Source organism: Schistosoma haematobium, chromosome 3 (genome assembly GCF_000699445.3).
Source record: "Schistosoma haematobium chromosome 3, whole genome shotgun sequence".
Lineage (NCBI taxonomy): Eukaryota > Metazoa > Platyhelminthes > Trematoda > Strigeidida > Schistosomatidae > Schistosoma > Schistosoma haematobium.
In genome coordinates, this window is record NC_067198.1 from 4,839,767 (window position 1) to 4,911,855 (window position 72,089).

Below are 72,089 nucleotides of genomic sequence, written 5' to 3' on the forward strand. Positions count from 1 at the left end.
CTTCTATTGTTATTATTATCGTTATATTCTGCTCTGATCACTAACCAAGTAATGCATTTGAATCAAAGATTATTTAAAATAGGTAATAGAGCTTATAAGTGTACACTGCTGAGAAGCTTCATACTGACAGAAATTAAATATCAATTACTTCCTGGCTTTTGGTGATACAACAACTAAGATCAGTCGGTGTCGAAAGCAACGTAGGAACCAAAGTAACATCCTGTAAACTCCTTTCAAATAAACTATAATAGTCAGCTTATCGATGACGTTATTTTTTTACTTATTTATTTAAACACATAAACATCGGTACAAGGAGGCACCAAATACATATGCGCCACAAAAAACATTCGATTTGTGTGTGGGCTAAGATACTACCCGGGTGCTCAGACCGAAGCAGATGGTTTTCGAAGGCGGCCACACCTGGAGCCTTCGACTTAAATGTCTGACCCACAAGATAGCGGAGCAACGTAAGGAGATGCAGTCCCATGGTAGCCGGTGACCAACGATTGGTTCATGAGCCATTTAGTCCCTCAGAATACTGGAGCCCATGTGAATCATTGGTTTGAAATCAGGGTTTTCCAACTCCCCTGAGTGAACTGTCCGTGTCCACCAACCCAGTTAAAGCTTATTTCAAGATTTTCCTGAATTTTCAGTGAGAAGTCGTGACTAGTGGAGTTTAGATATTTCGAGAATGAAATAATTGTCATTAACTATATTGGATGATCATCTTCCCATTTCACTGATTGGATGTATTTAGAATGTTATCACTGAATACTAAACATACTGTTTCTAATCATAAAATGTGTTTGTCACGATACCCGATTTTAAGTACTAACTTTGTGTGGGTTGTGGATGAGTAATACTGACGAGTTCCATAATACAATGAGATAATTATTTATCATTACTTAATTTTCAAAGGTTATCGTAACCAAGATCACTGGCAAATACAACCTACATAATAGTCACATTGATAGATAAGGATTATTGTTTTTCAGTTGATAATAAATTAGTATCAAGGATACTTTTTTAAATGTTAGATGTTGTGAACAATAACCAGATTAAATAATTTGAAAAGAAAGGTTAATAGCACATATAAACACATTTCATAAACCATTCATTGTTTCAAGATGTCTTTAGCAGCTGATATCGTTTCAGTTTATTCAACTATCCGACATGTATCAGAAGGGGTCTGTTGTGAGTTAGTAACTCATTAAAGACAATAGTGAATATGTCGCTCAATTTCGTGGATTAGTTAAAGTTAAAGATTAACACCGTTGGATGCCAGTTGGCTCAGTGATCTAGAGGTTAAGCAAACGCACGCAAGACCGATAGGTCCTGTGTTCGAATCTCGCAAAGCGGGATCGTGGATGTACATTGCTGAGGAGTACCATACTAGGACGAAACAGCCGTCCAGTACTTCCAGGTTTTCCACGGTGGCCTAGCTTCAACTGACTCATGATCTCAACTATTGAAATTACTATAATATCCACAAAACCCTTCTGAGAGAAATTCTTCACCATTCTTCTTCTTCTTCTTCTTCCACTTTTTACATTCTCAAGTGTTTGAGTTTAAGTAGTTACTTTGAGCTTGCTGATGTTCAACTAGAGTTTTATATGGGTTAACTGTTTAGGTCACTATATGATTCTAGATTCATGGACATATTAGTGGAACTTGATTTTATCTGTACAAGCACAAGAGCACGTAAAATTACGTTAGGACTAATTTATGGACGGTAAATTAGATTGACCAACTCCATAATTTACATTCCCCTTAAAAAATATACCATAAATCTTTTCTTAATTCCGAAATAATGGCTAATCATATTGTATCTATTCCATTGGTAGCCTAGGTTTCAAAATCGATTCCATGTATGATTTGACGGTGATATTCAGAATTTAATTGGCATAGAAATTTTCTAAACAATCATTCTACGAGTTTAAAATATGATTTGATAAAATGGTTTTCTCATGAGTTTGTAGCGTGGTGTCGAGTTGTGATTAACTATGAACACCGCTACCAAAAACACGTGCCAAGTAAATCAGAAGGCGAAGGTTGAATGTAACCAAATAAATCCATAAAATCCCCGAGAAGCCAAATATCAGAAGACAGTTAATGGACCAAATCGAGATATATTCGCTGGCGATCTCGTGGCATCGAAAGGATACCGAGATCGTGCCAGGATACAGGCTTGGTTACAGAACGTAACCGAATTCGCGCGAAGTTACAATCAAAGTGTGTGAAATAGAATGGAAGCACAAAATAGCTGTCATTAGCACAGTCAAACAAAAGCACATTAAAACAAGCACTGGTACAGTTGGTTATAATAATAATTGTTTTTATTAAACCAGTCGTGTTTTCGTGATAAATGTGAGTCACTACAAGTTAAAGAACTAACAACAACCAATTCATTGAAATTGGCATTATGCGGTCAACCATTGACGTAATGTTAATAGTACGTTACGGATGAGGATAAGTTGTACGATTTTAATAAATAGGTAATATCATTAGTCCTTAAACAACGGTCATGACTCGAAGTTCGAATCTAAGAAGCTGTATTTGAAATGGTCATTGTACTGATGTGGTGTGTGCTACTGACGTTGACAGATATAAGTAATATGTATCATCAATCGAAAGTGAAATGTCTAGTGGCAGAAGGTTAAGATCACTGGATGGTTATCGATCAATTGGAAATATATCTCAGTTCTATAGGAGGTCAGTCGCGAACCGGATAGCTCAGTGATAACATCGATGACTGTGAAACTGGGAGACACGCGATCGAATCCGCTAGGAACCGTCAGTTTCCTCAAGATTACAGGTATACCTTGCTGACGAGTGCCAAGTGGCACAAAGCTGAGTCGCAGGGTTTAGTGTTGACTACCTCCAATCACCATCTTAACGACTGGAGTGGCAACGAAAGAACAACAAAGTCTGAGACGATGGACTGACATTAGGCAAATGAATTAATTACTTTATGGTTCTCAGAATTCACTAAGATGATCTGTAGTTTCATGTTCAAATACATTCGGTTGACCTGCATTTGGGTATCAGGTCGGCAACTTCATTCCGTAGAAACACAACCTTGCTAAAATAACGCTAACCAGAATATTGCTTCCTATTGTCAACGTATCAATAATCCCAATGGAGACATTCAGAAATCATTTTCCTTCTTCATACTAAGTTCTAAAATCAATATATGACACCAACTAACATACTACTATGAAGTAGAAATAACCAAACAGATGTTTTATTTTAATTCGACTGTCTACATTCGTTTGGATCCATGAATTCACTACAGGTGAAACTGAATACGTTTGTGCATGATTGTGAGCTATTGACCATGAGACTACTGAGTTGGTATGCAATAATACACGTTTGAAGCTTGAATAAGTGAATCTTTCATTAAAATTGTAATAGTGTAATCAATGATGACCTTGTTCGAGAATAGTTCATGCAATTCTAGTGGAAATCTATGAACTTCATGAAACAGTCATCATCAATGGGAACTGATGATCATTATTCCATTTTCCTGAGTGGTTGAAGTTGGAAATATATAACATTGGATACTAATCACATAGTCGAATTGTGGTGTATGTTACTTATGTCTATAGAAATAAGTAGTATGTAACATCAATCGGAAGTGAAAAGCCTGACAGCAGAAGGTCAAAAAGATCGAGTTGAAGAGAATGGAAGAGGAAACAGAAAGTAATTGTGAATTAGAGGAATTATACAGAATGTGAACAACAATTGATGAATATTTTCAAATGAAGTATTCAGTGTATGATTTTCATATTTTTACCAAGAAATCCTGTGTTCTCGTTCACTACACAATGCTTAGCCATACTATCTGAAACGGGAAGGCATTTGGTTCGATCATCACTGAGGTTAAGGTTCTATACTCAGATGAAACAGATACCCAGTTTTATCTAGTAATTTTAAATAGTCAGGATTTTCAATACAAATGTCAAGACAGTTCTACTGTGTGGGGCGGAAACCTGGAGAACTACGAAAGCCATCACCTAGAAGATACATATGTTTATTAACAGTTGTCTACGCAAAATAATTCGGATCAGTTGGACAGACACTATCAGCAACAACCTACTATGGGAGGGAACAAGCCATACTCTGACAAAGGAAGAAGTCAAGAAGAAGCTATGGAAGTGAATAGGACACGTATTGATGAAAGCACCCAACCACATCACAAGGCAATCCTTCACCTAGAATCCACAAGGCCAAAGGAAAAGTGGAAGATTAAAGAATACATTACTCCGACAAATGAATACAGATATATGAAGAATGAACAACAATTGAACAGAACAAGAAAGGGAGGCCCAAGACAGAGTGTGCTGGAGAATGCTGGTTGGCGGCCTATGCTCCATTGGGAGAAACAGGCGTAAGTAAGTAAGTAAGTAAGTAAAGTAAGTAAGTAAGTAAGTAAGTAAGTAGTAAGTAAGTAAGTAAGTAAGTAAGTAGTGAGTGAAGTAAGTGGAGTGAGAGTGAGTGAGTGAGTGAGTGAGTGAGTGAGTGAGTGAGTGAGTGAGTGAGTGGTGAGTGAGTGAGTGGTGAGTGAGTGAGTGAGTGAGTGAGTGAGTGAGTGAGTGAGTGAGTGAGTGAGTGAGTGAGTGAGTGAGTGAGTGAGTGAGTGAGTGAGTGAGTGAGTGAGTGAGTGAGTGGTGAGTGAGTGAGTGAGTGAGTGAGTGAGTGAGTGAGTGAGTGAGTGAGTGAGTGAGTGAGTGGTGAGTGAGTGAGTGAGTGAGAGGTGAGTGAGTGAGTGAGTGAGTGAGTGAGTGAGTGAGTGAGTGAGTGAGTGAGTGAGTGAGTGAGTGAGTGAGTGAAGTGAGTGAGTGAGTAGTAGTGTAAGTAAGTAGTAAGTAAGTAAGTAAGTAAGTAAGTAAGTAAGTAAGTAAGTAAGTAAGTAAGTAAGTAAGTAAGTAAGTAAGTAAGACAATATATTCCATGATATAAGTTAATCAATATTATGCAAAATATAATTTCATTATACTTTTGTTTATCTCTTTCTTCAGAATCTTTTATATTTAAGTTACATTACAAATGATCACATACATACAATAGTTTACATGTTAATAGATACACTTGGGTAATTGATGTGCTCTAAATGTTTTCATGCATGTACCAAATTCTTATAAACTGTATTGTACAAATGTAGTTTGTGAAGATGTTTGAATTGCATTGAAATCATAAACTGTTTTATTGTGATTTTATTTGAATGAAGTATTGAAAGTACTGATTGAATTGATTGGAATTTATAGTTGGTATTTGAGATGAATCAACTTCAATTGGAGTTTGTTGAAGAGAAAATCCAGAAAACTTCTCAGAAAAAAAGCAGTCGAGAAAGGCTCTGAAAACACTGAGAAGTATCTTGTCTAATCAACGTTCACTAGAAATTTTGCCAGAAACATTTAGAAATTGAAAAATCACATGTCGAGTTCCTGATTAGATGAATACTATACTGTTACAGTGTTTAGTAGCATTTCAGAAGTTTCGGGAAATCCAAAACTATAAAAACCCTAAGTTTTCTGTACATAAACGAACCCGCCTTTTCTCTCGTGTTCAAGTCGCTGTGTAGATCTAGCCCAGAGGTTACTAGAAGAGCTTAGGAACTAAATCTATCGCTCAATTAGAAAATTGACCAGTTACTATTTAAAATTACTAGATAAAACTGGGTATCTGTTTCATCTGAGTATAGAACCTTAACCTCAGTGATGATCGAACCAAATGCCTTCCCGTTTCAGATAGTATGGCTAAGCATTGTGTAGTGAACGAGAACACAGGATTTCTTGGTAAAAATATGAAAATCATACACTGAATACTTCATTTGAAAATATTCATCAATTGTTGTTCACATTCTGTATAATTCCTCTAATTCACAATTACTTTCTGTTTCCTCTTCCATTCTCTTCAACTCGATCTTTTTGACCTTCTGCTGTCAGGCTTTTCACTTCCGATTGATGTTACATACTACTTATTTCTATAGACATAAGTAACATACACCACAATTCGACTATGTGATTAGTATCCAATGTTATATATTTCCAACTTCAACCACTCAGGAAAATGGAATAATGATCATCAGTTCCCATTGATGATGACTGTTTCATGAAGTTCATAGATTTCCACTAGAATTGCATGAACTATTCTCGAACAAGGTCATCATTGATTACACTATTACAATTTTAATGAAAGATTCACTTATTCAAGCTTCAAACGTGTATTATTGCATACCAACTCAGTAGTCTCATGGTCAATAGCTCACAATCATGCACAAACGTATTCAGTTTCACCTGTAGTGAATTCATGGATCCAAACGAATGTAGACAGTCGAATTAAAATAAAACATCTGTTTGGTTATTTCTACTTCATAGTAGTATGTTAGTTGGTGTCATATATTGATTTTAGAACTTAGTATGAAGAAGGAAAATGATTTCTGAATGTCTCCATTGGGATTATTGATACGTTGACAATAGGAAGCAATATTCTGGTTAGCGTTATTTTAGCAAGGTTGTGTTTCTACGGGATTGGGTTGCCGACCTCGAGCTCAACCGTCCTTCTTCATCCTAGCTTTGGACTAGCAGTAGCCTTTGAAGTGCTGCAGACTATGGGAAAGCGATATTACAACATATTAAATTATCTCTTAGAAAGAGTATAAGTTATATCATGTTCTATATGGTAAAACAGTTCAAAATCGTTCAGTAAACATGTACTCAACACCGAATCAAGTCTTACTGTTTAGCATTTTGTAATACTGTAGTGAACGAGAATACAAGTGAGGACAATCAAAATTACAGAATGTTTTAGTAAAATCTGAGTACCAAACAGTAAATTCTTAATTTGCAATATGTCAATCGACTGTCTTAAATTTGGCTGTTCCTTTTGCAAAATTTCAATCAATCGTCTCAGACTTTATTGTTCTTCCGTTTCCACACCAATCATTCTTTGTTCTCGTTCTCTTTTCTTCGATCTTGCTCACCTTCTGCCTCCAGGCATTTCACTTTCGATTGGTAATGATACATACTACTTATATCTATCGACATCAGTAGCATATACCACATTTGTACAATGGTCATTTTCATTATCATTGTTCTTTCCTTTCTCCACCAAACATTCTCTGTTCTCGTTCTGTTTTGTTTGATCTTCTTAACCTTCTGCCTCCAGGCATTTCACTATCGATTGATAATGATACATACTACTTATATCTGTTGACATCAATAGGATACACCACAATACTATGCTTGTTACCTAGATCAAAGCTAAACAATTAAAGTTGAAATCTTTTATCTAATAATTAAAAGCTATTTTGTTTAAGCTATTATACTATTGCTTCGTTAGTGATCATTTATGGCAACATAAGAGATTGGCGAATTCAACAATGTATGTTCTACATTTGTTTTAGATTCATAGAAATAAAATGCAACTCATTCACCTTGTCAGGTCATTAAATTTAATAAACATAATAAATGAATATGAAAAACTAAGGGGTAATGGAATACACTATTCAAATCATTAATTCATATTTACTTACTATATTACACTATATTTTAATACCTTTTCTATCTCTTAGTCATGATGAACTCATCGTAAAATGAATTGAAGTTAGACGTTAATACCATCGGATGCTGACCACCTCAGTGGTCTAGAGGTGCAAGATCGTTAGGTTCTGAGTTCAAATCTCTAGAGGCGGGATCGTGGATGCGTACTACTGAGGAGTCCCACAGCAGGACGAAATGTCCGTCCAGTACTTCCAGGTTTTCCATGGTGGTCTAGCTTTAATTGACTTATGATCTCAACTATTAAAAATTACTGTATTATCCACAAAACCCCTTCTGATATTAATTAATTTATTTGTTGCTATACACAGCAATTATTTTCAAACCCGACTTAATTTATTTCCATCTATTTATTCTAACAATATAGGGAAGTAAGAAGTTTATCTCCTCGAAATTCAATATATATAAGCTACCCGTCAGCATTCTCCATCCAACTCTGTCCCGGATAATCCTTCCCAGTTGTTTCAAGTTGCTATTTATCATTCTTATGTCTGCTTCCAATTCTCGACGCAGTGTGTTCCTTGGTCTTCCTCTTATCCGTTTACCATAAGGATTCCAAGTTAGCACTGGCCTCGTGATGCAGTTTGGTGATTTCCGTAATGCGTTTTTTATCCATCTTTGGCGCCTTTTCCTAATCTTCTCTTCAGTTGTAAGATAGTTTGTTCTCTCCCATAGTAAGTTGTTGGTATCCGACCAACGGACATTCAGTATCTTATGTAGACAATTGTTGATAAATACTTGTAGGTTTTTGATGATGGTTGTGGTAGTTCTTGAAATTTCAGCTCCGCACAGTAGAATTATCTTGTCATTCATGTTGAAGAATTTCACTTTGGTATTGATTGACAGTTGTTTTGAGTTCCATATATTCTTCAATTTTAGGAATGCAGCACTTTCTTTGACAATCCTCACCTTTACATCTGCATATACATATATATAATGGTTAAGTAGTCACGACAGGATTTGACTACATTTCTGCTCACATAGTCCAATAAATAACTAAGTTTTTGGTCAGTCCATAACATGAATTAATATTATTATGAATAGTAATATTGGTTCTTAAGAGTAATCAGGTGGTTCATTGAAATTCACTAGACTAAAACATCTGCCATTACATAGAGTCACTTATAGTCTACATTTTAAAGTTTAAAACAAGGCAAAGTATTCACTTTCTTTTGTCTCTTCTGTAAATGATTTTCATAGATTCTATTCATTTTATGATCATATCTACATTGTAAGTCACTAGATATGTAAAAATTAACCGTTTGATTATTATTTTAAATGTCAGTAAACGGTTGTAGAGATTCACTTGGTATTGTTTGGCTTGTATCTTCCCATTGAGGTTTAAGACTGCAATTGATCAGTCTGTTATTGGCATATATGCATACTCTGCGTATGCCTTGATATTGCCTTAATTCACAAGCTATTTGTAAGCAATGATGGATAGTGGCTAGCAGTGGAATCCAGGACGCGCGTTTTGTCCTATTTGGCACTCGTCAGCTGGATCTAACTACATCTCAAAGAGTTGATGTTCGCTCTGGGACTCGAACACAGTACCGTTCGCTTGAAACGCCATCGCCTTATCCACTCAGCTACTGAGTCCTGATAGCCACTTGGTTGTGCAATGGGGTGAATTTCAATTCACTTGGTATTGTTTGGCTTGTATCTTCCCATTGACGTTTAAGACTGCAATTGATCAGTCTGTTATTGGCATATATGCATACTCTGCGTATGCCTTGATATTGCCTTAATTCACAAGATTTTTGTAAGCATATGACGAGACCCAAATAGAACGAAACGCGCGTCCTAGATTCCTCTGGTAGCCACTATCCATCATTGCTTACAAAAAGGTCGTAGAGATTGTTGAATTCCACCGAAATCATGAATTAAATCCATAGTAGGAAGAAACGCCTGTTGACTGTTTCCAGGTTTTCACTGATTATCTCATTTAAATCATAACCTCTTAATGAGGGGATTTTCAAAGTTCTAGTGAGAAGCTGTGGGCACCTATTCATGTCGGGTGTGAGACAGTTAACATACCAAAACAATGGAAGATGGTCGCACAGTGTTGTGAATTGATTGAAGTTATACATTAACACATTTGGACGCCAACTCAGGGGTCTAGAGGCCAAGGGTGCTAGTTTGGGCGGTCTAGTGCAAGAAAGTGACATCGAGTGGAGTGTTCTGGCTGGGGGGGGCGTTGGTTGTTGTAGTTGCTTTCGACGGTGAGAAGCAGTGGGACATACCACTAGTGGTCAGATGTAGATGATTCAGTGGTTCATTGGATGCTAGTTAGACATCGGATTTATATGGCCCAAAAGGTCAGTGCGTCGATGAACTCGATACTTTGACGATCAAAGTGACCCAGACCGCTGTAAAGAAGGAAGTAGCACAGCGCACAGAACAACCTCAAAAGCCGTGTACATGCTACTTATGTTGAAAGATATAATAATATGTAATAACAATCAGGACTGGAATGCTTATTAAAAGAAGATTAAGAAGACTAAACTGAAGAAAACAGAATAGTATTGGAATAAAAACAGAATTGGAAGAATCATGAAGGATATAAAGGACAGCTGATGAAAGGTGTGCAAATGAAGTATTTAATGTATAGCTTTCATAATTTACGACGACACTCTGTAATTTTGCACTAAGCAAATTAATTTCGCCCACCTGAGTTTCCGTTCACCACATTATTATGCAATACTGACCGGTAGGATATTAATGCCTCAGGAAAATTACTGAAGCGGACAAAAGCGTTTAAAATTGGTAAACCTTCAATGGGATGAAACATGTTTTCTAGACCTTACTATGGGATATTATTAAAATCTATTCTACACAGAAAGTAAACATACATGTATTACTTACTAAATAGTTATTAGTCAGTTTATTCCATCATTTATTCTAAGCTAATTTATTAAAGTTTCCAGTTACCCATGCACATAGACGGATTAACTTCCATTTTACGATATAACAAATGATTCGTGAATTGATTAAAGATAGGCATTAACACGGTTGAATGCTGGTGTGGTGGTCTTGAGGCTAAGCATTCCCTTGCAAGAATGATAGGTCATAGGTTCGAATCTCATGAGACTGGATTGTGGATGCGCACTGTTAAGGAGTCCTATACTAGACTCATGAATTCAACTATTAAGTAATTCTTTGACTAAGCAATTCGACAAGGTTATGGGAAGACATGTTAACAAGTTAAGACATTTATTGATAAATAATACATGTCAAATCATACATATCACCCAAGACTGATTACAATTTTACTCTTCAATATCAATAATGAGATCAATCAAATCGTTGCTTATTATAGTCGTGAAACGACTAACAGGACTCAGTAGTTCAGTGAATTAAACCTAATTAGTAAAATAATTTGTTATTTGTTGAATTTACAGGCTCCTTAAACAGACCCTACAATATAACTTCCAGTTACATGTTTTTTTTTTAATTTTTAAGCTAGTCGCTAATGGAAAAATAAGATGAAGGTTAGAGGTAGTCGATGGGAAACCCTAGACCTGTGGTTTCGTGTGACTTGGCCCTCGTCAGCAAGTTGCACTCGTAATCTTGAGAGAACTAATGTTCCCCGACGGATTCAATCCCATGTCAACCAGCTTCACACTCAGAGATGATACCACTGAGCTATCCGGTCCACGAGTGACCTCCTTTAGGACTGAGATGTAATCACAATTGATTTATTCCTGGGTGGTGATCAATGTCATGTGAGTCAAGTCCTTATTAGTGCAGATCGAATGCTGTTGATCAAATTGCAATGTAGCCTCTAGTCTAGGTGACTGGTGGTTGGAGGTAGTCGATACACATGACATTGATCACCACCCAGTGATCAATATCATGTATATCATATCCTTTTTAGTACAAATCAAATCCTATCGACTAAGTCATCACACTGGTTTATAACCCTTATTTAGTCCTAGTTATTAGGTGGACACTCTCAAGATCATCATAGCATCTCTTAAAGATCGTCCATAATTTATAGTCTCATTGAAATTTTCATGAATACAAGTTTACTCATCATGAAATTATTGATTTTCTTTTATTCTCTTTTAACCTTCTCCTACCAAATGTTTACTGCCAAATACAATTTACATTCATCCATTTCTAACTATATACATATATATATTCTTTTTCTAAGTTCTGGGTGTTTACCAATTTAATAAAATGTGAAGTGTTTCCTCCCAACCCACCCCACCCCACCCCCATCCCACTCCACCCCCATCCTCACCCTCACCCCGAAAAATCAATTTCTTTCCTAATGACCATAGTAACACTTCATAATAAATAACATTAGTCATAGTAAAAATAAGACCCAATTCTACTTGTTCCTTCTTTTATTTATTTATTATGTTACTCATATATTGACTGTATGAAGTAAAGTTATAACTGAATTATATATATATACAGATATGGTATTATTTACTCAATTGAATGCATTATGACTCATGACTACGCCCTATTGTATTTTTAATTTTAACACATTTACAATGATTATGACATTGGTGTCCCTGTATATTTGCAGAAAGTTTTTCTTAACTACTGATTGGTTCATAGAAATTTCAACCAATAATATGATTATTCTCAACATACAAGTCATATATTGGTATACAAAAGAAAGGAGTAAAACATTTAAAGTATTGTGCTATTATTGACTTGGCAACCAGAAACAAGTGATTTTTCGTTGTTGTTGTTGTTGTTATGTTATGTCTTTCTGTCTCTCTCTCTCTCTCTCTCTCGTTCTCTCCTTGAATGAGTTAGTGAATAAATCAGGTGATATTTTTTTTCTCTCTTTTTAGGCACCCACATATAACTGATTGTATTATGCATTATGATTATGATTATTACTATTACGTGATAAGCGGGTAACCAATATCACAAAGTATAAAAAATGGTCACAGAAAATCAATTTTAATGTTAGATACAATAAATATATAAGTCTAATTTGCATTCACAGTGATTGGTAATAATAGTCAACGTCGTTTTGTTATTGTTGTTGTTGTTGTTGTTGTTGCTGCTGTACACATAGTTTAATTGTGATATATTTCATTATTCATATGCAACGACGAATAGATGAATATATTGGAATATCTATCTATGTGTAATATAACAGTATAATCTATTATTCCTTCCTATATTATATCCATTGAAACTTATTATAATCCTTGATTACATAATAAATAGATCAATTGCTTATGAATAAGAATGCTTCCATTACTTGAAGAGATCAATTTAAATTGTCAATTATCAAATGAATTATGGTAAGTGTGCTATTTATATGTAGATTATTATTATTATTATGATTATGATTATTATCAGATGGGTTTTTTGTGGAGATTGTAGTAATTTCAATGGTTAAGATCATGAGTCAGTTGAAGCTAGACCACCATGGAAAACCTGGAAACACTGGACGGCCGTTTCGTCCTATTGTGGGACTCCTCAGCAGTGCGCATCCACGACCTCGCCCGGCTCAGTGGTCTAGTGGTTAAGTGCCCGGGCGCGAAACCAGTAGGTCCTGAGTTAGAATCTCGCAGGGGGCGAGGTCGTGGATGTGCACTGCTGAGGAGTCCCACAATAGGACGGAATGGCCGTCCAGTGTTTCCAGGTTTTCCATGGTGGTTTAGCTTCAACTGACTCATGATCTTAACCATTGACATTATGATTATATTGATCTATGTCGAATCAATGTGTTATTATCTTTGATTATGAGGAATCCGTTTAAAATTAAGCTGGAACTAGATTGTCAAATGAAATCTTGGATTAAATAAGAAAGAAAGATTAGTTCAGTGAAGAGTTCTCTTTTCATCGAATTCATTTTCAAAGCTGTAAGATATTTGTGTATTTTAACGCAATCTTTAAGAAAGGTAACGTTCACATTCAATTCCGCAAGTTTGACAGAATAATGCAGAAACTCATTAAGTTCCTTTACTGAGGAAGGGTCCTTGGAATTTTTTAATAAAATGGAATACACTCATTAAGACATTAAATAAGAAAACTTGGATTTACCAATTTCCTAAAATGTGGATTGTTTCCTCCCACAACACCCCATCTTTACTTCACCCCGAAAAATTAATTTATTTCCTTATGATCATAGTAACACTGAGATTTTATAAATATATTCTTTCTCTTTCATATCTAAATTTTATTTTGTTTAGAAAATTCAACTTAATTCATTAAAAAGAATTTATGGGTCAATTAGAGCTAGATCACTATGGAAAACCCGAAAGTACTGGACGGCTGTTTCGTCTTGGTATGGGACTCCTCAGTAGTGTGCGTCTACGATTCCGCCCGGTTAGATGCCAGCTGGCTTAAGATTAGGCATTCACATGTGAGACTGATAGATCCTGGGTTCGAAATTCATGAAGCGGGATCATGAATGCAAACTATTGAGGAGTTCTATACTAGGACGGAACAATCATCCAGTGCTTCCAAGTTTTTCATGATAGTCTAGTTTCAATTGACTTATGAATCCAACTATTGAATTGATTAAAATCTCCACAAAACTCCTTCTAATGCAATAAATTGAAATATATTTAAGTATCTAACTTAACAAAACAGTTAAATTTCCATGTTATCATGTTACATTTTTTGTTTGTTTTACTTACTTACTTACTTACTTACTTTAGCCTGTTACTCCTAATAGAGCATAGGCCGCCGACCAGCATTCTACAACCCACTCTGTCCTCCACCTTCTTTTCTAGTTCCATCCAATTCTTGTTCATTCTTCTCATGTCTATCTCCATTTCCCGGCGTAATGTGTTCTTATTTGGTCTTCCTCTTTTCCTTTGGCCTTCAGAATTCCATGTGAAGGCTTGTCTTGTGTCGTAGTTGGGTGCTTTCCTCAATGTGTGTCCTATCCACTTTCAGCGCTTCTTCCTGATTTCTTCCTCCACTGGGATCTGGTTTGTTCTCTCCCACAGTTGGTTGTTGCTGATAGTGTCTGGCCAACGGATCCGAAGTTATTTGCGTAGACAGTTGTTAATAAACACTTTTATCTTCTAGATGATGGATTTCGTAGTTCTCCAGGTTTCCGCCCCATACAGTAGAACTGTCTTGACATTTGTATTGAAAATTCTGACCTTAGTGTTGGTTGACAAAGAGTTGTTTTGAGTTCCAGATGTTCTTCAGTTGTAAATATGCTGCTGAACTCAGTAGCTCTATGAATAACTCCATGAGAGTTTAAAAGCAAACGTACTTAGTTCTAGTCCTAATATAAACATCAACAATGAGATGGAGGTAGGTCCAATTGAGTCGAGTTGGCTAACACGCTCAATCTAGATTCCATTGTTAACCACGAATCAATTATTTCAAATAAGTCATGATAATATAGGTATATTGTAGTAATTCGTGAAAGATGTATATATGGTCACAACGACCTATAATCATTCAGTCCTGAATATCAATAACGAGATAGTTCTAATCTTACTACCAATGATATTTGGAAGTAATGAGAGATCGTTCATAATGCTCTTTAACGACTCATTCATTACAAAATAAAGATAAACGTCAGAAATCGGTACGTATACGATGAGATCACTTTTCATGACTGAAAAATGTTCATTCTTTCAAGATATTGGACCATATAAGAAAAACTGTGAAATGAAAAGAGTAAAAAGCGGCTTCTTGAGCTACACCAACTTCTGTTAATAAAGAAGTGTAACACTCTCCTTTACAAATAGTTTACTGTTCTCAGTATTTATACCAATAATGTTACTGAATAGCATAAGTCGTGTGGTGAATGAGGACACAAGTGGGGATAATCGAATGTATTTGAATACAACATTATAGAATATCCTGGTAAAATTTAAGAATCATACAGTAAATACCTCATTTGCAAAATGTCAATCAATTGTTTCAGACTTGACTGCTCCTTCTTTTCCACACCAGTCACTTTCTGCTATCGTTGTCTTTTCTTTGAATTTCATCACCTTCTACCTCTAGACATTTCACTTTCAACTGATGATACATACTACTTATATCTATCGAAATCAGTAGTATACACCACAATAATCACCAGCTAAAATATACTTACCTGTTCTTTTGTTTGACTTTGAACACTTAAACATAACCATTAATAAAATGTTTCTTATTCTATCTCATCAATGTTTTACTCCATTTGACTTCTATTCCGAATTACATAACATGCTTAAAATGTCTACTGCCTGATGATCATTACAGAATGCTTAAAATTTCTCATTATCTATTTATAGTACGGTTATATAACAACATATACTCACCAGTGACTGGCTTTAAGAGGTATTTCCTGGAGTTCTACTGAGGAGCAATGATCAGTGGAGTTCAACCAGGTCTGTTGTGAGATAGTAACTAACTGAAGGCATTGGTGTATATGTTGCTCAATTTCGTGGACTAGTTAAAGTTAGACAATAATACCGTTGGATGCCGGTCAGCTCAATGGTTTAGAGGTTAAGCGCTCACACACGAGAACGACAGGTCCTGAGTTCGAATCTCGCAAGGGGGATCTTGGATGCGCACTACTGAGGAGTCCCACAATAAGGCGAAACGCTTTTCCAGTACTTCCAGGTTTTCCATGATAGTCTAGCTCCCATTGGCTCATGATCTAAACCATTGAAATTACATAACTGCTTAATCACATAGCTTATTGACAAACATAATTCATTTCTATTAGATGACAGTCTCTTTTTCAAGTTTTAATTTAAGAAAAAAATAAATAAATAAAACAAAATTCATCATCATCATCATCAACAACAACAACAACGACAACAACAAAACAAAACAAAAACAAACATCAAAGAGATTTAGCTAACCAATTTTGGTTATACAATAAAACACATTTACTTAGTCTCTAACTTCAAAACTGTTCGGTTCTGTTCGGTTCCGTTCGGTTCTATTTTCTTTGTTCTATTATCTCTATGTGTAAATTACTGGAATTCATATTGTTGCATGTATCGAATTTCGTAATTTATTATTTCTTTATATTGAAGAGTTGAATTGTGTTTCCTGTGTTTGTGCATATTTGTTTGTTTGTGTGTGTGTATGTGTGCGCGCGTGCGTGCGCGAGTACCTATGTGAGTGTATCTATGATATTACTCAAAGTTTTTCGTTAGTTCACAGAAAAAAAATACAAAAACAAACATTAAAAAAAACAAAAAAATGCTCAGATTTGTTTCTAAGGTGAAAGTTTTATCCATGAGAATTAGTTAAATGTTTTCATTAAATGAGATGAAGTTTTGTTTTTTGTTTTTTTCTGTTGTTTTTTCTTCGCAATTCATGTTATTCGTATGATTTAAACAATAACAAAAATATCATGCCAAGTTTAATTGAAACATTGTTCAATATACAATCATAATTGTCTTTTTATCTTTCTGAAATTTATTATGAATCTATAAAACATAACTAAAGACAAAGATGGTTGGTAACAAGCAATGGAATTTAAAATGTGCGTTTCATCTTATTCACAACTTGTCAACTGGATTTATCTACACCATAAAGTTAATGTTGTTCACTCTGGAACTCGAATCTAGAGATTGATCAATTGCAGGTCTTTAACATTCAAATAAACAATGTAAAGTGAGTTTAAACCTTAGATACATCCAGAACGAAATATACATTCTGGATTCCAATGTTAGCTACCATCCATCTTTGCTTATAAAACATATCACTTAAGGCAATATCGAGGCAGTCTTCACAGGATGCATATATATCATAAAGAGAATGATCTATTGCAGCCCTAAACTACACATATATTTCATTTTGGTTACGATCAAAGACATATTCCTTACATAGATCAATCAATTTCTGATCAGTGTTTTATCATCATCCATATTGCCAAATGCATTATGATTGTATTTCAGTGTTATAGTTGTTCTCTTAATCAAAGATTTAAAGTGTTCAAAGAAGAGAAATTTAAAAGGTTGACTACATGTTAGACAATTGAGACTAAAAGTAACTACCCATACGAAATTTTCCTATGAATTTAAAAACTATGTAATTAAGTTTTTAAATATCCCGCTAAATACAATTTCATCACTGATTGTCTGAAATATATATTGGATGTAACAGTTTACACAAAAAACCCCCAATTGCACTGGTACAGCCGAGAGTGAAGAGAGTCAGCTCTTCACCTAGGGGAGTTAGAAAACCCTGATTCTCTCGACCAATGGTACACATAGGATCCAAGATCCTGAAGGAACAAATCGAGTATGAACTTATTGTTGGTCACCGACTACCATGGGACTGCACTTTTTAACGTTAATCCACTGTCTTGTAGATTACACCATTAGGTCAAAGGCTACGGGTGTGACCCTTATGAAAACTACCTTCTGAGCACCCCAGGCGGTATAACAGCTCACACACAAATCAAGTGACTTGTGTGGAGTATATGTATTCGGTGACCCTATGTATCAATACTTATATGTTCAAATAAATATATAAGTAAACATAAAAACCTGTTACCAGTGTGTATCAGTGTAAAATGCATTGTTACTCACGTGACCACCACCTTTAACAGCTTCGTCGAATTTAGGTCGTTTAACTCTAAACTGGATATAGTTTACTCTTTTTATTTGTGACCCAGTTATAAGAATGTTTTAATATTTGATTGTCTACAGCCTACTCCATTTAGTTTGGTCTATAATGCTTATTAATATTCCTAAACCTTATAAATAATTCATTCATTATTTTGTGGAGAGTTGTACAGTTAAATAACGCTCTCTCCTCATGAAATAACCAGAACTATTGAAAATCAGGAGTAGTAAATCACAGATCCACTCTACCTTGGTGATCATGCACAGTCTTACACTCAATATAAAGTGTTGTAGTAACTTCAGTTCTAATCCAGGTTACAACTAACGTTAAAAGATAACCCTACTCTGTATTCGTTAACATAACTTCACTTACATTTTTTTGCTAGTTCACATGACTAATTTAAAGAACAAGAAATGTAATTATTTCGGTATATAAAGTACCGTTCACATTTGACCTATTCACTTACATACTCATCCAGTCAATGAGAAATATCATCAATTAGAAAATGATAAAGATAATACTTTGTCTTAAGTTGGTGATTGAAAGTAGTTCACACGAAACCCCTGACCTAGATTTCTTGCGACTTGGCATTCATCAGCAAGGTGTACCTATTATCTTCAGGGAACTGATACTCCCAGACGAATTCGATCCAATGTCACTCAGCCTCATAGTCAAAGATGTCACCAGTGAGTTATCCAGGTGACGACTGACTTTCTGTGCTGATCAATATCATGTATATTATATCCTTCTATAGTACATATCAAATCCTATGGACCAAGTCACAATATGGACACTAGTCTATATAACTTGACATTACATACACTATATAGAGATGATGATTAGAGTTGATTAACAGGAAACCCTGGACCTTAGGTTAGGGTTATGACCATATCGTAAATGTCATTTTGGACTATTTATGATAATAAATAAATAGAAAGTTATAATATTTAGGTTACTGACCTTAAAATTTTATATTTTTCTTCTTTAACAACCAGATAAAGAAAACACAATTTACATGAAGTATAATGTAACAATAGCCTATGGTAATACATTAGACATTCTATATAGAAAAGTTATATGACTCATTGTTTTACAGTGAATTTTATGCAAATTAAAGTAGGATACCACAAAACGGATGCCTTCTCTCTCTCTCTCTGTCACCCTCTCTCTCTCTCTCTAGAAACAACAACAACAACATGTTCATTTGCATTTGATGTAACAAAACTGTTATTTGTGAATGAATTAATTACAGGTATATAAGCAAAGATGAATAGTGAGTAGTAGTGGAATTAAGGAGGTTGATTTTGTGAATTGGATAATATGATGATATTTGAAGTGAACAATAATGAGTTCGAGTCCCAGAGTGATTGTCAATTTTGAGGTGTAAGTATATGCAGTTGACGAGTCTTAAAATAAGATGAAACGTGCGTTATAGATTCCAATGCTAGCCAATATCCATTTTTGTTTATAATGTTTGTGAATTACGACAATATCGAAGTAGTTCGCACAATATGCACATATGCCAACAGGGGACTGATCAATTGCAGTGCTAAACACTAATGGGAAGATACAAGTAAACAACATCAAGTGAATTTATTACAGGTGTATATTTATACACAATGCTTAAAATAATATAGTAGCAAACACTAGGGAGAGATGACTATCAGTCCTCCTTGAAAGAATGCTTTTGCTTATATGTATCCCATGAAGAATATGCGCGAACATTTTGTACAAGTGACAGTCAATTCCAGCAAATGCCTTGGAAGAAAGTGGTGAACATCTACCTTCACAGGTGGGTGAATATACTCATTTGTATGTTATTGGAATGCATGAGTGAAAACTTATGTGTTACCGGTGTGTATGTAGATTATACTTGCCCCTGGTAAGATATACACGTGCCTAGACCTGGAGCTATCGAATTTTTCACGTAATCACATCCACGCGATGGTTTTGTGAGCCTTACTAAACGGAAATCCATCCCACAAAATCCAATCGGTTTCAACGGATATGGTTTAATCAACCTTAACATGACTAGAACACCGTACAATGCTGAAATTGATTTATTCGTGATTATTTAAAGTAAAGCGAAATTCTTGAACATATATTTCATCAAAGACTGATAGTAGTTGGATAACCAATGTGAATCATAAACATCTAGATATTTGTCATATTTTAGTATCTAAGTGATTCATGTTAATCAACATCAGCATGAGTGCTTTGTGTCGGTGATTATCGTCTCCTCTAGTTGCAAAGGAATAATGTGACTTTTCAGCTTATGTTGAAATTACATTTCATGGTTAATCCCTAACGTAGAATAACCTCTCATGGTATCCAGATACTGTGAATACTCTTAAGACTACATAAGACCAACATGATATTACTGGAGAAATATTCTCGTAAGAATAGAGTACAGAAATATAAAGTGTAATCACTGCGGGACAATGCAGTTCATGATGTGCAATTCATTAATTCGCTATAGTCATTCATGACTTTGATGACTTTATATAGACTATGTAACGCTAAATGTTCACCCAGATAAATGATTTGTCTACAGCTTACTAACGTTTTCCCCTTTCTATGAACACATATAATTGTACAAGAGGTCAAATCCACAAAATTCAACTTTCTTGACGAGAACAATATGATTTTACTAGTAAATTACTTTTCAATTTCTGTGAATTGATCATTTGTTGTTCATTGGAACCCTCTTCGAAGTTTAAAAAGAATACTGACTGATCAAAATACTGTCAGCGTTATCCCAGCCTCTGAAGACCTTTACAAGAAATCATTGCGAGCTCCGGAAAAAAATTAAAATCCGAATATGATTAAAGGTTGTTTGTATCTAAAACAAGACTTCAGGTAGTTACGTAATTTGAAACTCCGCAGTTATCTAAAGCTATTGTTGAATATAGAATTTGACTTAAGAAATATGAGTCTTCATTAGATCATTCTATAAACTTTAGACCATTGATTCGGAATCCGGTACTTAAGTCTGACCATGATACAATGGTCAAAACTATTTTTAGTTTGCGGAGATTTTTGAATTTAATTGAAATCATGAACCAAGCTACGTTTGGCAACTATTGAAAGCCTACACACACTGGACGACTATTTCGTTCTAGAAAAGAACAGATCAACGGTGTGTATCCATGATCCCACAGCCGGGAATGGAAACCCAAGGCCTTCGGCCTCATGTGTGAAAGCTTACCAATTACTGAGAAATGAATGCCCACTCCCGAGCTGTTATGCACTATAACGAGACATTTGTCCCTTACTTCTAGCTTCCAACAGTTGTCCAACATAGATCAGTACGTATTTTTAAGTGGTCTGTTTGAAGGTCATATTTCCTTTTTATAATCACAAAAACGTTTTGGCTGTATCACTACCCCCCATAGATAAAATCTCACCAGTTTCAAGTCTTTAGTTCAGCTCTGTTGTGGCTATAAATAATTTCTTGATTGAGATTATGAATAGATCAATGTTAGACCATCATTGAAAACAAAAAATCAATAGACGGTCGCTTCATTCTATTGTGGGACTACTCAGCAGTACGCATCCACGATCCCACATCAAAGCGAATATAACTCAGAATCTCTAGTCTCACATCCGAACGCTTAACCTCTAGACCATTGAGCCGGTCGGCATTCAACGGTATTGATGTCTAACATCAACCAATCCGTAAAATTGCTCAACCATTTGCCATTGTCCTTATGTAGATACCTATCTCTACGTGACATGGATTAGCTCCACCGACCACAACTTCTCACTAGAAGTTTGAGAAATTCCCTCACAAAACTAGTCTAGAGGTTAGGCGTCCACTCGTGAAACCGAAAGTTCTGGATTCAGACCCAACGAACAATAGAGTAGATGACTACTACTGAGTAGTTTCACATTGGAACAAAACAACCGTCCAGTGCTACCAGGTTTCCTATAGTGGTCTATGTGTTCAATTGACTCATAAATTCAACTATTGATATGTTAATCTCTGATATAATGTGAATGATTAACCTACATAATAATAAGAATATTCCTTAATATATAAGAAAAACTAGATATGATTCATATATATACTTAACATGACATTAGATACATGCACAAAGTAGATGTTTTTTTTTTCATTATCACATACAGTTACCAAGGTTAATCGTCTAGTCAACGTAGCCAAAATGAATGATTCTCATTGAAAAGTGAAAAATCATATATTTACCAGATTTTTTTAATTCTTATTTACCTTATTGTGTCGTTATTTCTTGTTTGTTTTTCTTTCTCTTTTTAAGACTTGTATGTACAAGTTGGAAAATTATAGTAAATTCTAATACATATGAAAGTATGAATCATGTGTAGATGAGACTATTCTTTAAAGAAACTATTGAATAAACGATATAAATTAACAACTAGAAAGATAATTATCATGAGATCATGAATAGATTGATGTTAGACTACCTCAAAGAATTGAATGGTCGTCTTGTCCACCTCAACAATGCACATCCATGATCATGCGTCTAAGAGATTCGAACTTAAGACCTTTGGTCTCGTACGCGAATGCTTAACCTTTAGACTAGTTTTGTGAGGGAATTTCTCAAACTTCTAGTGAGAAGTTGTGGTCGGTGGAGCTAATCCATGTCACGTAGAGATAGGTATCTACATAAGGACAATGGCAAATGGTTGAGCAATTTTACGGATTGGTTGATGTTAGACATCAATACCGTTGAATGCCGACCGGCTCAATGGTCTAGAGGTTAAGCGTTCGGATGTGAGACTAGAGATTCTGAGTTATATTCGCTTTGATGTGGGATCGTGGATGCGTACTGCTGAGTAGTCCCACAATAGAATGAAGCGACCGTCTATTGATTTTTTGTTTTCAATGATGGTCTAACATTGATCTATTCATAATCTCAATCAAAAAAAAAAAAATACTTAAGATAATAAATTATGTTTTTTTTAGAAAGAAAAGAGATTGAATTTTCGATGGTCATAAGATATTGCTTTTGTACGTAGTGAACAACTAATTTACATTATCGTCATATTCCTCATCAATCAGTAAACAATATCCGAATACATCACTTCTATTATCAGAATGGGTTTTGCGGAGATTTTTAGAAATTTCACTGGTTGAAATCATGAGTCAATTGAAGCTAGACCATCATGGAAAACCTGGAACCTGGTAGGTTCTGGGTTCGAATCCCGCGGGGGGTGTGACCGTCGACGCGCACTGCTGAGGAGTCCCATACTGGAACGAAGTGGTCGTTCAGTGCTTCCAGGTTTCCCATGGTGGTCTAGCTTCAATTAACTCATGATCTCAACCAGTGATACATCACTTCTAGTTGAAGTTTTTGCTGATCATATCGTTCAGAAGAAAAATCAAAGCTCCACAATTAAACCACTTAGCTCAGAGAACAAAACTCCATTCAAAAAAGGATACCATACCTTTTCAAAAATGGTCCATGTCACTTGAAAAATACAACTTGTGTAAACTATGAGCTAGGAATTCAATGGTCTACATATTATACTAGGATGATCTAACAACTACTACTCATTAATGAAACACCTCAATATTATCATAATCATACCATTGAAATGCAGATCAACTTAAACTTAAAAAATGATCATATACTCACTACCAGCTATCTCTCAAGTGGACACACTTGACTATCTAAGTTCAGACGTATAGGGATTTTTAAAAAAAAGGATCCTTAAATAATTATCACTTAATAACACACATCAACTAAAAGTGTTGTACTCTTCTTCTTGTGTAAAATAATGAACTCCAAAAGTGTCTAACCTAGAATTAAATCTCAGCCTAGTGTTTCATAGAATTTAATGATTAAGATAATGAATCGACCAATGTTAGACCACCATTGAAAACCTGAAAGCACTGAAAACGGTCATTTTGTCCTAGTGTAGGACTCCTCAACAGTGCGCGTCCACGACACCACAGGCGTTTAACAAAGACTCGTGAATTGAAAACACGAGGAAAACAGGTTGGTTTCAGATCTGACCGTGGTTGCATCGATCACATATATTCACCATTCGTCAGGTTCTAGAACACTGACATACTAATCGGCATCCGACAATGGTGGTTTTTCTTGACTTAACAGCAACATTTGACACTGTATACCGTGAGATTCTGTGGTAGTTTTTGTCACTGAAAAGTGTACTTTAGAAGTACATAAACCTTGTGAACGTCACTTGTGATTCTTCATCAACTGAGATGGTTGGGCCACGTGTTACGTATAACAGAACACCGATTACTACGACGCGCACTGCTGACTAGTGTTGGAGATGGTTGGAAGAAAGTTAGGGGCAGCCAAATCAAAACATGGTATCAGTGCTTGAAGTCACTAACTTGTAGTTTTAGCTATGTTGGTAAATACAGACCACTTGGTTGGGGTCCGGGTTACTTTCGTAACCAATGGTTGGAGACTCTTGGTAACATGGCTCAGAATCGATCACAATGGCGTCAGTGTATACACTCTTTGTCTTCTTTTAAACTATGAGATTAAAATTGCTTCATATCTTTCTTTCTATCAACCATTTCCTGTACTGTATATCCTTATATTCGATCTTTCTTTTATATGTTACTACCATTGAAATGACTACTTCTCTGAATCTGGTGTTCATCTTGTTGTTGAGGTATGGTAACTTAGACCGATGCATATATGTGCCTGGTCCCACGTTGTAGCTGACTGACTGACTGACTGACGATCCCACAAGCATGATTCAGATCAAGGACGTTAGGTTTTGCGCGTGGTCTACTCCGCCTATAGACCATTGAGTCAGCATACAACGATATTAACTGTCTCATTATTATACATCATTTCCTAATGAAAACTTTCTAGTCACATCATAGAAACGTCTAGCTTATCACTAACCATATATATGATGAATACTAAATTGAAAATGTGTTTAAACACGCATATCATTATTCAATCATCACTATCATCATCATATATATTTATTCTGAATTATTGTGAAGTATTTACATAAAGATCTAAGTAAATATTTAAAGATAGTAGATAAAAATTGAAAAAAAAAAAGTTTATTCTTCAATGATGACATAACCATGTTGATTAAATTAAAATTTCAATTTTACATCAACATGTGAAAAACATTTATTGTTGTGAACCTATAGATATACATATATATTTTCGTCCATCTCTACTTCCAACCGCTTACCCCCCCCCCTCTCTCTCTGCATCTCTCTCCCTTCACCCTCCTCTTTCACCATCTCTCTCTCTCTCTTCACTCCCCCTCTCTCTCTCTCTCTCTCAGAAAAACCTACATAGATTTAATATTCATCATCTACAATTGTTGAACAATCTTTAACCATCATTTTACATGTTTCATTCAAATCTATTAAGAAATGAATCATGAATATGTTTAAATGATAATGAATTGGTCAAAGATACCCGTAGTAGATTATTCAACAACAACAACAAGAAAAAATGCGGGATTATTCAAAATAATAATACCTAATTATAGATCAGTGATTAAATGAATATTATATAATGAATGAATTATTGAATGAGAATATGATGTATGCTAATGATATTGATAGATATAAGTAATATGTGTCATATCAATAAAAAAAAAGTGAAATGCCTAATGGCAGAAGATTTAAGAACATAGAAGGAAAGAGTATGAGAACAAAGAATGATTAGTGTGGAAACAAAAGAATAATGAAGTTTAATATGATTGATGGATATTTTACAAATGAAGTATTTACTTTATGATTCTCAGAATTTAATAAGGCATTCTGTAATCTCGTATTCATATACATTTGATTGTCTTCACTTTTGTACTCATTCGCTAAAACAGGTAATTATTAGTTGAATTCATGAGTTAGTTAAACCTGGACCTCCATAGAAAATCTGGAAGCATTGAACGGCGATTTAATCTTAATATAGAACTCTTCAGAAGTGCATATTCACGAATCCAGGACCTATCGGTTTCACATGCGAACCCTTAACTTCCAGACCACTGGGCCACCATCCAACCGTATGATTTTCAGATTTGACTAAGACGTCCTGTAATTTTGTGTTCAAATACATTTGATTATCCTGCCTGTGTTCTCGTTCACTATAATAGTAATCTTATTAGGATGATAAAATATAAACTGTGATACATTTATTTGTCTTAGTTCATTACTCTAAACAATGGACATTACTAGGTTTTACCGAGTTCATACTAGTCAGTTATCATGTAGTAAAACATTTTATGTTTTCAAGTGCTTCATGCTGACCACTGGACTATATAACTTTACGTTTATGTGGATTTTGAATAATTTAAAGTTTGAATCTAGGCCTTCTGTTAGTTGAGATTCGTCTACTGAATGTATCTTCAATATAAAGATAAAAAACTCTCTCAAGCAATTTGGACACTTGCTAAATTTTGTCGTACGAACATACTTAACTGATAATTTGGTCTACATACTACTAACTCTTTGTAGTACTAGATAAGTTGTCATAAATTCCCATTGAGTAACTGAGTAGTGCATAAACATATCAGCTATACATGGAGGTCAGTTCCTAATCGGATTGCTCAAAATCCAGGTATCTGAATCTGACAATGAGCGGTATGAATTCCATCTCCATAGGGAACATCATATATCACCATAACACAAATATATCTTGTTGTTGACGAATCAACCAGTAAGAAACTAGTTCTTCCAAAAGATTAACTGAAATCGATCAATATCAAACTCTGACGAAGAGATTTTAATGAACCATGAAATTTTAGGGTCGTAGTGAACGTGAACACAGGTGAGGACAAATGACTTTTCATCGGAATCATCAAATGATAGGTCGCGATCGAGCGCTAAGATGCATTAATGACGTCTTTCTTGACCACAGCTGTATTAAGCTCTTTATGAAAACTAAGCTTCTGGAATTCTTCTGTGCTAAGAATAGCACCTAAAAACTTGACTACACAAAGCTCTGAAACGCGAGATCCTGCATGACCATCAAATATGCCGAAATACGACCAGTATTGTAAAGGACTGGGAAGTTCGGACTTCGCTAAATAGACATCTTCCATTTCTAATCGCCATTCTTGCATGCTTGAAATGGGATATTGTAGTGAACGAGAACAAAAATAGGGACAATCGAATGTATTTGAAAAGACAAATTATAGCATATATTGGTAAAATAATTCATTTGCAAAATGTCAAACAATCGTCACAGACTTCATTGTTCTTTCGTTTCCACACCAACCATTCTGTTCTCATTCTCTTTTCTTTGATCTTCTTAACCTTCTGACGTCAGGCATTTTGCTATCTATTGATGATACAGATTACTTATATCTATCGACATCAGTAGCATACATCACAATATGTAAAACTTACAATCAGAATATCTTTCTTTATTAGTAATCTAGAAAACAGGAATCATTAGGTATTTTGGTTTAAAATAATCATTAGAGTACAATAAATGAACTTTATTTTGAGTTTAATTGTTAAATGAATGGATTATTATTACAAATTGAATAATAAATATCAGTATGACGTTGTGGAGAGGTAATTTTCAGAGTTCTAATGAGAAGTTGTGACCAGTGGAATTAATCCACGTCAGGTAGAGACAGATATCTACTCCAGACAATTGAAGATGGTCATTCAATTTCACAGATCGGCTGAAGTTAAACATTAGCACTATTGAATGTGGAATCAGTGATTTAAAGGAGAAGCGTTCATGTGAAACAGAACGTCCTGGTTCGAATCCCGCTTGTGGAATCATGGATGCACGCTGCTAGGGAGTCCCATACTAGGACGAAGCAGACGTCCAGTGTTTTTTTTTTGTTTTCAATAGTGATTTAACATTGATCGATTCATGACCTAAATGAAAAATAGATATATAATTCAATCGGATTACCGAAATAGACAAACACGAAATTGACCGTTACTCAATGCTAACCTGATATAAATATCTCAATCATATAGGATGCTATTTGCAATCCAAATAGCTTAGTAATAAGTACTCAAACTGTAAAGTTAAGTAAGACAAGGATTATAACCTCTATTTAGATTCCTGACAGGTGACAATTAGAATAAAAACATATATTAATCAGAGCTTATTGCCGATCTGATCACTTGAACTAGTAGTCATATTGTAACTTGGTCTGCTAGAGTTCAGTTATCACTAAAGAATAAACAAAATGATTTCAGGTGGATAATATTTCATTAAAACACCATTGAAAACCTGGAAGTACTGGACTGTCATGACTATTGGGACTAATCCGTGTCGGGTAGAGACAATTATCTACCTCAAACAATAGATGAATGGTTGCACAAGCTCATGGATCGATTGAAATTAGACATTAACACTGTTGAATACCGAATCAGTAGTCTGGAGTTAAAGTGTTCGCATGTGAGACAGAAGATCATAGGTTGAAATCTTGAGTCCGGAATTGTTCACTGACAAAATGTTCCTTACTAGGGCGAAACCGCCGTCTCATGCAAAATTGTACTCACTATGCATAAATTAATCCGTTAAACAAATAGTCGTCAAGTGTTAAATTTTCGAAACAAGAGTAGTAGTAGTAGTGTTGGTAGTAGTAGTGTTGGTAGTAGTAGTAGTAGTAGTAGTAGTAGTAGTAGTGGTAGTAGGAAATGAACCTATGGTTGGTCACCGGTTACCATGGGACTGCATCTCCTTACGTTGCTCCATTGCCTTGTGGATTAGTCCTTCATACCAAAGGCTTCAGGTGTGACCCTCTAAGAGAACCACCTGCTTCGGTTTGGGCACCCGGGCAGTATCACAGCCCTCACACGAATCGAATGATTTATGTGGCGCATATATATTTTGTGCATCCTTGTGTTTAAATAAAATAAATGTTCATTGAGGGATTCGAACCAAGTACCGTCCGCATCAAAAACACCACTAATTTGTCCACTTAGCTATTGAGTCCAACTGAAGAGCCCCATATAGGAGGAAATGCGTGTCCTGGATTCAACTGCTAGTCACTATCCATCATCGCTTATAATGGTTGTGATCTATATATTCAGTATCAAAATCTTTACTAATCAAATTGTAACTTACATGAACTTATGATACCAGTAGAATAGTATGAATTCAAAGACGAATTACAATAATCCCTAATAATCTGTTAATATAAATTACATAATTCAGGCTAGAAATTTCACATAGATTAATTACGTCAAAATTTGTATAAGCGATAATATACTTTTCTAACCATTCTACCTTATTGACATGAATTTCACTTTATCAATATGTTCGACACGGAAGTGAGACCACATGATAGTTGACAACTATGACCTGGTCCAAAGCTAATCATAAAACTTTTAAGTCTTGTGGAAAGCGAGCAATTTGGAAGACTCTCCCGATCTCTCACATTGTACAACCATTCCATGTACCTAAATTAATGGTTGCTCTGGTTGTCAGAAGGGGCATCAGCATTGTGAGTTCCGAAGGAAGTCGGCTTTCACCATGAGGCGTCATAACCTCTAAATCCCGGAGCAGAGTTTAAATGGTTTGAATTATTTTTTTATGGTTAGCGTTTTTTTAGCGAGTTAGTTTTCTACATGACAGGGTTGCTAACCCCATACCCAATCCTCCTTTATCCGGGCATGGAACCGGTAGTAGTCCCAGAAGGAGTTTCTTATAGAAAGTGATACTTTAAAAAAGAACTAATAACTCGTAATGCAAAATCCTCATTTATTGTTGCTAATGAATAAAAGTCACACTAGAAATAATTCATTCCATAGGCTAGATATCACACATGAAACACCTTGTTAAGTTATAGCTACCTAAAGTTTCCGCTGATGATGTCGTTCAGAAGAATGATATAATCGCCACAATCAAACTATCCAGATCAGAGAACAAAACTCCATCAAAAAGCCTCTTTTTTTACAGTTCAAAACTGAGATGACATTGATACCCAGCACACTGTTTGTTTGTTGGTTTGTTTACTCTTAAAAAATACAAAAATAATTTTCCGGTTTTTGATCCATGGAACTGAGAATGAAAAACATTGATAATGTTCATTGATTACCTAGTTACAATCTTTATTTCATCCACCAAAAAAAAAAGAAAAAAAAATCTATAGTGAATTATCAAAGTTCATTATCATAGCTCTATTCCGTGGGTGGTTTAGACATTTTATCCATAACTTACAAGTATATGTAATATATTCATTTAGTAGAAATTAATGTTTAAAGGTGAAATATATAACAAAACAATACTTTATAGATTTAAACGTTTTAAAAAAATTAGGATTAGTTAAGTATATGATCGAGATCATGAATCGATTGATGTTAGATCATCATTGAAAACAAAGAAGCACTGGATAACCGTTTTATCCTATTGTGGGACTATTCAACAGTGCACATCTACGATCTTGCCTTGCGAGATTCGAACACAGAATCTACGAGTGCTTAACCACTAAACCATTGAACCGGTCAGCATCTAACGGTGTTAATGTCTAACCTCAATCAATCCATGAAATTTCGCAACCATCTTTCATTGTACTTAGGTAGATAACTGTCTCTATCTGATATTGTATTAGTTCCACTGATCACTGTGTCTCACTAGAACTCCGAGAATTCCCTCATTAAGCTTGTTACTAGTGAGTACATGATAATTATCAGTATGGGATTGTGGAGAATATTAAGTTTTTGATTGAGATCATGAACCGACTAATGTTAGGTCACTATTGAAAACACGGGATTCAGACCCATGTCGTTCGGTCTCGTGTGGAAGGCTAACCTCTAAATTATTGAGCTGGCACCCAACTATGTAAATGTCTAACTTCAACTAATCTATGATATTGTGCGGTCATTTTCCATTGTCTTCGGTAGATAACTACCTCACACCCGGATAACTGTTATTAAAAGACCAAACAATGAACGATATTGTTAACATCAGTATTACACAATCTTCAATTTCTTTATACGTCAAGAAAATCCATACGACAATCTGTATTTGTGTCAAAAGTTTATCAATCACAAGAATCTATCAAGGTTGGTGAGGTTTTCAAAGTCGGTAAGATGATCAATTCATTCAATTAATCTACTCCCTGTTCATGATCTCAATCAAAAACTTAACCACCTCCACAACCCAATACTGATAATTACAATGTGCTCACTAGTCACTAGCTTCTTGAGGGAATTCTCGGAGTTCTAGTCAGAAGCCATGACCAGTGGAGCTAATCCGTGTCGGGTAGAGACAGGTATCTACCTAAGTACAATGGAAGATGGTCATGCTATTTCGTCGATTGATTGATCTTAGATACCAACACCATTGGATGTCGGCTCAGTGGTCCGGTAGGTTAAGCGTTCACGCGCGAGGCTGAAGGCCCCTGGGTTCGAATCCCGCGGGCGGGGTCGTGGATGCGCACTACTGAGGAGTCCAACAATAGAACGAAACGGGCGTCTAGTGCTTCCAGGTTTCCAACGGTGGTCTAACATCAATCGGTTCATGATATTAAGCAAAATAAAATAAAAATCTATTCAAACTGAAATCGAATTGAAATGATTCAGATTATCCTGTTATTGGTATTTTTGGCTGGAATTTGATCACTCATGGTTAACGTACGACCATTCCGTGAAGATTGCCTCGATATAGATTTTATGATACAACTTAATATAGAATAGAAGGAGTGTGTTTAGCAGTGGGATGCAAGACGCGCGTTCCATTCTATTTAGAACTAGTCAGTTGGAGGTCCCTGCATCCCAGAGTTGACTTTCAAATTTAAATTAAAAGTATCAGTAACGGGATAATCCTAACCATTTGCACAAGTAAGTAGCTATCTAGATTCAGTGGCTAAATGGACAGCATGATGGCGTTTGGAGCAACTGGTACTGGGTAATAACTTGTTTTTCCAAAGGTTGAACTCTAGCTACAAGACTTGAAGACCTTAGTTTATGGATATAAGAAATTCCATACTAGACGGAAACAGCTACCCGTTACCTCCCGATCTACAATAGTACACTGAATGACTTCAGTTCCCGACAAAAATCCACCCTTATACCAAACTTACTTTCACAAAAATGGTCAAGCAGATTAAATAAACTGAGGTTGTGAACCAATCAATATGAGACCACCATTACATACACGAATGCATTGGACTGCCGTTTTGCACTAATATGGAACTTCTCAGTAGTGCCCATTCATGACCCTACACCAAAGAGACTCGAACCCACCGCCCCAAGTCTCGCGTGGAAACGCTTAACCTCTACACCACTGAACCATAGAGATCGTGGTTGGGCACCACTGACGAGTCCACATATTAAAACTAAACGGCCGTTCAGTGCTTCCAGATTTTTAACAGTGGACTAATATTGATCGATTTATAATCTCAATTTAAACTCAACAACCTCCACAATCCCATTATTGAAGATTTAGTTAATGTTACATACTCATTTGGAAAATAATATAGTCATCATTACATTATTTAAAAGCTATTTAAACAAATACACTTAAATATAACTTCTATTTTTCACAAAGTCATAGATATCTCAATCGCGGGATCGTGGATGAGCACTGCTGAGGAGTCTTGCATTAAACCGAAACGTCCATCCAGTGTTTCCTTATTTTAAATGGTGATCTAACATTGATCAGTTCATGATCTTATTCAAAAACTTAATAATCTTTACAACATCATACTGTTAATTCAAATCATTTACACTTTCATTTTCTTTTCTTTTTATTATTTTGAATTATTTCCATGTAGTCTATTTAAACAATACGATGATATTCAATGGTCAGTAGATGAAAAAGAAGAAATAAGTGAAACAAATGAAATAATAAACAATGGTAAGTTAAATGGTATACATAACTTTGAAAGCAAAGATGGATAGTGGCTAGTAGTGGAATCCAGGACGCGCGACACTTCGTCCTATTTAGGACTCATCAGCTGGATGCACCCGCATCCCGGAGTTGATGTTCACTCCGGGACTCGGACCAAGTACCGTTCGCTTCAAACACCATCGCGTTATCCACTTAGCTACTAAGTACTGATAACCAATTAACAAATTTTAATAAATATCTAAAGAATATTTGTACTCTTCGATATAACTGATTGGTATACTAACGAAAGGAAATAATAATAGTAAAGATAATAACTGTAAGATTCAATTCATTCATGGTTCCCCTTCATTTAGACACTTGTCACAATCAAGGGAATAGAGACAATGTACGGATGTCTTTTATCAACATTGACTGAGGTAGAAATTGTTTTAAATGATCTTTTTTATATCAATGACTTTGGTTCTTAGTATTCTCAATGATCATTTGAGATTTGAACTACTACCCCCCCCCTTTACTGAACTATACTGGTTAATTCATTTTCATAGTGAGAATTACCTAATCGGTATCATTAGTTCCCTACTTTGGAAACCTCTTTGATTCAATGTGCTTATCTGTTTCCACATCTCTCTACATCTCTCTCCCCAGTGTATTCAATTGTTTATCTGATGAATAATGAACCTTATGAATGATTAACCTATTTCAATCAATACTTTATTATATAACCTTATGTGTAAGTTTCTTCTAGATATTGAGTAGTTGAAGGAAATCTTAAGAACAAATGAATTCATTTTCTTTAAAATGGATGAAAACAAGAACTAATCAGTAAGATTTGAATTCGAAAAACCTTTATATTTTGATCTTAAGGAAAATAATGATTCGATTGATCGTAAATTTTGAAATCAAGCTAAATGTTTACTTCTGCCCCAAAATGTCTTGGTACAGCCGAGGGTGAGAAGAGTCAGCTGTCATTCCCCAAATACTTTTACATGGCCACATGTATACAACCATTGACATGGAAGTCCTACTCACTGCCTTCTAGCCGAACTACTGTTTTTTCCCGAAATTGAGAGAACGAAAACCGAATGTCTGGAGCTTTAACCGGGTTATTTGACAGGGAGGATCCACCTAGGAGAGTCGAAAAACCCTGATTCCAATCCAATGGTGCACCTGCAATCCAGTATCCTGAGAGAACCAATGACGTACGAACCAACTGTTCGTCACCGAATACCATGGGACTGCATCTCCTCACGTTGCTTCACTGTTTTGTGGATCCGATCTTTAGGTCAAAGGCTCCGGGTGTGACCCCCTAAGAAAACCACCTTCTTTGGTCTAGGCACTCAGGTAGTATCATAGGTCACACACAAATCAAGTGATTTATATGGTGTATATGTATTCAATGCAGTAAGTCCCATATAAAACGTTTACATTTTGATGATGTAATAAATGAATAAATTTCCAAAATGGATTATTCAACTTACCTTTAATAAGTCACTATATTTTCTATTAAAAAAAAAAACAAACAATATTATTCCAGATTTCCTATCTCAAACTGAAAACACTACACAACATGATGATTTGAATAAACCAAATGATTATATGAATGAAATATTCACAGATATACCGGATGATTTAGCTTGGCAATCCACTTCACCATGTTCATCTGAATCCATTGATTCATTTTCATGTAGTCGTAATGATTTAAGAAATGATGTAGAAGATCATTTATTATCAAATCAAAAATCATTATCTTCAGATAAATCAATTGAATGTATGAATATAGATAACAATATGTCAACAATGAATATTTTAAGTATATCAAATCATTTTGAAAATACATTAGATCCATCATTGTTTTATGCAATGGATTATACAATGACACATAATTATTGTTTAAATGAATATGATAATCATCATAGAAATGATGAAGAATTATTCAATAATATAAAGGAACAAACAAAGATCACTTCAAATGATCTTAATGAAGATGAGTCTCAATTGGAAAGTACAGATATAGCTTGGATGGATACATTAGATGTTTCTAGTAAGTGATTATTATTCATTATTAGAAGGAGGTTTTTGTGAATATTATAGTAATTTTTTAATAGTTGAGATCATGAGTTAATTGAATTTAGATTATCATGGAAAACCTAGAAAGATTGGATGGATGTTTCGTCCCAGTGTGGGACTCTTCAGCAGTGGGCATCCATGATCCCACCTTGTGAGATTCGAATACAGGACCTATTGGTGTTGCGCGCAAACGCTTAACCTCCAAACCATTGAATCGGTCGGCATCTAATGGTGTGAATGTCTAACTTCAATTAATCCACGAGATTGAGCGACACATCCATGATTGTCTTAAGTGAGTTACTATCTCTCAATAGGACGAAACGGCCGTCCAGGGCTTTCAGGTTTTTCATGGCGGTCTAGTTTTAATTAACTCATGATTATCATTAAATTGATTGGTTTTGTAGCAATTTAGTTATCATATGCAAATTCATACCTTTGGATTTGTTATGCATTATGATGTGATGTTTAATGATAGTATCAAGACTAAGCAATAATGGCATTCAAACGTCAAACAGTAATTAAAATTTGAATATTTCAGCTGTGAATGATAATGATCAGCCGAAAATCTACTGAACACTAGTGAGTACTAAAAATATGTCAATATTTCAAGACATTGGTGAATGAGGTCGAAATTCCACGATTTCCTATTTGGGACTCGTCAGCTGGGTGTGCCTGAGTCTGAGTTGATGTTCACTCTAGGTTTCCAAATCACCACCGTTAGCTTCAAACACTACCGCAGTATCCACTTAGCTACTGAGTCCTGATGTATACAAATTTGTCAAATCCATTTATGAAATATCACATAGAGGTGGAATTTAAATACGAAACTGAATGCATGATTATGAATCTTATCAAGTGGATATGATAAAAGAGTCAGTATTTCACACCAAAGTATGAATAATCTTATTCAATAATACATCATTACCTTGTTGAATTAATTTAGTGGCCCAGAATCTGACTCCAGTTAGATTGAATGAATGATCATTATCGAATGATCGTTATTGAAATATACATGTCGTCAATCGTCGTATATCATTGTCGACTTAACTCGCGCTAGTAAACAAAAAACGGAATTGAATAAGTCAAATACGAGAATGAAGTTTGAATGGGTATATTTCATACAGTCGTTGATCTGAGAAACGAAGCTAAGAAAGCGAAGCAAAATGATATGCAATGGAGAAAGCAATTGAGCCAAATTCATTTAACCAAGCGTGAATCGATATTTATAGTCTGACAAAAAGAAGTTACAGACATGTGATGGGTAAGATAAGAAATGTATACAACTTGAGCTTGCATAAAAACAGTCAGGACTAATAAGCGAATAAATGAAAGGGTAAAAATGTGTCTTGAGTAGAGTAAATAGATTGATCTATTCACAGGTTAGAATAACCCATGTGAGCTTGATATAGTACCAGCCTCTACATCAACCATTCACAGTGTTATGATCTGATTGCATTTAATAATGTAGAAATACGAACCGAATTAGTGAATACAAACCTAACATAATGAGATTAACACAAATACTCATGAACTGAACTTTCACCATACTCCCAATAACTTAACATCTAGTTTTCAATTACTGAGAAGATAAAACGTAAAAGACAATTTATTCCCTGCTTCAGCTAATAATTCTAAATGACAAAATACTTAGCTATTTATAAATGTTTAGGGTATGTATGCAAATCAGCTAGTCAGTATGTAAGTTTTATGGTGTACGGGTTTAAACAGATTTTGGTCAGAATCATTATATGAGTGAAACTGTGAATTAAGAGTTTCATTCATACATTCATGGATCTTCTAAGGTTATTATAGTTTAATAAGGTCTAAGGTAAGAAAAAGAATAAGATGAGACTATAATTTATGGATGACCTTTGAGCGACGTTGAACTGATCTTGAGAATGTTTACCTAATAACCAGGACTAAATGAAAGTTATAAATCAGTATGAGGAATTAGAACTATGATTTGAGATTGATGATTAATGTTAAGAATTAGATTTGGGGGTTTTCATCACGAACTGACATCAGCTATAATGCCAAAATTCTATTTAGCCAAATGGATGAATGAATTTCGCGCCAAAATCTGAGATCTGTTATCTTATACTTGATTGGTTTGTTCATAAATGATAGTCTCGCCGAAATAATTGATTATTGAGAATATACTTTAGTGTAATTCACTGTATATTATGGTGTTGTAGTGAATAAGAACACAATTGAGGTCAATTGAATATTTACTCGAACACACAATTACAGAATCACTTAGTAAAATCTGAGAATCATACAGTAAATACTTGACTTGCAAAATGTCAATCAATCGTATCAGACATGATCGCTCCTTCGTTTCCGCATCAATCATTCATTGTTCTCGTTCTCTTTTCTTTGATCTTCTGCTTCCAGGAATTTCACTTTCTATTGAAGATACATACTACTCTTATCTGTCGATATCAGTAGCTCATACCACAATGTTAGTACATTCATTTTCAGAAGGGGTTTGTGGAGATTTTAAAAAATTCGCAGATTGAAATCATGAGTCAATTGAAGGCAGACCGCCATGGAAAACCTGGAAGCACTGGACGGTCGTTTCGTCCTAGTATGGGACTCCTCAGCAGTGCGCATCCACGATCCCGCGAGATTAGAACCCAGGACCTGTCAGTCTCGCATCAAGCGCTTAACCAACTAGACCACTGAGCCAGCATGGTGGTCTAGCTTCAACTGACTCATGACTTCAATCTGTAAAATTTCTAAAAATCTCCACAAACCCCTTCTGATAATAATCATCTGCTCACTAGTGATGGACTTCAAGAGTCATTTCCCGTAGTTCTAGTGAGAAGCCGTTACCAGTGGAGTTCAGCTAGGTCTGTTGTGAGATATCAGCTCACTGAAGACAATGGTATACGGTGGCGCAACTTCGTGGATTGGTTGAAGTTAGACATTAACACCGTCGAATGCCGGCTCGGTGGTCTAGTTGGTCAAGCGCCTAGCGCGAGACTGGTAGGTCCTGGGTTCGAATCCCGCGGGGGCGGGGTCGTGGGCGCGCACTGCTGAGGAGTCCCATACTGGAACGAAGTGGTCGTTTAGTGCCTCCAGGTTTTCCATGATGGTCTAGCTTCAATTGACTCATAATGTCAATTTGTGAACATTCATTTTCATTAGCTTTCACATCTTATTAATAGAATCTTCAAACATAAACCAAAATGTATTGTTTATTAATTTTAAAAGAACATAGCTTAGCTGTAGATCATTAGAATTGTATGTTTCAAGGGACAGACTATTGAAAACATGTTTAATCATGTTCAAAGATTTATATACTTCCAAAAACAATATCTTATTATGTAAATTACAAAATATGGACGTATTCATTTGTTTGAAACATTTGTTACTTATCAAGATGAGGAAACCTTATATATTTAAGAGATGAAAGCAATTCAGTTATTCGAAGCTTTGATTATTAAGGTTGCTATGTCCTAAGCTTATAAGATTCTCGCGAAATACGATTACCAATTTAGATAGGTTGACTTGAACGACCAACCAATGATGCATACATCAGTATGAACAACCCAGAATACCGACTGGTCCCTTTCTCGTCTAGCTCTGCATGTTAAGTTCACAACATCAATCTCAACATCCGTCATACGAATTATATATTTCAAACATACTGAGTTTAAATACAAACAAATCAGACTACATCATATCATCAAATAGAAAATAACAATTGTATAAGATCAAGCCAAAAGTGGCTGTAATTGTAAGAGACTCTAACTGATAGATTGGAAATAACTTAAGAACAATAAATCCTATAGTAGTAATCAATAGGTTAAATGGAAGCTTATAATGATAGGAATATGAATATACACATAATATAATTACTTAATAGTTATATAATGGGTATATACGTATAATATTAGTCCATAAGTAATTCCTAACAGTTATCACTCATTCAATCTCGTCCGGAGATAAACAAAAGTAATCAAATCAATGAGATATTCTGCTAAAGAAGTACACAGGAATGACACGCTACAGCTCTTACGGATTAGTTTCGAATCGCTTTATATCATTTGAACTAGGCATTTATAATGTTAAGACAATTCAGCCCATTTGATGTAGGATCATCCAAGACAACCACTAGAACTATGAATCGTTTCGATCTTGTCAACAGAAGCTTTACATTATGTCTGGTTTCTTCATTATAATGCACGTATATTATAAATACTTACTTGTTAGATAAGTTAGTGAAAGAAGATATTTTGCATACGAATGATTTCATGTTAGAATAGAATTTTTTACATAAATGCCCTGGTAGGGCAGACAGTGGGAAGAGTCCTCTCTCCCTCTCCAAATGCTCTCACATGGTCGCGCGTATATAGCCTCTGTCAGAGAAGTCCTTCTCATTACCTTCTCACACCAGGGGTGTTGTTTACGAAATTCAGAGAACAAAAAGCGAATGTCCGGTGTTTTAACCAGGTTGGTGGACATGGAGAGTCCACCTAGGGGAGTTTGAAAACCTTGATTCCATGTCAATGGTGCACATAGGCTATAGGATCGTTAGGGAAAAAATGGCGTATGAACCAATCGTTGGTCACCGGCTACCGTGGCATTGCATCTCCTCATCTTGCTCCACTGCCTTGTGGATCAGACCTTCAGATCTGGGTGTGGCCCCTTCAGAAAACCACTTGCTTTGGTTTGGGCACCTGGGTAGTATCACAGCCCTCACACATATCAAATGAGATTTGTGTGGCGCATATGTATCTGGTGCCTACCTGTACCAATATCTATGTGTTAAAATAAAAAAAATAATAAAAACATAAATTACTAGTTGTTCTAACTGTGGAAGTATTACTTTTTATGGACTATAGACATGGATTTTTCTATCTTCTATCGTACTGGCACTTGATATGTTATGATATGTTTTCTCTCTACTAGTTAATAAGGATCAATTTGTTACCCTAAACCTCATGTTCAGACTATATTTACATTTTGGTCACTTGTTCGTACTGACAATCCAAGTAAGTAGTATACTAAACATATTGTTATTGAACAGGAATATATATATATAACTGTCAATAGTGATGGTCTTCCCTTTCAATTACAGTATTAAACACCAATCGAAATATTTGGACAACCAATAAAAATACATTTAAATCCACTCTATTGCATTTACCAATGTCCATCTGTGCTCATAACTAAGTGGATATCACTGTGGCTTTCGAAAAGGATGGTACTGAGTTTGAGTCCCCGGATGAACATCAACTCAGGTACAAATGCATCCAACTGACAAGTCTCGAATGAGATGAAACGCGCCTCTTGGATTCCAATGCCAGTCGCAGTCTAACTCAGTTTATAATATTCAAAACTTAGCGGTATTATCAAGACGATCCGCATATACAAAAAGAGACTGATCAATTAAAGTCCTAAACACTAATGGGAAGATTTAAACAATCAATACACATGGATAAAATAGAGTGCTAGTAATTGAAACGATGAAAACATTTCTGACTAGAACTTTTTAGAAGAATCTAATCTTTCACTTCCCGAAATTCATCACTCTTCTCGTATTTATCGAATTAACTTGTCCACAATTTATCAAATGCCTTGATTTATTTAATCTGAAGATTCTATACATGAAAGATAAATACCCTCAGGATGAATAATTACTAGTTATATCGAAAATAGTATAATTATTGTTAACTAGACTCATGTTCCTATGTGAGATTAAAACCAGCATATTTCAATCTTGTGTGGTATGAAATACCATTGATTCAATGAGTTGGTATTTAACAAATCTACATTTTCAACTTCACTTAAACTATGATGTAGTATGATACTTATTATTGTAGAATAAGTCAACGCCATACTTCACGATTTCATAATGAAACTGTGGAATAATAATATCGACGCTAGTTATCAAAAATCATATGACTTCTTGTTAATTCAATTTACAATCGATTGAACACTAGGTGGTGATCATTGTCATGTATGTCAGGTCCTTCTTAGTACAGATCGAATCCTATCGACTAGATTGTAATGTGCCCACCGGTCTAGGTGACTCGACATTATGTGTAGTATATTGAGATAAGATGGTGATTGGAGTTAGTCAACAAAAAGCCCTACACCTACGTTATGTGCTACTTATCACTTGTCAGAAAGGTGTACCTGTAATCTTAAGGGAACTGATGCTCATTAACGGATTCAATCCCGTATCACCCAGCTAATTAGGTGTTTTGTGTAGATGTTGATAATATGATGCTTGATTTTGTCACAAACTAACACTAATTGAATATTACGTTTTTCCAGCACATTATAAAATAAAACTCATTTTTGATCTTTATTCACTCTTGAAAAACAATTAGAACAATATTGAAGACATTTCCAATTAAATCTTGTTCCATTTCACTAGATCTGCTTAGTGTTGAATAAGATTTCTCACTCTTTCACTTCATTACATGCACAAAAATGTTAGTTTTAGATACTGCTATCACCAACCACTTCAGTTTGATGATGTCATTAACAAAACTGACAATTTTTATATGATTTTGTCAGTAATTATATGCATTCGTAATCCCGAAGACTCCAATGGAAAAGATTCTATGTGAATTCCATGAAATTTATAGAAAACATTTCAGTTACTTGTAAAAATATTAAGTAGTATATAACATTTTCACAAAATTTCTGAACGATGTGTACACAACTCGCTTGGTATAGTTTGTTTGAATCTTCCCATTGATGTTTAGGACTGCGATTGGTCAGTCTCTTATCGATATATGTGCATACTGTGCGTATTGCTACGATATAGTCTTAAGTCTCAAGCACTACATACAAAGGTGTATAGTGGCTAGTAGTGGAATCCAGGACGTGGGTTTCGTCCTATTCGGGACTCGTCAGCTGGATGTGTCTGAGTCTCAGAGATAATGTTCACTCTGAGTTTCGAACTCACTAACGTTAGCATCAAACGCCACCGCGTTATCCACTTGACTACTGAGTCCTAATGTATACAAATCTGTCAAATCCATTTATGAAATATCACGTAGAGGTGGGATTTAAAAACGAAACTGAATGTATAATTATGAATCTTATCAAGTGGATATGATAAAAGAGTCAGTATTTTACACCAAAGTCATCGAATAAAGAGTTGAGGACGGATGATTAAGATTTCATATGTCAATATATATGATATACAAGATCGATAGAAGTTAGACAATAACATTGTTTGATTCCGATTCAGCAGTCTAAAGGTTAAGCATTCACTCGTGAGACCGAATGTATTGAGTTTGAGCCCCTTTGATGAGAAATCATGGATGCGCACTGTCGAGGAGTCTCATACTAGAATAAAAAGGCCGTCCCGTTCTTCCAGATTTTCAATAGTAGTCTAACTTATATTGAATCGTGGATTCAATTATTAAAATATAAGAAAGAATCGGTTGTATAATTCTGTCTAAATTTCAGTAATATTCCTATTTGATATAATCTTTTCCGATGGTACAGTATCATGATAGAATCCATTTAAATTGATAATATCATACATTAAAAAGGCAGAATATAGATTAGTAAAATCTCAGCGAATGAATATGAAGTAAATCCAATGTTTTCGCCTGACAATCTGGTCCAAGCTTTTTCAAGGAAAATATAATCCAACAACAAAACTATCGAATATAAACAGGTACATAGTTCTCTGGTTTACTGTATACTGAATACGTTATCCAATCAACGTGAACAATGTTTAAAGTAGGTATTTGCATTAGTGTATAACAGACTTGTGGTATGAAATGAAAAATGTGTATACATAAGTAGTATGAGAAGAGATTTCATTCATTCACATATTGTCCTTTGGTCGGTGAATATTCAGAACAACATGTAATATAGAGGAAGAATGTATTTGTCACTGAAAGTTTGTGTTACTTTTATTGTTCCAATTAATTGTTTAACATATTCAGATAAAACAGCTGATTAGAACCGTTCAATGTGATTGCTGTTATTCAAATAATAAACGATAGAGTTTAGGTTTACTTATTAATTATTAGTTGCCATGGGACACCTGATTGGATTCCATCTCTCCTATTTATACTGTTTGGATTTACCTATATGTATAGGACTTCAGCTGTTACTCTTTCTTTGTAAGAATGAAAACCTTTTTGAAGGATTTTTATGCTATTGAAATCAATCCTATGACCTGATTCTATGGAGTGTAATGATATAGCTGATTTGTGTTCGAGTTTCCTTACATCAACTGAAGATTTAGAAATGTACTTTAAGCATAATTTGTACTCCTTCACCGTCACATTCAGTTGCCTTGATGTTTCACCTACATACATTGTATTACAGTCATTATATTTGATTTCATAAACACAATTCTATTTTTCATCCTTGTGTATTGGAATCTTTGATCATAGAGTATTGTTTGTTTAAAAGAATACTCTTATATTTTGAAGAGAATATCATATTTGACAAAGATTCTTTACTCGAAAAAGTTTTTCTTCTATGAAATTTATTCAGATTTACGTATGGATGATGTTGTACAAATTTTTTCAACAGTTAATTCATTAAAATCTACATCAGAAGAAATCAATAAATTTGATTATTCAATATCATCACCATCATCATCTCCATCCTCAACACCATCATCGTCGTCATCATCACCATCATTATCCTCAACACCATCATCGTCATCATCACCATCATTATCCTCAACACCATCATCGTCATCATCACCATCATCATCCTCAACACCATCATCATCATTATTTCAACATAATTATGATCGGAATAATAAACGTTTACAATTGAATCAGAATTCAATATTCAATGATAATGAGATCATTTCGAATGAAGAAGAACACGTTGAACATAAACTCCCATATAATAATGAAAAGAATAATGATGAATATAATTCAGATAGTACATTAACATGTTCCGAAGCTGAATATTATAATAATTTAATACGTCAAAAACGTTTAAGAAAATATCGAACTAATAAACGAAAATTTAAGCATAGATCTTTAATTTCAAATGATCAAGATGGATCCTATTCACCATCATCATCATCTTCTTCTTCTTCTTATAATGATGATGATGATGAGGAGGAGGAGGAGGAAGAGGAAGAGGAGAAGGAGAAGGAGAAAGAATATGAAAAGATAATAGATAATCAATGTAAAAAGTTTACTTATCATTCAATTACTACTAATTTACATCATCGAAAAAAACCTCCTTCACCAGAGCATTATATACAATCATCAAATGAAAGAAATGAATATGAATCATGGTGGCCTAATCCTATTACACGACGTATGCATAAAGATTTTCGTTCAACACTTTGGTTATCTAATGAATTATTAGATTCCAATGATAAAGAGATACAACAACAATTTACCACTTCAATGAATAAAATAAAATCAAGAAAACATCGTAAATTTGCCCATTCACATTCACATAATAATCATGATCGATATAAAAATAAACAAATGGAATTATGGCAATTTATATTATACAGTTTAGAGATTAGTAAAGATAGTGCATTTCAATGGGTTAATAAATCAACTGGATTATTTCGTATTGTAAATACACAATTAGCAGCAAAAGAATGGGGTTATTATCGTAATAATAAATTAATGGATTATGAAAAAATGGCAAGAGCTATAAGGTAAATGAAGATTATAATTTATAATTATAATAAACTTATTTATATTCGAAGCACTGGATGACTGTTTCATCCTATTGTGGGACTCCTCCTTATCAGTGTGCATTCATGATCCTGACTTGGCAGATTCGAGCCCAGGACTAGAACGGTTAACCTCTAGACCACTGAGCCGACCGGCATTCAACGATTTTAATGTCTAACTTCAACTAATCCATGAAATTGAACAACATATCCGCCATTGTCTTCAGTGAGTTACTATCTCACAATGAGACGAAACGGCCGTTCAGTGCTTTCAGGTTTTCAATGGTGGTCTAACATCAATCGGTTCAAGATCTCAATCAATAATTTAATAATCTCCACAATCCTATACTCTTTAATTGTATTCATTTATACTCAACTTACTGTTTTGTTCTAATGGTTTGTTGATTATAATCCGACTAAATCATCAATTGGAACACTGATTTATTTGACCTTGGTACTGTGCCAAACCACGACTCGAGCACAACCCACCGCAGCATCTCAATCAAGTCATCTAGACCGGACTAGGCTGTGGCCGGACTATTAGGACGGAGCCTTTGACCAGCAACCCGCGTTGATATGCGGGTATACACGCCGGCAGGCACTCGCCCAATCCACGACTCAATGTGCGCCGTGATAGATGAAACCACCAAACCACCTGCTTCGGTTTGGGCACCCGGGAAGTATCCCAGCCCTCACACAAGTCGAATGATTTGTGTGGCGCATATCTACTTGGTGCCTCCTTGTACTAATGTTTATATGTTTAAATAAATAAATAAATAAATAAAATACTGTGCCAAACCAATGATACGTTAACCAGTACGAACAGCCTAGAGTTACTAGTTCTTTTCACCTAATCCAGCCGGTTCAGTCCAGAATGCCAATGTCAGCTTCCACTGTATGAATCATGTATTTCAGACATATACAGTTTATATACAAACAAACGAGACCGTATCATACTATAAAATAGAAAATAACAATTACATAAGAAGGGGTTTTGTGGATATTATAGTAATATCAATAATTGAATTTATGAGTCGACCCAAGCTAGATCACCATAGAAAATATGAAAGCAATGGACGTTCGTTTCGTCCTAGTGTGGGACTCCTCAGCAGTTCGCATCTACGATCCCGGATGCCGGACTCGAACCCAGGCCAATGGAGTTCATCCATGTCTATTGTAGAGACAGTTACTCATTGAAAACAATGGTAGATGGTTGAGCAATACCATGGATTGGTTGAAGTTAGACACTAACACCGTTAGATGCCGGCCGGCTTAGTGGTCTAGAGGTTAAGCGTTCGCTCTCGAGACTAACAGGTCTTGAGTTCGAGGTGGGATCGTGGATGTGAAATAATGAGAAGTTTCACGACAGGACAAAATCGCCATAAAGTGCTTCCAGGTTTCGAATGATGGCCTAGTTTAAGTCGATTCATGAATTCAACTATTGAAATTACTACGATCTCCACAAACACTCATTTCAGAAATACATTACCGCCGTTCTAGAAACTATGGTAGAACTTAAAAACATTCCATCAAATATAAAGCAAGTTAAACTGATTGAAAATTAACTAACGGTTAGAGAGAAAAAACGGCGGGAAACGATCATTTTTGAATAAAGAACAAAATATTTTATGACTTAAAATGGTCTCTTCAATTCAGAAACAAAAATTAATGCTGGCAAGACTATAATTAATGAACTAACCAATCAGATTTAAGATAGCAGGTCTTGAATTTTGGCTTGAAATTCATTCATCCATTTGTCTAAATAGCATGTTCGTATTTTAGCTGATATCAGTTTATGACGAAAACATTAAATCTAATTCCTAATCCTGACGTCCAACTGTAAATCCTAATCCTAATTCCTCGTACTAATCTCTAATCTTCATTTGACCCTAGTAAGTAGGTGAACATTCTCAAGGTCACTTTAGCGTCTCTCAAAGGTCATCCATAAATTACAGTCTCATCGGTTAAAATGTATCTCAAGAAGAATGAATAAATTAGTCTCTATAGAAGATACAATAATCCATGTAGGCTTCACATGGATACTAGACACTACAATAATAATGTAGGTCCAATATTAAAATCACGAGCCATGTGAAGCTAGACCACCATGGAAAACCTGGAAGCACTGAACGGCCGTTCCATTCTATTGTAGGACTCCTCAACAGTGCGCATCCACAATCCCGCCCCCCTGTGAGATTCGAACCCTCAGTGGTCTAATGGTTAAGCGCTCGCGCGCGCAAGACTGATAGGTCCTCGGTTTGGATCCCACAAGGCGAGATCGTAGATGCACACTGCTGAGGAGTCCCACAATGAACTCATGATCTCAACTATTGAAATCCCTATAATATCCACAAAACCCCGACTGATAATAATGTAACTCATTTGATTTCTATTCATTCATAGAATAATTAAACATTAAATCATATTTCACCATCTATTTACTTCTCTAATCACTTTGATTTGTATTTTTTTTTCTTTATTTCTTCTACATAATGAATAGATTTTATTATAAAGATTCAATATTACGTAAATCACGTCAACAATTACATTTTCAATTTGCTATGCCTTATGTAAAATGGGCTGAAAAATTTTATGAAAATAAAAAAATGTTTTTTTAAAAATTCCACTTCATTTTGAAAACAAAACAACGACAACAACAACAAAAAAACACCACAGCAACAACAACAACTGTACATTTTCATTGTATTCCTTATTGTTTCATTCAATTGTTTATATTATCTATTACAGTTTTGTTTAATTCTTGTGAATATTATTGATTCATGTTATCCAACAAAAAAAGATATTATATATTAATAAGAAACTAGTGGCTGGCTTCAAGATATATACATCCTGGAGTTCTAGTGAGAAGTAGTGAACAGTGGAGTTCAACCGGGTCAGATGTGAGATAGTAACTCACTGATGACAATGGTGGATGTGTCGCTCAATTTCGTGGATTAGTTGAAGTTATACATTAACAACGTTGGATGTCAGCCCAGTGGCCTAGTTAGTTAAGTGCTTAACGCGAGACTGATAGGTCCTGGGTTCGAATCCCGTGGGGTAGGGTCGTGGATGCGCACTGCTGAGGAGAAACTCTATATCTTAGTGAGATGGGTTTGTGGTTATAACAATTGAATATAGAACGAGTATTTTATCTAATTTAGGATTGACCAGTGGAATTGATCAATGTCTTAGTATCTCTAGTCTGAGTGATGTTGAAGTTCACGTAATTATCATAACTAATGATTGGAGACTGAGTGATATGACATAGAATCGATCACAATGACGTAAATGTATACAGTCTCTGTCTCCCCTTAAACTGTGAGACTGATATTACTTTATATCTTACATTCTACGAATTAAGTCTTTCTTCCTGTACTATATCCTTATATGCAATCTTTTTTTTATATATATTACCACCATTGAAGAAACTACTATGGTGTGAGCTACTTATATCCACACATGTAGTATAAAACGATAGTCCGAAATAGAATGTATTTCAGTAGAAGATAAAGAAGGAGAGAACGGGAACGGTAAGCAATTGCTATGGAAATGCACGAACAATCAAATCTGAGACGATGGACTGATATTTGCAAAAGGAACAATCAAGTTTGAGACGATTGATATTTTAAAAATTAACTATTTACTGTATGGTTCTCAGATTTTAGTGAGAAGTTCTGTAACTGCGGGTTCCAAATACATTCGATCGTACCCACTCATGTTCTTGTTCATTACACTACTTCTATGAATTCGGCGTTCATCTTGTTGTGATAATTATTTATGGCAACTTGGACCGATGCATGTATATGTCTGGTCCTACGTTGTAGCTGACTAACTGGCAGTATTCCTCTTTACTCTTAATTTCGGATTTTAATAGCTAATGTCTTATACGACAACGTTCAGATTACTACTTACTTATTGAATAGATAGGAACACAATAGTAAGGGATTGTGTTTTCGCGTCATCGATATTAAGGAATTTGATTATTAAATGCCTATCGGTTTATGATACATTAGTCTGACAGAGACAGGTCCGTTTCAATCCATAACGTCAATAACAGGCAAATACAAAGTTTTACAAATGAATTTGTCACAATATGTTATGAAGAATCATAGAAGACTTAAAATAGTTCAAATATACATTCGTGACGATATATGATGATAATAAGAAAAGAGAATTATTCCTAACAATTATAAACATTCCAAACGCTATATATAAATATACTTCTGCGATTGAAATCCTGAGTCAATTGAAGCTGGACCACCATGGGAAACCTGGAAGCGCTGGACGGTCGTTCCGTCCTAGTAGGGGACCCCTTAGCAGTGCGCATCCATGACCCCGCACCCCGCGAGATTTGAACCCAAGACCTGTCAGTCTCACGCCAGGCTCCCAACCAACTAGACCACCGAGCCGAAATCCAACGGTGTTAATGTCTAAATTCAACCAATCTGCCATGCTTTTTATGTAATGCACAATAAATTTGATTTATTTGTCAGTCCCACGAAAAAAGTTGAAAGTCATTTTCGTAACATAGATGGGTTAATCCACGTATTATGGCTGCACACACTTTCTGTTTCAGTCAGTTTCCATTATTATAAGCAAAGGTGGATAATGGCTACTAGTGGAATCCAAGACGCGCGTTTCGTCCTATTTGGAACTCGTCCGCCGGATATACCTGCATCTCAGAGTTGATGTTCACTCCAGGACTTGAACCCAGTACTTTATGCTTCAAACTCCATTGCGTTATTCACTTAGCTACTGAGTCCTGTTAGCCACTTGCTTGTGAAATAGGGTGAAGTTTATATTCATTTAGTATCGTTAGTTTGAATCTTCCCATTGACGTTTAAGAATGCATCATTATTTATATTATCGAATTTTATTTAAACTAATGAGCATACGATTTTCAATTTTGTTACGTATATCAAACATCACTGAATATCGATGAATCAACAGTTGTACAAAACTCCAAGTCTCAGTGTTAAACTGAAACAGACTTAGGATAGATCTAATAAATACCTAACGATAGTATTTAATTGAATGTCATCCAACATCGTATGAAGGTCATGAAATTTATCACCAATCTATAGAATGATTAAAGAACTCTTGTAGTGAACGAGAACACAAGTGGGAACAACCAAATGTATGTGAATACAAAATTACAGAACCTGTTAGTAAAATCTGAGAACCATACAGTAAATACTTCGTTTGCAAAGTATTAATCAATTGTCTGAGACTTGACTGTTGCTTCTTTTTCACATCAATCATTCTCTGTTCTTGTTCTCTTTTCTTTGATCTTCTTAACCTTTCTGCCTTCAGACATTTCACTGTCTATTGGTGATGCATACTACTTATATCTATCGACATCAGCAGTACACACCACAACATGACTTATAAATTAAGATACAATTCTCTAGATATATTATTGATTTGTGATTAAGAAAACTTGGTCATTTTAGCTATGATAATGCGATCTGTTTAAAGATTTAGGTCAACTAATTTACAACTGAATAAATAGTGCAATTACCTTTTTCAGTTGTAAATTGATTTGAAATGAATGATTATAAATGATAATTGTAGGTTTGGACGTGCTACTTATAAGATGTCAAATCGAAGCACTCAAACTGTTGACATATTTTCTTGTTTGGCTATTATTTGATGAAACGATGAACGAATATATTGAAATTCATGTATCTTACATATGATAGATGTAAAAAGGTATTTGTAAAAGCTGTCTGATTAAAAATAACTAATCCATTGAAGATGTATAAGAAATACGGGCAACTAAGCCGGAGATCCCAAAAATTTCCCGGAAAATGCCAAAAAAAAGCTTGGAAAACGCTAAGAAACACCTTATCTAAACAGCATTCCATAAAAATTTTACCAGAAACATCCAGAAAGTGAAAAATCACATGTGGCGTTTCTGATTGGATGATTACCTATATTTCTACTGTGTTTAGAAGGGTTCCAGAAATTTCCAGAAGCTCATGGCCATCTAAAATACTGTAAATAAACTGTTTTCTCTCATGTCAAGTTCAGTTCACCCGAAAAAACAGCAACCAGAAACACTATTGGAACTAACCAACTACACATAGGATTAAGGCCTAATTTCGGTCATTGAATTCAGACTTTACTAGTAGTAATAAAAGACCAGATGATCTAGGTTAATTTTGTAATTAGATACAGTGTGTTTCGAACATAGTACACAGTAAATAAAAGTCATATGCTTTAACCAATGAACTAATCCCTACATGAAAAACTACTAAGAAGCATTGAAAAGGTATTTGCCTAAAAACGTCTTCGTTACATAATCTATTTTGCATTGTAACCTGATGAATTAAAACATTTTCGATTGATCCTACTAAAGCGATTGAATAATCCCTTTGAGGATATTGTTCTGTCATTAAACTAAACCAACTCTAATCATGAAACTATTTTTCTATGATCATTAAAGATAATTAACCAAGTGAAATCAAGAATAGTCTTTTTGATGAGAAGTGGTTGAAGGTACTCGACTGATCAGCTTTAACTTACGTTTCGTCCGATTTAACACTCATCATCATGAGTTAACTGAAGTTTTTAGAAAATAGATCATTCTTGTGAAATTCGAAAATGCATCTGGGTCTACAGTGTTGTTACAATTTTCTCTTATTGACACTCAACTATACCTATTGTTTAGTATTATTGAACACCAATTCACCCGATAAGTCCTCGAATCAGAACACGATTGAACAGGAACTAAATTATATTTCAAATAACAAGAGTAGATGGAAGTAAGAAGCACAATAGGAGAAACGTTAGTATATTTTTAGTTTTTACATGAGAAGATTCTACAGTTTTCTCCAAGTATCCACTAGCGCCGACTGGATAAGAAATAACCAATCAGAGTGCACCAACATAATCGTGCACGGAACGTGCTTTAATCCAATCTATATCCCACTAATAACTGTCCTACTAATTAGGTCCAACTACCTAACAATAACAACATGGTGCAAACGATATTGAGATTTGTGCTCACAATGTAATCTAACTGACAGAACTTGATCAATATTTAATGAGCCAGAAAATTATAACACTAGTCACTACTAAATAATCAATCGATTAATAATAATAAATCTAATAGTTCGTCCAAGATATAGACCTAGCTGCTGTTTTCTTCTATTACTGTAACAGTAAAAAAGGCCCCTAAAAACAATTGTATTGTGGTATGAGCTACTTATACCGAAATATATAAGTAGTGCGTAGCAGAAATTGGAAGTGGAATGCTTACCGGCAGAAGATTGAAATAAAGAGAACAATTGTAATAACAACAGAATTGAAAGAATTAATGTGTATGTAAAGGACAACTCAAGGAAGATGTATAAAAGATGTATTTAATAAATGATTTTCATATTTTATAAAGATATCGCGTAATTTTACATAAATCAAGTGGTCTACCTTCTCGTAGCGGGGGTGTTGTTTATAAAATTGAAAGGGAGAAAAGCAAATGTCCGACACTTTAACCGGGTTAGTGAACACGGAGGATCCACCAAAGGGAGTCGGAAAACCTTAATTCTCCAAACCACTGGTGTACATGGGCTCCAGGGTCCTGAAGGACCAAATGGCTCATGGACCTATTGTTGGTAATCGGCTACCATGAGACTGCATCTCCTCATCCAGGATTCCAAGTTACGACTTGCTTCGTGATGCAATCTGATCATTTTCGTAATCTATGTCCTACTCATGTCTAGCACATTTTCTTCATTTCCTCTTCGTCTGGTAGTTGGTCTGTTCTCTCGCAAAGTAGGTTTTTGCTGATGGTATCCCGCCAACGAATATTGAATGTCTTGCGTAGAGAGTTGTTTATAAATACCAATACATTTTAGATCATGGTTACAGCAGTTGTCCAAGTTTCAGCTCCTCACAGTAGAACTGTCTTGGCGTTCGTTTTGATGATTCTGATTTCGATGTTGGCTGACAGTTGTTTTGAGTCCCATATGTTCTTCAATTGTAGGAATGCTGTCTTTGTTTTACCAATCCTTACCTTTACATCTGCATCCAGGTACGTAAAAGTATCCACCTGTCCTAGAGTTTCTCGATAAAGTGTGACTGGGTTGGAGTTCTCCGTGTCGTATTTGATTATCATACTTTTTCCCTTGCGTATATTGAGGCCTACTGATGCAGACGTTGCTGCCATACTGGCTGTTTTCACCTGCATTTGTTTCTGTGTATAGCTAGGTCATCTGGAAAGTCCAAATCGTCTAGCTGTACCCAATCTGTCCATTGTATTCCATGCTCCTCCTAAGTTGTGGAGATCTACACAAACCAGTCGATCACCAGTAGGAAGATAAAAGATGAGAGTAATCAGCCTTGTCAAACACCGGTCTCCACTTGAAATACATCTGTGAGTTGTCCTCCATGCTCAACTTTTCAATATAGTCTGTCGTATAAATCCCAGATGATTTCAATAATCTTCTCAGATACACCATATTGTCTACTAAGGTTCTCCCATACACACTGTCAAACGCTTTCTCATTATCACAATTTGGTTTGAACACAACCGATCTATACGGAATCCAACCTGTTGATCTCAAAGTTGGGCCTCTACTGAATCTTTCATCCGGTTCAGTAACACCCTGTTGTAAACGTTTCCTCGTACTAATAGTGAAGTTATTTTATTTTATTTCAACACATACATAATGGTACAAAGAGACACCAAATACATATGCGCCACACAAATCTCATTCGACATGTGTGAGGGCTGTGATACTGCCCGGGTGCCCAAACCGAAACAGGTGGTTATCTTAGGGGGCCACACTCCGAGCCTTTGACCTGAAGGTTTAATCGACAAGGCAGTGGAGCATCGTAAGGAGATGCAGTCCCATGGTAGCCGGTGACCAACAATTGGTTCATACGCCATTTGTTCCCTCAGGATACTGGAGCCCATGTGCACCATTGGTTTGGAATCCGGTTAAAGCGCCGGACATTCGCTTTTCGTCCTCTCATTTTCGTAAACAACACTCCCGCCACGAGAAGGCAGTGAGTAGGACTTCCCTGGCAGAGGCTATATACGCGTGGCCGTGTGAGAGTATTTCGAGAGGGAGAGCGGACTCTCCCCACTCTCGGCCGTACCAGGGCATTTGGGGGCAATAGTGAAGTGGTGCTTCTCTAGTTCTCATACGTGCTCAAACGATCCCCTTTCTTCGATGATGATGATCTTGATAAGGTGTCCTTATTTCCAGTTTGTCGGCACTCGTTCTTCCTCCCAAATCTCCCTAAATAGAACGTGGATTATCTATGAAGTTACGTCTATGCCTGACTTTAGTGCTTCGACTGGTATATTTTCAGGTCTTGCTGCTTTCCCACTCTTCATCTGTCTGATAGTCATGCTGATTTCTTCGATCATCGGTGGTGTATTAAATAATAATAAGGTCTATAGGTTCTGCTTCGATATCCGGCGGATTCAATGGGGTTGGTTTATTTAAGAGTTCCTCGAAGTGTTCCATCTATCTGTTCCTCTGTCCTCGAATTTCAGTGATTGGCTTGCCTTCTTTGTATTTGACCGGTCTCCCTGACTTACTATATTTCCCTGCCAGTTTTCTCATCGTGTAACATAGTTGTTTCATATTTCCTTCTCTTGAATTCTTTTTCCACTGTCATTGCTTCCATGTATCTCTACTTATCGGCTCCAATGCTCCACTTAACTTGCTTATTTGCTTCTGTGTATTCAATTTATGCCTTGACTTTCACTTTTCTTGTTCGGCTGTTATTAATTACTGTCTTTTTGTTCATCCTTTCTTGAATACATACAAATAGAATCAAAGTAATCACCATGACTATTTAGTGGTTAATACATGTACCTATATTTTCCAATGTTCAATCGATGACTTAATAGAGAATATTTAAATTTATTGATTTCATTAAACACTACTTAGTGACAATTTATATTACATTAGACAGAATAAAAACAATTAACTACACCCTAATAATTAATAATCGCTTACTCTGATGTATTCTTTAGTGAAAGAAACAAGAAAAGGTTCAATAAAACATGTTCAATTAGATGGGTATGTTTTTTTGTAGATTTTTCAAAGGAATTTACATTATTAACTAGCATCAATTGAATTACCATTGTAAGATCATGGTAAAAATTTATAATGACACTTAGACACCAGAATATCAAAGTTCATTTTTTTTGCTTTCAACCCAGGACACTCTAAAAGGTTTATTGCTAACTATATTTTTTGTTATATCCCAATGAGTAGAAAGATTGTATTCCCGGAGTTTCGTAACTTAATGTAAACCGCTTCTTCACAGTAACTTTCTAGCCAATACTTACATTATTTGAATCTATCAAGTTCAACCATTGGCATTGATAAGGACATAAAAGAATTGTCATAATGAATAAACTATCATATGAAACAATAAAAACCAACATTCTACTGAATGAATCAATACCAAAGTCAAAAATTACATTGAATCAATACATGATTTTACATTTAATTTTCCCCTAATAAATTGTATTTTGGGATTTAACATTCCCAATAGATTGAAAACCAGTAAAAGCTGGGACTTATCAACAGGGTCCAGCTACGGCATGACTTCAGGTGATCAAGCAAAACTAGAAACTTGATCTTTCTTAGTGAGACGATACAAGTAAGCCATTGAGTTGGAACTGTAAACTTTAAAAATACACGTGGATCACCACAAATTATCCATACTTGATATCGTCTATATGCTTCCACATGAATTTTCAGTAATTCGTGAGATGTGGTCTGTGGAGTCAAATAATTCAATAGTAAGTCAAAAACTGACCAGAAATAATGTATAAGTACTCTGTTCCACTAAAAATCGATTTGAGAATGGTAATTACTGCAATACTGACTTAGTACAGGTTCGATCACATACGAGACTGTAGCAAACTCACAAAGATATTTGCAAAATTTCCTTGTATCCAACAGGTAATAATTCACAATGGTAATTATTTTTTTCCATAAACGAATCTTCACATGAAACCATTAATGTGTACTATCAATCGATTGCGTTTTCGGTACTTAATGTTGAATGAATTCCACTAGTCAATTGGCTACCAAGATAAATGACGCTACACATCCAATCCTGTTAGTCCAACTTACTGAATTGAAAATCCCTTGGTTAGGATACATAAGGACTAGCTTACGAAAAATAATTGAATTCTTCACAGGATAACATAATTTTCCATAGTATTTGATGAAATAAAAGTTTCTTCGAGTTTTTAAGTTATCCTACAACATCCAGTTATAATCTTTCTAGAGTTTAAATTAGCTAACTATAATATCACCTGAAATCATATCCATACCATTTTGGCATTTAGAAAGCAAACTATATATGACTACCACGATCGAAAATTATTGTCACATTGGGAGCAATCCTAACTTTTGATCTAAAAACCCCAGTGACAAATGTAGGCTACTGTCATTGAGGTTGGTGAATAGTTACATAGAACAAATATATAGGTTGCATTTGGTTCGCTTTATTAACTTCATAGAGGGTAAGAACAAAGAATTGAAAAGAAAGACATGAATTCACTCTATTTCGTCACGTTTTCACAAGCTGCTTACAACCTACTATACTTTAAAATCAAAATTATTGTAAAGTCCGCATACATAAAACAGTAAAATTGGATATGTATCAACGTAATGGAGGAGTGAGATTGAAAACTATATTTTTGCCCTCAAAAAGTTATGACTTAGTCTTTCGGTACCGAATACTGGAAATGATGACAATGCCAGTTTAAGAACAAACTGTAAGAACTTAATCTGTTACTCAGTCGTTTGTGACTCATTCCTAAAATAAAATAAATTACATCATACCCCTTGGAAAAACCAACTGAATGGAACTCATTACTCTAGATCAACTTCATTGACTACTAGAAAGCATTTGATAGCGTGGACAGGACTATACTATGGAGGCTTCTTCGGCACTACGGCGTGCCTGAGAAGATAGGCAATATCATACAGAATTCCTATGATGGATTAAAATACAAAATTGTACATGGAGGACAGCTGACAGACTCGTTCAAAGTAAAGACCAGTGTCATGTAAGATTTCTTACTCTCACCATTTCTCTTTCTCCTCGTGATCAACTGGATCATGAAGACGTCAACATCTGGTGGAAAGCATGGGATACAGTGAATAGCTAGGATGCAGCTGGACGATCTAGACTTCGCAGATGATCTGGCTCTTCTATCGCACACGCAACAACAAATGCAGAAGACGATCAATGTAGCAGCAGCCTCAGCAGCAGTAGGTCTCAATATACCCAAAGGGAAAAGCAAGATTTTCTGATACAACACAGCATGCACCAATCCAATCACAATTGACGGAGAATATTTGGAAGATGTAAAAACCTTTACATATTTGGGCAGCATCATTGATGAACACGGTGAATCTGATGTAGATGTGAAGGCATAGATCAGAAAAGCAAGATCAGCATATTTACAAATGAAGAACATCTGGAAATCAAAACAACTGTTTGTCAACCAACACCAACTTCAGAATTTTCAATACAAATGTCAAGACAGTTCTACTGTATGGGGCGGAAACCTGGAGAACTACGAAATCCATCATCCAGAAGACACAAGTGTTTATTAACAACTGTCTACGCAAAATACTTCGGATCCGTTGGCCAGACACTATCAGCAACAACCTACTACGAGAGAGAACCAGATCCCAGCGGAGGAAGAAATCCGGAAGAAGTGCTGAAAGTGGATAGGACACACATTGAGGAAAGCAACCAACTGCGTCAAAATGCAAGCCCTCACGTGGAATTCTGAAGGCCAAAGGAAAAGAGGAAGACCAAAGAAGAACACATTACGCCGAGAAATGGAGGCAGACATGAGAATAAACAAAAATTGGATAGAACTAGAAAGGAAGGCCTAGGGTAGAATGGGTTGTAGAGTGCTGGTTGGCGGCCTATGCTCCATTAGGAGGAACACGCGTAAGTAAGTAACATCATATGAGATACAAGCTTTGAAAAATTTCCGTTACAGAAACACTTCAAAATCCGAATCAACATACTTTTTATTTGACCAGATATTATAATACTCGTCAGAAAAATATCCCACTGACCACTAGTTATCTTTGAGATACTGTGGTGTATACTACTTCTGTCAACAGACATAAGTAGTATACAACACCAATCACAAGTGAAATGCCTGGCAGCAGAAGGTTGGGAAGATCGTATTCAAGAGAACGGGAACAGAAAGTAGTTGTTATAGCAATGAAAAAAAACGGTGAGATTTGAGATAATTTATGGAGGATTTGTAAATGAAGAATTGAATGTATGGTTTTTCTTATGTCCTTATGCTTATACGATTGTCGATTTAGATAAGTTGACTTGTACGATCTAACCAATGACTCATACACGAGTACGAACAGTCTAGAGTTCTCATTAGTTCCTTTTCAGTTTCACGTTAAAGTTGCAGATTTTTATCCTTTTAATTTTATTCTCATTTACACTCCTTAAGCTGATATAAAGGAGAACACTTTGAGCTCATTGAAGATCATGTCATATATGAACGTTAACGTCAAAATTACGAAACCAAATTTTCTGTTGTGATATGATTAGTAAATAATAAACTTTAGGTTAATTAGCAATAAAGTATCTATATAAAATCCTAATTAAACTCTTTTGCTAAGACAGATTTATCTAATTCTCATCATCAGTCAAATAATGATCAACAAAGATTGATTGTAATAATAAGCATAACACGTTTTCTTAATTTGATTTTAGACCATACTTCATGGCTCTAAACTAAGATTAAATGTAGTTTGTATTATTTTTTTAGGATTTCATTTTTAAAGAGAAACCAGTTAAAATAGAATTCTCACCTTTGAATAGGTTGTTGAAAGCTTAGTCAACCACTGACTTACATAGTTTTGTACGATAATGATTGTTTAACATAATTTATCCCCTTGCCAAAATATAAATTCATTGGATATTGCGTTAACTTATCACATCTACTTACAAGCCTATTTATGATTCAAATATAACTACATAATAGTGGATATAAAACTTCGACTAATCTGGAGACGTAACTTGAATAGTCCTCGACAAAATTTGGATAATCACCATGATAGCTCATAATCAAGATCTCAACTATTGAAAAGATAAAAGAATTTCGATTTTCTACTCCAGAAGATCGATGATATATATATATAATACGTTAGGCTATCGAGATTTTAGATGGTGGTTGGAGGTAGTCAACAGGAAACCCTGGACCCGGGTTTCGTGATACTTGGCACTCGTCAGCAAGGTGTACCTGTTATCTTGAGGGAACTGGTGCTCCCTGACGGATTTGATCTCGTGTCACCCAGCCTCACAGTTAGAGACGTTGCCACTGAGCTATCCGAGCCGCGACTAACCTCCTGTGGTGATCAATGTCATGCGTGTCTAGTCCTTATTAGTGCAGATCGAATGCTATCGATCATGTTTCCTGTTGACTACCTCCAACCACCATCTAAAATCTCAATATATAGTGCCCGCAGTGTCGAGTCACCTAGATTGGTGGCCACATTGCAACACTAATAAGGACTAGACACGCATGATATTGATCACCACCCAGTGATCAATCAATTGTGATTACGTTAGGCTATCTTTTAGAATCAACCATTTAAATTGTGATTTCTATGGGCCTAGGGTTTAATCGTACCCAAATGATCTGGGGAAAAAAAAAACTAAGATAGAGATTATTAAAATCCTATTTTTGGCTGATCATGATTAAATAGTATAGTTCCCAATACAGATTAATACAATTAATACGAAAATATTAACATTTCAAAAGGGATATTAGTTGAAAATAGTATATTAATTGGAAGGCATTATAACTATATATATATCACCATGATAATACCAACAACAATAACAATAACAACAATCTTATCAACTCAAAATATCTCAGAATATAAAAACAAACAAAAACAAAAAATGAAGAAAAAATAAAAGAAAATGAAAAAAATTTTTTATTTTAAACAAAAAAAGAAAATAATCAATGAATCAATTATTGGAGAGAAATTTCTTGAACAACGTGAAAGAACAATCTTAAAAATAAAAGAAGGGGGGGTTGAATTGTGATGAATGAACAGAAGTCAATTGATTCCCCACTCCCCGCCACCAAAAAAAAAAGAAGAAAAGGAAATTGTATAATTCTCTTTTTTTTTAAAAAAAGAAGAAACTAACATTTAAAATAAAGTGAACAGTAGATTGATCACCTATCTACAGTTGAACGTATATATGCTTATGAAATGTAGAAATGATTTATATAAACATGAAAATCAATAATTTATCACAGACATAATGATTCGTATGTTGAGAATACCATACACCCCGAAAAATCTTTATGTGTAAAAGTAAAAGACAACTGTAAACAATAAATAAAAAAGAAACAACATTATAATAAACACCATTAGATTCATTGATAATGATTTACAACTAAATATTTCATGATCTTAATCAAAAAGTTAATAATCTCTATAACTCTATACTGATAATTACTATGTACCTATACTAGTGATTAGTTTCGTGAAGGAATTCTAGGAGTTCTAATGAGAAGTCATGACCAGTGAAACTAATCCGTGTCAAGTAGAGACAGGTATCTACCTCAATATAATGGAAGATGGTCGCGCAATTTTGTAGATTGGTTGAGGTTATACATGAACACTGTTGGGTCCCGACTAGGTCAGTGCTCTAGAGGTTAAGCGTTTGCGCGCGAGATTGAAGGCTCTGGGCTCGAATCCCTTTGGCGCGGGATCGTCGATGTGCACTGCTGAGTAGTCCCATAACAGGACGAAACAGCCGTCCAGGGCTTCCAGGTTTTTAGTGGTAGTCTAACACCAATTGTTTCATGATCTCAATCAAAAACAGAGAACCCTATTAAAACGATAAGACTAACTTACGGACAACCTTTCAGCGACGCCAGACTAACCTTGAGAGTGTCTACCTAATAACTAGGATCAAATGAAGGTTATAAACCTGTGTGATGAATTAAAATTATGATTTACAGCTGATGGTTAAAGTTACAAATTAGATTTAGGGTTTTCATCACGAACCGACATTAGCTATAATTCCAAAACTTTATTTAACCAAATGGATGAACGAATTTCTCGCCAAAATCCGAAACCTATCATCTTATACCTCATTGGTTCGTTCATAAAACTCCATTAAAACTACTTATTCTTAAATTTTTAATTATTTCTACCATACTACCTACATTTCGTTCCAAAAGCTACACTTTTCTCAACAAACAGAAGATTTAATAAATAAGAACTTTCGTCTAAATTTGAACGAATAGTTTCACAATATTTGGGCGCCGAGTTAATTTGAGACATTAAAAAGAAGAATATATTTGTAAAATCTCAGCGAATGGATTTTAAGTAAATCCAGATTGCCAGGCGAAACGTTGGATTTACTTAAAATCCATTCGCTGAGATTTTACAAATATATTCTTCTTTTTAAACAGAAGATTGATATAAAAAAACATAGTTTTTAGCATTGAGTTCTTTGAGTTAGATAGTTGGTAATTGTGAATTATTCATTGTCACTCAAAAGAATACCACCAGAGTCTAACTTTATGTAAGAGTAGAATCTTGATTCACAAATAGATACGATTATTACTGTTATTGAATGTTGTAACACGACGATAATTACAGTTGATAATGATTTATAGTGATAAAATGATACATTTAATGGATACAATTCCATGTATTTGAATTTGAGCTAAACGATATGCAAAGGATAGTGATACTTAACCGAAATCAAATAATGAAACAAGGCTATTTGAACGCTTTAATTTTTAAGCTACTATACTTTATGCAAATTAGATTGATTATTTTGAAGTGAAAAGAGAACAATAAAACCACCAATTTTATATGTGTATTCTGTTCTATACACAAACTGATTACTCACAAAATTATGCAATGAGTAGAACTTCCCTGGCAGAAGCTGTATATGTGTGGTTATGATCTTACACGACTATGCGTATACAACCACTGTCAGGAAAGTCCTGCTCACTACCCTCTCGCGGCACGGGGTGTTGTTTACGAAATTGAGAGGACGAAACGCGAATGCCCAGTGCATTAACCGGGTTGGTGGACACCGAGAATCCACCTAAGAAAGATGGAAATCCCTGATTCTCAAAACAAATGGTGCACATAGGCTTCAGGATCCTAAGAGAACAAATGGCCTATGAACCAATTATTGGTCACCGGCTACCATGGGACTGCATCTCCTCATCTTGCTCCACTGTCTTGTGGATCAGACCTTTAGGTCAAAGGCTCTGCGTGTGGCCCCCTCAGAAAACCACTTGCTTCGGTTTGGGCACCCGGGTAGTGTTACAGCACACACACAAATCAAGTGACTTGTATGGTGCATATGTATTCAGTGCCCCTTGTACCAATATTCGTGCGTTCAAATAAGTAAATATCCAGAAATAAGTGGAAAAGAGTCTAAGACAGAAATGACTGGAGATCCATGGTTGGTAGCCCATAGTCTAATGAGACGTAACTGGCTTAACTAATTAAAGTGGGGCCCAAAAATATATAGTTTATATCAAACCGGAAAGTTAGTATTTATATTTCGATGGTGTACGGAAGTGGGACTTTAAAAACCAGTGATTGGAGCCATTCGACAAATTACGTCTTGTGAGAAATTGCCCATTGACCTGTTGTGATGATAAAGAGTAATTAGGAAACGTTCGAAATAAATGCTTACACTCCCACTGATTTAAAGACGTGACCACTGTTTGTTAACATTAAGGTAAACAATACACTAAATCTCATTTAACACGGTCAACTCATCACCAATCTTTAAGCTGGATGAAGATAAGTTAGAGCAATATAATGAGAAAATTATCAGATTAATGGGAAACAGACAATTTGAACATACTATTAGTATTCCAAAACGGAGTACTAGAATGAAATAGCGAAAGAGTAAATATCGAATTTAATTTTGTGCTTGTATTTGTTTCTCACAACATCGTACAAAGTCACTAATACATACATACAAATATGATGAAATGTCGATATTTATGGAAAATACTTGTCTTGCTTCGATTAACAATCAAACGATTCACATTATTATTATTATTATTATTATTATTATTATTATTATTATTTTACGTCATTTATTCAATCTCTTTTATTCCCATTATGTGTATCCTTATTTCTCGACTTATACAGCAGCTCGTCTATGGTGGGAACTCGGTTCTATCTAATGTTCTCGAGTCACTGTCCGGTTGAAAACTGTATGTTACCACCGAACATGAGTACTGAAGCAGTTTTTCTAAAACCACGTGCATCATTCGAACTGGCTGCCTTCAACGTTCGCAAATTTATGCAGGTCGGACAACAGGTAGGGCTGGCTATGTCTTTAGAAAGTCTTAATATTGATGTTTGTTGTCTATCCGAGACCCGTATTCATGACTCTGGCGAAGTACTACAAATTCGATCTCCATCTGTCGCTTCGAAAAGCTTGTTTTACGTCTGTTTATCCGGGGACCCTGTGGCATCTTCGTCTGGTCTTGCTGGCGTTGGTGTCGCACTAAGCGCTAGAGCTGAGGCAGCACTAGTCGATTGGACCCCAATTAACAGTCGGTTATGTGCTGTTAGATTAGAAAGTTCCATCAAAGTGAGAAGAAATCGGCGTGAGAAACGATGTCTTTTCGTCATCTCCTCCTATGCCCCGACAGATTGCAGCCCGGATGCAATCAAGGATGAATTTTACCACTAGTTAACTGTTCTTCTCCAGAAAGTGCGTCCGACAAATATTGTAGTCCTAGCCGGAGACTTGGATGCTCAGGTCTAGGCACAGAAGAGGGTCGTTTAGGTGGCCGATGGGGACTTGTTGGTCACAGGACAGATAACGGAGACCGTCTACTGCAACTGTGCACAGACCACAACCTGTTTCTGGCTAGCACTAACTTCCGGTACAGTCATCGCCGATGTGCCACCTGGCGTCCTCCCTCTGCATCTCAAGCCTGAACTCAGATTGATCACATCGCGATCAGCTACCACTGGCGTGGTTGTGTACGAGACTGCCGCTCCTTTCAGAGTACCTATCTGGACTCTGACCATACTTTGGTCTGCGCCAATCTTACCTTACTTTTCAGTGGCCAACGAAGTGATCGCCACCAAATGATTGATGTCAGCAAGTTGGTTGCAACTTCTGTTGCAACTAAGTATCGAATCGAGCTAGTTTCTAGGCTAGCTACCATACCACAGAAAACTATAGATGGGCATTGGTTGCAACTTCACGAAGCCATGAACATGGCAAGTAAAGCCGCTTGCGGCTTCGCGAAACGTCCCGCCTATAAGCATTGGGTTTCTTCAGGCTCTTTACAACTCATCGAAGCCCGTCGGTCTACTCCGGGTGACCGTGAGTTTGACCACAAATGAAGGATGTCACGTGATGAAATCGGGCAAAGCTTGAGTAAGGACCGAGAAACCTGGTGGTCGGAGCGTGCTAATGAGCTGGAAGCAGCAACTGCATCTGGTAACTACCGGAAGCTTTTTCAACTCATCCGAGCCACTGGCAGCAAGAAGTCTGGTGTGAATGAAACAATCTGCGAGGATGATAGGATGCCAACCACTAACATCCATCGACGTCTAGGACGAAAGGCAGTCCAACTGGCCTGTCGCTCCGGCAACGTCGATCACTGTCCTGCCCTCCATGGCCGGTGACGACTGATCCACCAAATGAGGTGGAAGTCTGCAAGGAACTCCAAATCTTGAAGCGCTACAAACCACCGGATCCAGATGACTTACCTCCGGCCTTTTTCAAAGATGGTGGTGACTTTCTGACTAAGGAACTGACGACGTTGTTTACAAAAGTCTGGGAACTAGAGAGTGTACCATCGTCATGGAATGAGTCGATAGTTGTCCCCATCTTCAAAAAGCGTTCACGTCGTTCCTGTAACAACTATCGGGGGATAAGTTTACTTCCGATTGCGTCCAAGCTATTGGCTTCCGTCATACTTCGTAGGTTGTTCAAAACCCGAGAAAGATTGACTAGCGAAGAGCAGGCTGGTTTTCGTTCTGGTCGAGGATGTGTTGATCATATCTTCACCCTCCGCCAAATGTTAGAACACCGCCATACTTATCACAGACCGACAACCGTAGTGTTTCTTGACATTAGGGCTGCCTTCAATTCGTTGGATAGGACTATTCTCTGGGATTGTCTATTGAAGAAGGGTGTGCCTGAGAAGTTGATTAACATCCTAAAAGCCCCATATACAAACACCCCAGGCAGAGTGAGGGCATACAACCACCTCTCTCCATTGTTCCGTTCAAATAGATAGGTTAAACAGGGTTGCCCAATCTCACCATTCCTCTTCAACTTTGCCATCGATGACATTCTGGAAACAGCTCTGATGGATGTAAGTAATGGTGGTGTGGATCTGTTGCCTCGAGAAAGACTTCTCGACCTTGAGTATGCGGATGATATTGTCTTACTGTGCGATAATGCCCGAGCCATGCAATCCGCACTTAATCAGTTGGCAATCAGTGTCCGTAGGTATGGTATGTGCTTTGCACCGTCGAAGTGCAAAGAACTTCTACAAGATTGGCAGGATTCTAATCCTGTACTCACCCTGGATGGTGAGCAGATAGAAGTAGTCGAGAAATTCGTGTATCTAGGTAGCTGAATAAGTGCTGGTGAGGGTGAGTGGTGAGATCGATGCACGCATAGTGAAAGTTAGAGCGGCTTATGCCAATCTGGGCCACCTTTGGCGCCTACGTGGTGTTAGTCTGGCTGTAAAAGGTCGGATCTACAACGCGTCGGTGAGAGCACATTTGCTCTATGCTTGTGAAACCTGGCCTCTCCGAGTTGAGGACGTTAGACGACTCTCTATGTTCGATCATCGTTGTCTCCGAAGGATTGCTGGCATCTAGTGGCAACAGCATGTCAGTAATGCAGAGGTTCAGCATCGTGTGTTCGGGCACAGAGATGATAATCCAATTGGTGTCACCATCTTGAAACACCGACTTCGGTGGCTTGGGCATGTTCTACGAATGTCGTCCCAGAGAATTCCACGTCATGCATTATTCGCCGATGCTGGGACTGGTTAGAAAAAGCGGAGGTGGTCAGTGTATGATATGATGTTGTGGTATGAAAGAAAGCTGTAAAGGGCTAGCCTCTGTTGGTCCTTCACGACTCCCTGGCTGGGGTCCGTCAGTCAGTCAGTCAGCTATAACGTAGGACCAGGCACATATGTGCATCGGTCCATGTTGCCATACCGCATCAGCACAACAAGATGAACACCGGATTCATAGTAGTGGTTAGGTCAAAGGTGGTAATAAATAAGAGGAAGATTGCATACAGAGATATAGTACAAGAAGAAAGAATTGGTTCGTAGAAAGAAAGATATGAAGTGATTTTAATCTCTTAGTTTAAGGGAAGACAGGGAGTGTATACACCGACGCCATTGTGATCGATTCTGAGCCATGTCACCAAGAGTCTCCAACCATTGGTTACGATAGTCACGCGGACCCCAACCAAGTAGTCTGCATCTACCAACATAGTTCAGACTAGAACTTAGTGACTTCAAGCACTGATGCCACGTTTTGGTTTGGCCGCTCCTAACTTTCTTCTAACCATCTCCAATACCGGATAGCATTGCACGTCGTGGTAATCGGTGTTCAGGCATACGTAACACGTGGCCCAACCATCTCAGTCGATGAAGATTCATAACCTCATCGACTGATTTACCATCATTTCCTAATACCCTGCGTCTAACCTCACTATTACTTACCCGGTGATCCCAGCAGACGCCAGCAATATTTCTAAGGCATCTGTGGTCAAATATTAATAGCTTACGAGTGTCTTCTACTCTTAATGGCCATGTTTCGCTGCTGTAAATTAAAACAGAACGGACTGCCGCGCAGTATACTCGTCCTTTTATTGATAGACGGATATCTCGCCTTCGCCAAAGGTGACGTAAGTTGGCAAAAGCCAAACGAGCTTTTCGAATCCGTGCTGAGATTTCGTCAGACACCAACCCATTAGGGCTGACCAGACTTCCAAGATAAGTGAAGTTGTCAACGCATTCCACTACTTCGTTCCCTATCCTTAGTTCAGGTGTTGACGCAGACCAGTCCTGAAGCAACAACTTGCATTTAGAGGGAGAAAGGCGCATTCCAAACATTCTGGCATTGTTGCTCAGTGCTACCAAAAGACTCTGCATTTTGTCAGCGTCTTCACCAAACAGGACTATGTCATCTGCGTATTCTAAGTCGATAAGTGGACCTCCTGGATGGAGATCAATACCCGAGAACTCAGTCGACGAGAAAGTTATTTCCATCGGTAGATCTATGATGAAGTTAAACAAAAATGGGGAAAGTGAACAGCCTTGACGGACACCACTTGAGGTTGCAAAAGTAGATGACAGTTCGCCATAAGCTCTGACTCGACTAGTAGTGTTCGAGTAAAGAGCCTTTACAAGGTTTATGTACTTCTGGGGTACGCCCTTCAATGACAGACACTGCCACAGAATCTCGCGGTCTACAGAGTCAAATGCTGCTTTTAAGTCGAGAAAGACCACCATTGTCGGACGCCGATAAGTATGCCTGTGTTCTAGAATTTGACGAATGGTGAATATGTGGTCGATGCAGCCACGACCAGGTCTGAAGCCAGCTTGAGTCTCTCGTGTTTGCAGTTCACGAGTCTTAGTTAGGCGTCTGATAATTATCGAAGCTAGTATTTTAGATATTATATTAGTTAAACTAATCCCTCTGTGGTTGTCACAGGATGATTTCGACCCTTTCTTATATATTGGGACGATAAGTGATTGTGACCAGTTAGATGGGATAACGTCTAATTCCCAGATCTTAGCTAAAATATTAGTCAACCTAATCGCTAAAATTGGACCACCATCCTTAAAGACCTCTGGAGCCAGTCCATCTGGACCAGCTGCCCTTCCTCGCGATCCTGCTGTAACCTTCTTTTACTTTCTTCATAAAAAAATGGTTGTTTCTTCCTTAACTGAAAGATTTCTTCTGATTGTACCTTTCCGTTTCCCCCATTATTATTATTATTACACTACCTTACACTAATCGGTTCGCTATTGTTTTTTTTACGCTCCTTAACTTCTTTTTTTCCTCTCCAAATTCTCATTGTTTTGTGTGGTGCATATATATTTGGTGCCCACTTGTGCCAATATTTATGTGTTCAAATAAAATAAATGAATAATAAACTGATACATTAGCTTAAATTTCAGAATCCAATTGGAAAAACGTAAGTTTTCACGTTTATCATTCTATGCTACTAATCAGTTGAGACGTATTTAATACACCCAAGTAAACACAAACATGTTAAATTCAATTTATAAATTTTATGGACTTACCTGTGATGCAAAAATGAACAAACACTAAGAACGACAACATAGCTTAGATGACTTTGTACTGTTAACAGATTCGTTTGATCCAGGAAAAGTTAAGTGAGCAGGGCCGATTCCAACTGGATAGGACATTTGGTTTGGGTTAGAACCATTTTGAATTTGTTCTAAAACACTTCGAACAGCAGCGGTAAATGCATCCAAAACATTTGAACCATTTTTAGCTGATGTTTCCAAAAATGTATAAGCTCCATTATCAATGGCACACTGTTTCCCCTCTAATTCAGTGACCTAAGTGATATAATGAACCGCACATACGCTGTGGATTAGTGAAAGGATAATGTAACTTTAAAATTGCAACATATAGGTACTATAAGGCTTTATAATAATTTGTACACGCAAGATCCGTAATGATACGACGTCTAACAGTCAAGTTTATCAATTGGGAAGTGCGTGAATTACGAACTAGTGTCATTCAGTCGTTCAAAAAATTAATCCATCTTATTTCATGTTTAACTTCTATGTGCAAACATATATATATAGAATGTCTGATCATCTAACCAGCAGTGTTGTCCTTGATTTCTAATCATCCGGAGGATTACGTTGACCCGCACGGTCTCGTGAGCAGCCTTTGCTCAGCCACATCACATCACTGCGTTTATGTATCGACATTTATTCATCTATCTACTTAAACGCATAAACATTAGCACAAGATGAGCACCCAATACATAGTCGTATTATGTAGTTGTCACCAAATAAGTGTCCAGAGCGATAGAGACCTGACTTTAATGAATGATAATTTCACGAAGTTACAGCCTACCCTGAAAATGAACTTTGTATCTGGCTCATCTCTATTCGTCTACTGTACTGAATATGTGCAAAAAAACATGTGTAGCCCTCGTTTACATGTGATGAACATATTTCTTAGTGATATACCTACAGCTTTGCCTAAACATATGGTGATTCTACCGAGTGTAAGACATTAAAACAGGATTCCTAGCAGCAAATCTCCAATACAACAAGACAACTGAACATAGCTACTACGTGGTTCCTTTTAGAATAAACGATATCTGGCTAACGTAAGCTGGCGAACATGTCATTGATCCATGCACCTTAATTGAAGTTGTTTGGTCGACCTAAGTGTATAGCCTTTCAGCCAGACAAAATCAGGTGTCATTTCACTTACCTCACGTAAATTCGCTTCCAAATCAACTTTGTTTCCTATCAGTATAACTGTCAGGTTTGGAAGAGCTAAATCTCTAACAGAGGAAATCCATGAATTAATTGCGTTAAATGAATCTCGGTCAGTGATATCGTAAACTACTAACGCACAGGCTGCACCTCGATAATATGAGCGTGTGATACACTGGAATCTCTCCTGACCTAAAAGAAATTACGTTTACTAGATGAAGCATACCAGCCGTATCCCATATCTGTAACTTTACAGACTTTGAATCAACTTTAAGCACTTTTGTTCCAAACTCAACACCTATTGTGTGTAGTGAATCCTGTTTAAACTTCCCCTCAAGAAACCATCTCATCAAACATGTTTTGCCAGTAGCAGCATTTCCAATAATCAGAAACTTCAGCAGGTAATCATACCTCTCCATAATCTTCAAGGTTAGCCATCCGTCAAGGTCGTAGAGGTTACGCGTTACTAAAATCCAATATCGAAAATGTGTAAGATAAACTAGTACATAGTATTTATTTTGTTTCGAGGGTAGATAACGAGTATCAAAAATTTCATCTTGTCCTTTGCCTTAAATCACAAGTTAATTAGAATTATATTAATCTTTCGAAACTTTCTATCCTTCTGACTGTTATAAACCTATTGATTTCTCTTCATTCATGCCTGACGTTAGAAGGCGACTCTAAATAATCGCTTCCAGTAAGCTTCTTTTCACTGGTTGTCTGTCTTCTTTGTATGACAAGTAGTCTGTTTTAGGCGGTATGTATATCACCCTAATAAACAGACTTGTAAGTCTTGGACGGTGATGCTGACCTCATTAGTTTTAATGGACAAACCTAGCTGAAATTTCTCGATCACGCAACCGCAGCAGATCACGAGTGGGCACGTCATGTAACGTGTCCCTTGCAAGTTTTAGCCAGCTTACATTAAACGCTTCTTGACATATTGAGAGCCTCCCAAATGTATGTTCCAACCATTTCACTTAGGACTTTTGATTTGTATGGGTTGGCTTTCTGCGATAACACAGATGTTACGAGTAGTGAGTCGTTGAACTCTAGACACATGTGGCGTCCGTAGAATTGAGATTGACGTGATCTGATGCACCAATTCCTAGACACTGAGTCTGTTTATTGTTCAAATATTATTCATCACTTTCTAAATTTGTATTTTCATATATTGTGATAGGGTTTTGTATATTTTCAGATGTTTCCTTTGCATATCATATCTACACTGCGACGGAACAGAAACCTAGGCTATTTAATATCAAAGCTCTTGTAGCGTGGTGTCCAGTCGAGTTTGACTATGAACACCGCTACCAAAAACCGCGGAACAACGATGGAACGTAATGGAAGCACAAAATGGCTGTAACTAGCACAGTTAAACAACAGCACATTAGAACAAACACTGGTAGAGTTGGTTATAATAATAATTGTTTTTATTAAACCAGTCGTGTTCTCGTGATAAATGTGAGTCACTACAGGAGCCCCCCACTAGAAAGGGTTTACACTTTCGATAAATAGCGGTTTAAAACGTGGGACTGATCGGCTGACGAGCGATTGTAGGACGGAAGAATTGGCGAACAGGAAAGCGATCGTTTATCGACGAGTTGCCAACGAAGGTCGTTTTCGGAGAACGGTACCAGGAGCGATGTGCTGTATTTGTTGCTTGAGTTGGTATGCCACACGAGTGGTTTGTATCCAGAATCTGAAGATTGCGTTCGTAGGGGTCCGAACCAGAAACGCTGCAGACACAGGACGAAACCACGCTGAGCCAAAAGACCAGGAGCGACCGTAACGACCAAGTTCGAGACCAAGCGTATGCCAAGCACTCGAAACAAAAATATCGACTGAGTAAGTTGACAAGAGCGTGGGTGGCCAATCCAGCTTTCGCCAAAGTTGACTGAAGTCGACGAAACCAAACGGAGAAGGTCGATGGCGTGGGCTCAGGAAACAAAAAGAAAATCAAAAAAGAGAAGAGTGTAGCATGCGTGTAGCATAAGAATAATCCTACACCGTATCAGTTGTTCACTGTGCGACTAGTCGCGAAAGCGTATGGGTAACCGTACTCGGCGACCGGAACGTGAGACGGTAGTCTCATTCGTATCTCGTGAGCCTACAATCTCATCCGAGGTCAGAGGCGACGTAGTCTGCTGGTCTGGACGTGAGACTGTCGTCTCGTCCGTAGACGGTGCAGATGACGCGTGCTGTTGACCGGGACGTGAGAATGAGGTCTCAGATGCATCTGGCGTGGGACCTGAAGAAGATTTAAGGATCCCGCTAGGTTTGATAGGTCTAGCATTGAATCTCAGGGTGTCAGATAGGGCACTGTCATCGACTTGTGTTGGTTTGAGACGATCAATGCTGACGATCTCGACGCGGCCGTGTCGATCAACCTTGAAGGTCTTTTCGTGACGAGCGATTACGTGAAAAGGGCCTTCTCAAGGTTGTTGCCAAGGTTTGCGTACCGAAGATACTCGTATGAAAACATGTGAACAGGTAGATAACTCTCGAGAGAGAGCGACCTGTCGATGATGTATTCGAGTTGAGACCGGAGACAGCGTTCGCATAAATGCAGACAGTCGATGGACGTAGTCTGATTTGCCGAAATTAGGTCTGCTCTGTGGTGTGAAGAATTCTACGGGCAGACGCAATGTCGTGCCGTATACAAGTTCAGCGGCGGAATATTGGATATCTGCGTTCAAGCTCGTTCTGATGCCTAGGAGAACGAGCGATAAGGTTTCGTGCCAGTTGCCGTTTTCGTGTGCTCGTAGAGCACTTTTAAGTTGGCAGTGAAACCGTTTACTTAACCATTTGGTGCTGGGTGGTAGACGTAGTGCGTATGCGTATGCATTCCGTACCAAACAGCCGGGTCAGCGAGGAGAATAGTTAATAGGGGAAAATTTCTCGAATAAAGCGTGGAATTTACCGTCACGCAAAAAAGTGACAAGGATTCGGTACACGTACATGGGAGTCTATTATATTATTACTATTCTTATCGTTATCCG

General features: G+C 36.4%; 2 protein-coding genes across 3 annotated transcripts; one reads left to right on the plus strand and one right to left on the minus strand.

The window, feature by feature from the left end:
* The first annotated feature begins 12,431 nt into the window (after positions 1-12,431).
* Positions 12,432-48,270, plus strand: MS3_00004861 (uncharacterized protein). 2 transcript variants are annotated; one of them, XM_051212837.1, is made up of 7 exons: positions 12,432-12,838; positions 32,769-32,851; positions 32,896-33,048; positions 33,090-33,161; positions 33,199-33,261; positions 34,380-34,886; positions 43,436-46,989. In XM_051212837.1, exons 6-7 carry the CDS (start codon positions 34,442-34,444, stop codon positions 44,542-44,544), a joined length of 1,554 nt encoding a protein of 517 aa, XP_051068754.1. In that variant the 5' UTR covers positions 12,432-12,838; positions 32,769-32,851; positions 32,896-33,048; positions 33,090-33,161; positions 33,199-33,261; positions 34,380-34,441; the 3' UTR covers positions 44,545-46,989. The 2 variants fall into 2 exon arrangements, with proteins under 2 accessions (XP_051068754.1, XP_051068755.1); XM_051212836.1 differs by lacking the exons at positions 32,896-33,048; positions 33,090-33,161; positions 33,199-33,261 and adding an exon at positions 47,059-48,270 and having other exon boundaries at positions 43,397-44,540.
* An 11,090-nt stretch (positions 48,271-59,360) lies between these two features.
* On the minus strand, positions 59,361-69,523 carry RAB4A_4 (Ras- protein Rab-4A). The gene is made up of 4 exons (XM_035732884.2): positions 69,314-69,523; positions 69,083-69,279; positions 67,906-68,187; positions 59,361-59,931 (listed from the first exon to the last, which is right to left on the minus strand). Exons 1-3 carry the CDS (start codon positions 69,504-69,506, stop codon positions 67,930-67,932), a joined length of 648 nt encoding a protein of 215 aa, XP_035590023.1. The 5' UTR covers positions 69,507-69,523; the 3' UTR covers positions 59,361-59,931; positions 67,906-67,929.
* Positions 69,524-72,089: the final 2,566 nt, after the last annotated feature.

Bases quoted from the DNA above. Each gene is read 5' to 3' on its own strand.
- MS3_00004861 (XM_051212836.1), top strand. From the start codon at position 12,783: ATGCTTCCATTACTTGAAGAGATCAATTTAAATTGTCAATTATCAAAT. The intron at 12,839-32,768 runs GTAAGTGTGCTA...ATTTCCATGTAG, and splicing joins CAATTATCAAATGAATTATG to TCTATTTAAACAATACGATG. The intron at 34,887-43,396 runs GTAAGTGATTAT...AAATTTATTCAG, and splicing joins GGATACATTAGATGTTTCTA to ATTTACGTATGGATGATGTT.
- RAB4A_4 (XM_035732884.2), bottom strand. From the start codon at position 69,506: ATGGAGAGGTATGATTACCTGCTGAAGTTTCTGATTATTGGAAATGCT. The intron at 69,280-69,313 runs GTATGCTTCATC...AATTTCTTTTAG, and splicing joins ACAGATATGGGATACGGCTG to GTCAGGAGAGATTCCAGTGT. The intron at 68,188-69,082 runs GTAAGTGAAATG...TATATCACTTAG, and splicing joins TGGAAGCGAATTTACGTGAG to GTCACTGAATTAGAGGGGAA.